At 36.0% G+C, this 56,581-nt stretch overlaps 2 protein-coding genes and 3 pseudogenes across 7 annotated transcripts; 4 read left to right on the forward strand and 1 right to left on the reverse strand.

Moving 5' to 3' along the window:
• Positions 1-4,278: 4,278 nt before the first annotated feature.
• Positions 4,279-7,079, reverse strand: LOC104611325 (L-type lectin-domain containing receptor kinase V.9 pseudogene; annotated as a pseudogene). 3 transcript variants are annotated; one of them, XR_016078939.1, is made up of 2 exons: positions 6,807-7,079; positions 4,279-6,719 (listed from the first exon to the last, which is right to left on the reverse strand). The product of XR_016078939.1 is annotated as an L-type lectin-domain containing receptor kinase V.9 pseudogene, transcript variant X2 (transcript). The 3 variants fall into 3 exon arrangements; XR_016078940.1 differs by having other exon boundaries at positions 4,279-6,394; positions 6,543-7,078; XR_016078938.1 differs by having other exon boundaries at positions 4,279-7,079.
• Positions 7,080-14,536: 7,457 nt separating this feature from the next.
• LOC148790185 (zinc finger BED domain-containing protein DAYSLEEPER-like) lies at positions 14,537-15,713 on the forward strand. The gene is made up of 4 exons (XM_088892223.1): positions 14,537-14,667; positions 14,797-15,089; positions 15,167-15,255; positions 15,696-15,713. Exons 1-4 carry the CDS (start codon positions 14,537-14,539, stop codon positions 15,711-15,713), a joined length of 531 nt encoding a protein of 176 aa, XP_088748349.1.
• Positions 15,714-20,991: 5,278 nt separating this feature from the next.
• Positions 20,992-22,815, forward strand: LOC104611367 (L-type lectin-domain containing receptor kinase V.9 pseudogene; annotated as a pseudogene).
• Positions 22,816-32,295: 9,480 nt separating this feature from the next.
• Positions 32,296-34,860, forward strand: LOC104591092 (L-type lectin-domain containing receptor kinase V.9 pseudogene; annotated as a pseudogene). Its single transcript, XR_016078346.1, has one exon. The product of XR_016078346.1 is annotated as an L-type lectin-domain containing receptor kinase V.9 pseudogene (transcript).
• Positions 34,861-39,833: 4,973 nt separating this feature from the next.
• Positions 39,834-51,893, forward strand: LOC104611368 (uncharacterized). 2 transcript variants are annotated; one of them, XM_088892153.1, is made up of 8 exons: positions 39,834-40,105; positions 40,196-40,480; positions 46,018-46,077; positions 46,193-46,402; positions 48,724-48,842; positions 48,963-49,060; positions 51,084-51,208; positions 51,292-51,893. In XM_088892153.1, the coding sequence occupies exons 1-8, from the start codon at positions 39,875-39,877 to the stop codon at positions 51,451-51,453; spliced, it is 1,290 nt and encodes a 429-aa protein (XP_088748279.1). In that variant the 5' UTR covers positions 39,834-39,874; the 3' UTR covers positions 51,454-51,893. The 2 variants fall into 2 exon arrangements, with proteins under 2 accessions (XP_088748279.1, XP_088748280.1); XM_088892154.1 differs by lacking the exon at positions 46,193-46,402.
• The last annotated feature ends 4,688 nt before the right edge of the window (positions 51,894-56,581 follow it).

Below are 56,581 nucleotides of genomic sequence, written 5' to 3' on the forward strand. Positions count from 1 at the left end.
TCGGTTCAAACAGTCAAATTGTTCGACCTGAGAACCGGACCCCTGACCGGTTCGATCTCCGGGTCAGTTTTAAAAACCTTGGTTAAGAGGGTGATGTGGTACTCTTATTTGACCCAAACATTTTTTGTCGAGAATAGATCTAGTAAAAATACAGGTGTGCAAACTGTATGGTACACTAGCGTGTCCACTTATAATTGGTCATGCAGCTAGATTTGCACACTTGTGTTGACGGCAGATTCGAAGCTGTTTTTGCCACTGAAGAAAATCCTGGACCCATATCTCTCTCAATGAAGGATCATTTTATAATAGGTTTTGCTTAGAGTGTTCCCTCAAAAATTAATTAATAAACTATTCTATATAAACAAGATATTAATCAAAATTTTCCATTAGGATTCAGGATCGATACATTTTGTTTTAATTAACCTTAAATAAATTAGTCCAAGCGTTTGTTTATCCAATTAAATAATTTGGAATAGTATGGATTTGTCTAATGCAGATTTCTGATTTACAATATAGGGCTATAAACATTCAAATGGATCGATACCGATACTTTATGCACCCACACCCGCCGGTGAATTAGCATCAATTCTGAGCTGGCACCTATCCCAACCATACATTGAACCTACAAATTCTGACACTAGGGGTATCGGTCATTCTCCCTAAATAATTTGGGTAAATTCAGATTGCCGCCTTAGAGGGTGGTGATACTCTTTCGAATTTTGTTTTTGCGAGAAAGACATCCCTGAACTTACGAATTAGAGTACTATGCCCCCCTTTTTCAAACTAATGGGGTTGATGGTGAAGATAAAATAATGACATAAAAATTGTGTAAATGGAGCACAATATCTCTTTTGAATTGGAAGCACAATAACCCAATTCAAAAGAGATGGTGTACTTTTACCTGTCCATTTTGGTCATTTTGATGGCTTTTTCTCTCTCGGTCCATTGAATTTTGAATGGATAATTTAGTAATATCATCTTTACTATCAAGATTGAGTTTTTAACTGTGAAAAGGAGATGAATCCTTAAAATAAGGAATGCTATATGCAGCCTAAATCTAAATGTCACCATCATGGTTTTCAAAACTGGATCGGACCAGAAAAACCTAGAACCGGTTAGGTAATTGGTTTCGGTTTTCCCCAAAATTGGATTTTCTTCAAAAACCATTGATTTTAATTAACAAACCACTGACCCGGGCAGTTAATCATTCAAACGGTTTTGACTGTTTTTTATTTTTTAATTTTTTTTTATTTTTTTGTCAAAACGGGCCGACTGTTTGACCTGATAACCAGGCCCCTAACTGAGTCGATCTCCGGATCGGTTTTAAAAACCATGATCACCACCCTTAAACTCAGTTTGGAAGGAGTACAAATATAAATATATAGAGTGCAAACCTTGTATTTTGTATTATTTTCTATCTATTTTCTCCAATACTATACTATTTATAATCTTTCCAAACTAAGCCTTAAGTAGAAGTGGCAGTCTATAATTTACCCAAATTTTCAACTTGTTTATGCTCGTTGAAGTTTCTTCTAACCTTGATAAATAAAAACCAGAAATTACTTTGATGCATTATAAAGTGTTTTACTAAAAGCATGTGGAAAAAAAAAGAAAAAGAAAAAGGATTTCTAATCAAGTAGGATACATAGAAGTTTCAGTGCTGCCTTCCTAATGAATTATTTGGTCATAACTCCATTAATTGAGATGGTCATTCATCAGCTTTGCAGGGAGTATAATTAATTTCTAAGTGAGCTGCTGCATTATTGGTTGCAAAGGCACAAAGTCGGTCATGTAAGGGCAATGCCTTACCTCCTGTTAATACTAAAACCAACTTATTGTTATATAATATATATATATATATATATATATATATATATACGTAAATTAATGGTGATATGACTTGATTTAATTTATCATTTCTTCTATTTTTTTTTCTTGAGGCAAATGATCCAATCTTTATATTTTGAACAAAGCCAAAGTAGGAGTCTTGTACAATAATGTGTTTACTCATGATTGATTATATAAATATTTTACACATGCTATATAACTATAGCTCAAATTATTAGTTGTATGTCAATCAAAAAAATTGACTTTTCTATGAAGTTTTCTGTGTTTGGTTTGAAGGAAAAAAGTACGGAAAGGTAGAGAAATTTATACAAAGTTTGTAAAGATTTTTTTACATTTCTCTTCCTTTTTCTACTTTTTTCTTCAAATCAAACATAGCCTTAATAGCTTCTCCTTCAACTCTCCTAAACAAGTCCAAAATCTAACGTATCTGTGGTTGTTGTTAGAGGTGGAGAACAATCTGAGCCCAAAACATTAGCTTTTGTACAGGGTAGGCCTGAATTTTTGGGCTTAAATCAGAAAACTCATTCCTGACCTAAACTTAGTTTGGGCTAGGGTTGAGAGTGGAGTCATCTAGCCGCAGAATGGGCAAGAGAATTGTCCAAGTTGATTCACCATCTATCTTTGTAGTGGTGATTTTTTAGCCCACAAATCCAATAGATTGCATGCATGTTCTACCATCCAATTGGCTAACTAATGAGGATTATCTAAGATGGACAGAGAATGAAAATCACCCAAGTCAATTTCGAAGACTTGAAGTTCTACTAGTTTGTTGTTTGATTTAATGGCTCACTCACGACTTGGTTTGGATATTTCTGCAGCTTACATACGAAAAGAAACAAAAAGAGAAACAGGAAAGGAGACAGACCACAACTATTAGAAAGTTCAGGTTCTCTTTTAAGCCATTTTAAATGTAGGGATGTCAATTCAATCCAATTCAGTACAATATAAGTCCATTATAAATGGATCAGGTCCAATCCAATCTAATAAATATTTTGGATTAAATTGATCAAATTCAATATGTCTTATCAGTCCATCCTATACATCCAAATTGATTTTAAACTAGATAGGGTCCAATCCAAAACCGGTCCATCAACACCCTTAATTAATTGAATGCTTGGCGATGGCGATGGTGTCTTCTTCGGTCACAATTTTAAGAGCACACCTACTGCGGCCGTGGTCTAATGATCTATGGACTTTCTCATCGACACAACATCCATGAAAAATAAAAAGTAGTTAATGTAATATTTTGAATTTATTTGCATTGTTGGTGTGTAAATATTTCATTTGGGGATCGCCATGGAGTGCAACAACCACCACCAATAAAAATAAAATAGTAGTTCAAATAAAAGTCTATAACCTTGAGATTGAGAAATTGAGAGTTAGGAGTCTAAATCTACTACCCAGCAGTAGACGCTACCTACACAGCTTCCAACATGATCCATGGTTGTACTTGTCTTCAATGACGATATACAATTACAAAACATGTTTGAGATGTGTGGCTGTAGATGATGTTGGAAGCAGTGTGGGTAACGTCTTGTGTATAACAAATCAACTTTCGGTAACTTGTAAGGGAAAGTGGGGAGTTGCATAATGGGAAATTTGATCTCATTGACCAACAATCCTGTGATCCCACATGGGTATCACTTTGGCACATCCACCATTCATTGGGAACATCTCCCGTGAATATTCACTAATAAGTACGGAAGATGTTCCCAATTCATGGTAGGATGTGCGTGTGAGGCGCCAGTGAAGCCCAAGATGTGAGGAGTAGATCCGGTCTCCGATCCAAACTCCTAAATAAATAGGAGGCTTGTAATGTAAGATTATTCTGTGGAAGTGTTCAGATTTCCTACTCATAATAATCATGTCCAAACCTACCAATAGGGTGATGGGATCTGCTCCTCACGAATGAGTACCTCACAGGTACATCACCGTGCATTGGAAACATCTTCCGTGAATAATAACTAATAAGTACGGAACCAATGCATGATAGAATGTGCTTGTGAGGAGCAGATCCGGTCTCACCAATGGGACACTATAGCCGTACATTGAAAACATCTTGTATTTGTATTTTGTCATTCATAAGGAAGTCTTGTCAATGTGAGTTGGGATCTTTTGCCAACAAAATACATTCCAACCCTATGTTCTCATGCATTTTCTGATTTTTCCATCCTAGGGGTTGTTTGACAATATGCAAGGTTTTGTTTCCCACGACAATAAAACCATTTTGCCAACATTAATGGTTTTAGTAAAAACATTCACCTCAAAATTCTAAATTCTACTGGCAAATTGGAACAATTCAAAATTTCAAATACCCCCACCTAAGATTTATTGGGGTGGACTGAACAATAAAAACCCCCATGCTTGTATTTTCTAAAACAAAAAACAATTGTCATGTCTAGTTGTCTACAAAAAGCCAAAATCAATATGTTTTTGACATGGCAATTGTTCTTTAGTTTTATAAACAAAATCATTCACATTGACTAATACCCCCTAATGAATGAATGACAGAAAAACTGATTTTCACATGTTGGGGAAAAAGTGGCATGGAAAGCTCTATTCCTCGAACAAAATGAGGAACAAGTTTGAGACAAATCCTCTACATTTTGGCTATCCAAGTTGGGTCTAGATCCCTCAAAATCTTCCCATTGATTAAGAGATTCCCATCAAATCTTGCAAGAGCAAATGAATCCACATCTGCTCTGCTGATTTTATTCTTTGTTAATTGTTGTAGAAATTCCCTCAGAACAAGTTCCAAGAAGTGTAATCACCATCTACCTTCCAAGTTCCAATCACTGTCTATACTACCATTCACACTTAATTACAATTCATCAATACTCTGAATTAACCACTCAATTCCACTAATCAGCCACACCCAAGTATCACTCAACGTCCATCAGCAATTAATTCCTCTGTCATTGTTAGAGAGGACACTGAATCTTTCTGGGACAAATAAGAGGCAGACAAAGAAACCTTCTCATGGCTACCTGCCATTTGCTGCTCTGCCATACCCAGAACATTGGCATTTAACTCCTCCACCAAGGAAGCGTCACCTTCCAAAAGTTGCACCACACACAGCATGCTCGGCCGAGCTCCGGCCACCGGGTGTGAGCAAAGCAGAGCCAGCTTCAACACCAACTCGGCTTCTTCCGCCACATAATCCATCCCTAGTTTAGGGTCCACAGTCTCCAGAAGGGCTCCTCTATCCCAACAATCCGCCACCCAGTCCACCAGGAGTACCTCCCCTGGCTCTGCCCCTGGCTCCACCGGTCTTCTGCCACAGACCACCTCGAGCAGAAACGTCCCAAATGCAAACAAGTCGGAGCTTGTGCTGGCTTTCCCAGTTCTAGCAAGCTCTGGTGCAATATAACCAGGAGTTCCCGCTAGGTAGGAAGTCTGAAGGGTAGCTCCATGGTCGTACCATTTGGCAAGGCCGAAGTCTCCCAATCTTCCGTTCATTTCACTGTCTAGTAAGACATTGCTCGCCTTAATATCTCTGTGAACCACCACCTGTACCCACTCATGGTGCAGATAAAACAGAGAAGAAGCTACATCCTTGATGATCTTAAACCTCTGTGCCCAGTCAAGTGTCAATTCGGGTTGATCGAAAAGGAACTTGTTGAGGCTGCCGTTGGGCATGAAATCGTAAACCAGTAGGAGCTCTCCCTTCCGCCTGCAATACCCAAGTAATCGAACTAAATTTGGGTGCCTCAGCCTGCCGATGGTGGCGATCTCTGCGACGAACTCTCTCAGTCCTTGTCTGGAATCGTGAGAAATTCTCTTCACTGCTACTGGGATCTTTGTTTTGGGTAACACCCCTCGATAGACCTGTCCGAAACCTCCTCTCCCTAGAAGCTCCCTGTCTTTGAATCCCTTGGTGGCAACAAACAGATCCCTGTATTTGAATCTGTGAGGTCCATACTGGATTTCCCAATCTTCTACTACTTCCCTGAACTGTATATTCCTTCGCAGAATCAAAACTATGGCCAAGATGATTGCTAACGCAAAGATAGTTGCAGCTACAGACAACAAAACCACAAGAGCCTCTGACGTCTGCCTTCTTTGATCTCTCTTTCCATGTCCATCTGTCCTGATCTTGGGAAGCTTTTTGATTTCAAAAGGTTGAACTTCCCCATTCATCTTAAAGCTCCAAGCTATTATGTCGTGAGTTGATTCGCTAGAGCCCGTTGATGATGAGAAACCCACATACATACTCTGCAAGATGAGATGAGAAAGATCTCGTGTCAAGGACAAGAGAGGGCGAAGAGGTTTTGGTGTGCGCAGTGGGGCTAATGTGACATTCAGTTGTTTTCTCAATCCGCTGTAATCCACCCATACTTGAATTGGGTCTCCTTTTGCGAGGTCTAGATTCCTGAACAGAGTGGATTTTCTGCCTGTGTAGTAACCTGCTGTAGTGGAACTGACAGATTTTAAGCCATTAATATCGATCCCAACGTGGTTGTCATCGATATCGCTGAACTCTTGGCTCTTCACAGTGTCCATTTCAATCGCAACAATATGATTGGAAGGATCTCCATCGCTGGACCTGTCGAATAACCCAAGATAATCACTGGGTAGGGCTCTAAAGAGATCCTTAGTGGGTGAGATGACGAAGGCAATCCCATGGCCCCTTGAGTTCTGATTCTGCGAGATTATTGCAAAGACAAAAGAAGTGGAGAAGGAGAGAACACTACCAGTTGAGCTGTTCTTGAATTGCAGAGGATGGGAGTAGAAGACATGACCAAACTGTTGCAGACGTCCATCTTCACCACCTGTAAGCTGGATAAGGCCATTGGGTCCGACCTTTGCTTCATCACCAAGCTCCATGGAACTTTTATTGTATCCATAGAAGATGAAATCATCAGGGACATCTGAAGATGCATGGCTCAGATGGAGGAGCAGAAAGAAAACCAGAATCAACTGTGACATGGCTAATTAAGCAAGCAACAGAGACGTACATAACCCTTTGATGATTTATTTGTCGCTCGTTTCTGGTTGAAGGATTGAAGATAGAGACAGAGACTGCCGATCAGGATAGGAGACGGGCCTGAGAGATAGCTAGAATACATACCAACCATGTTGAAATTGTTGTTCATGATCAACAGATGTCGGTGCTGTCCATGTTTCCATTTTTTTTTTCTGATCGGAAGTTTGCATTATTCCATCTCAATCCATAAAAAACTAAAACAGAACGTATGCTGGGCTCCCAGTGAAAAGCACTCACAGAAAACTGACAAAGTCACAAAGGAATCTTATTTGATAATAGATGTTTATCATTTCTCCAAGTAGCGTCATGGATTCGTCATCCTCCATGGATGGACAGTGCTGAGAGCTGGCCTCATTGAAGCAAAAAACCAAAAACCGTTTGATTGGAATTTCTACATGTGGGATCTCTATCATGGGTGTGCAAAAACCGTTCGAACGGGTGTTCGAACAGCCTTTACAGCCTTGCATTGAGAACATCTCGATATTTCTCATGGGAGATATTCCCAATGCAAGGCTATAATGGCTATTTGAACGGCCTTGCACTGACTGAATCCGTTTTCTCGATTGGGACAGCCTTCCACTGGCCATTACCTAACTTTCCAACAGCCCTTCCAAGCTCCAAACTTAAATTCCAATCATGTCAAGTGTCTCAAACTTGGTGATCACCCAACTCTCCAAACTTCACAAGGTCAACAGTGGATTGATCAAATGAGAGCAATAATAGTAAATAATTCATTGTGGCTTTGTGGGTATTCACTTGGAAAATCAGAAAATCTTGACACGGGTTCTTTGTATTAGTTTAAAAAAAAAAAAGATAAAAATTAAAGTAATAAAATCAACCTGCTCAAGAATCATGGAGGGGTTCTTTGTATTAGTTTAGAAGAAAAACAAATTAGAGAAATTGCAGTGGGTTTGTCTGACAGTGGGGAAAGGAGGAGGATGGATGGATTAGTGGCGTGGGCCTCCATGTAGGGAGCTTTTAAAAGCACTAGAAGTTTCCTAGTACTCTACTAGGAAATTATTGTAATTCTTGTTTTGACGTGTATTCACGCCTTTTGCTTCCAGATTCTAACCAGCTTTTATCCACTATCAATTTCTTATGAAAATCTTTTTCTAAAAAGCTTGAAAGAAAGCTTCCTTTTATGAAAAAAAAGGACATCTGTCTGTTTTACAAGTTTATCTAAAACCCACACTAGTAGTGGTTGGAATTTAAGTGACCACTTTTGATGATTTCATAAAATTTGATGTGTACTCGATGAAAATATTCTCTTTTGTTCAAACAATCAAACCCACACTGTTCAAAGTGGAAGACAATGTGCTGTTTTTTTGTTACTTTATCCTTCCTTTAATCTAGATTCTAGGGGTGAACATTACTCTTTTAAAACCAAATTATTGAATTGAAAATTTTGGTTTTGGTTTTTTAGGTTTGGTTTTTTTTTTTTAGTTTTTGAATAATTCAGTTTGGTTAGTTTGATTTTTAGGAATTTCAATTTTTGGTTTCAGTTTTTAGAGTTAGAAATTCGGTTAATCGAAAAAACCGAATTAATTGAAATTCATTATATAATATATAATATTCTATACATTTATATATTAATATATTATATAGTGTATTATAATGAAATTCAATTTCATAATATATATTATAGGTTATAATATATAATATTTTATATATTAATTAAATTCGGTTTTTAACCGAAATAACTAAAAACCAAAACCGAAAATTTTGACTTTCTTGTAATTTGGTTCGTTTTTATTTTTTATTTTGGTTTTTAAAAATTCAATTTATTCGGTTCAGTTAAGTTTTTAACCGAATAAACCGGATGCTCACTCCTACTTCAAGCAATCAGCTAAAGATGTCTCACCTTACACACCTGATCTGTTCCCACAAGCTTAGAGTTCGCATTAGGCATGTCAATGGAATATGCAGCCCCATTTGACATCAAATCCCATTACTCATCAAATATGAAATTGCATGTAGAGTGCAAAATCTTACACTTTCTATTATTTTGTATATATTTATATATTTATACTGTACAAATGCAAATATATACAATGTAAATACATACAAAATAATACAAAATATAAGGTTTTACACCTACATATTCGTATTTGCACTCCTTCCAAACTGAACCTAAAAAGCTAATGTGAAACGTGTACCATCTTCCTCCCATCTTAATTTTCTCTCGGGGAATCACATCATTTTACGTCCAACCAACAAAAACAAAATCAAATATATATCAAAAGAAAAAGCAAAGCAGAAATTACAATCAGCACATGCCACAGCCAGACAGTTACACTAGTGCAAATGAAATTTGAACAGCAAATTAACAAATCCAGACTTGGTTAGACCACAGTTTAGGCTACTCTTGTAAACCAGCAATCTCAAACCAATTACAAGATGGGCTATTGGTATGTGATTGGTAGCTTTTGATGATACCTATAATCGTAGTCATATATAGGAGAAATTCTATTCTAATATTAGGATAAATCATTGCTAAATTGAGTGGTATCATATATACATGATTCCAACTCAGTCTTCTATTTGTTGTAAGCTACTTCTTTTGTTCTTTCCTTGTGAATAGAGTTTTCCACGGTTCCACCTTCCCAATTATAAGGCAATAAAGAAACTTCTTTTCTTTATGCCCACTTTATTTTATTTATTTATTTATTTTACTTTTGGTGGATAGAAAAAAAAAAGTAGGGGTGCAATTTGAGTTAATTTGGCTTGAGAATTTGTCAAATTTTTAATGGGTTTAAATCCTAAATCTAAGTCTGATGTAGTTAAAATTCTGAGTTAAGCAGCCTGACTGCTTGCAACACATCTCCACAAGTCCTGTCATAGAAACATGGAACATAGTTAACACATCTCCACAAGTCCTGTCATAGAAACATGGAACATAGTAAAGATTCTGAGGATACAATTTGGCAAACAAATAATTCCTTTTTCAAGTGACCAGTTATCTAACCAGTTTGCCACTTGATTGCTTTCCCTGAATATGTGAATATACCTAATTGGTATCCTCTTGATCGGGATAAGTTGATACAATCTTTGAGTAATCCTTCCCGACCCACATATTGTTAGAAAAGCATATAAATCTTATGTACTAGGTACTGAATTTAATAATATTTTGAACTGTACGTGAAGTATAATTGATAATTTGTATCTTTTATATGTCTTAATCAAATAATTGGAATTTTTGTTATTTTTTTGTATATATAACAAGAAATAATAGAAAATTAGACATAGGTTCTAAACCCATCCTACCCCAAACCTTGAATGTGAGGAAGGGAGGGTTGGGGAGGGTTTTGCATTTTTCATGTTCGAATTCTCAAAATCCAAATGGGTTTTGGGGCAAGTATGAGTTGGGAGGTTTAAGATGGCAAGGAAGATCTAGAATTTTCAAAACCCTCCCAGAACTCGCCCCATTGCCATCCCTACATTTAGCAGCCTGATTTTTTTGCAATTCAAATTCATTAACATTGGTGCAAAAACATGAGAACATACAAATGATTTAAGTGCAAGTTTTGACTTATTTGTGGTTGAATTCTTACCTCATTTTGTTTGTAAAATGAATAAAATAAAACCTGAAACAATGTAAAACAAAAAGCAGAAGAAAGAATGGACCAGAATTTGCACTCTCATGCAATTGCATTAATGCAAATATGCAAATGAGCAAACAAGCTAGGCCTTACGATTGCCATCGTTTATGCTTCCTAATGTAGGGTGATTTGACCCAACCTAGTAATAGGGGGACACGTGGACATGATCTAACTAGACCTGTTCATGGGCCGGGCGGCCCGACCCGGCCCGGCCCCCGGACAGGCTTGAACAAGTATATGGGCCTACGGGCTTAACCTCGTGCCAAAAAGCCCGGCCCGCAATAAATTCGAGCCGGGCTCGGGATTTGTCAAAATAGCCCAGCCCGAGCCCGGCCCGGTCCGACCCATAGTTAAAACTTAAAACTAAGTAAAAACCCTATTCGAGACCTCTTTGCCTCTTCCCATTCTTTTTTCCAACCGAACCCTTCATCTCCAATCTCCACATCCAACACATCCGAACCCTTCATCCTCACACTCTCAGGCAGCCACAACCGGCGAGGCGGCGAACGTTCACCGGCGCAACAACTCCGGCGGCGGTGGTGAGCTCTCTCTCTCTCTTTCTTTCTTAGACACAAACTGATCAAGTGAACATTGTCAAAATCGCAGGTCAGGCTCACAGCTCATAGACCACAGTCACCGACTCACCGTGAACTCTCCGGCGAATACAATCACCGACGGCGGCGGTGAGTCCTCTTTACCATTTTATTAGTACCATATATTCTACAAATTCTGTTAGTAGTACCACAAACAATATTATCTTCCATTCCTCCTGCGTCCTCGCAAGTCTTGTTTCGAATTGCCCAATCCAGTATTATTGGAGTTTGGATGCCAACATTTTCGAGATATTTCATTTCGTTTCTCATGCTCCAAAGGCGTGAAACTTGTGAGGCCATCAAATCCTTGTCACACAGAAAGGCATACCCGCATCTACTGATATTCCATGTGTAGGAGAAGTAGTAAACGCTTCCTGTGTATATATGAAAATCAGTGATGCCCTTGGGTATAGTGGTCTGTTAGCATCCAAGGCCATCGTCGCATGATAACCCCGTCACTTTCGTATCGTTCAAGCAACCTGATCTGCAACCCACGTAGAATGCCTTGCCATTGTAGTCATACAAAGTTCCAGAGGTGTCGCAACCGACAGTCATGAATCCGTTTCTGGTGTCCGCTTCTGGAAGTTCCCAGTTAGGGCTATTCACTAGTATCACTACCAGGTCATTGCCCTCACCCACATAACATTCGGAAGCCGCCCACATGGTGGTCGCCACTTGCCCATGTAGAGATATGTTAAAAATTGGTGTATCATCGGAATCGGAGTACATCATCAGCTGGGGATCACCATTAGTGGTGTTGTAGAATAACTGAAAATCTTCATTCAGGAAACACTTGGGACTTAGTACCATATATTATGTTTAGACCTATTCATACTTCATACGCTTATCAGAAAACCGTATTGATTTTAAACACCACTGTATTGTTTAAAATCTGTTAGAGATAATATATTCTGTTATAATTGTTGGAGATTTATGTATTATAACTGTTGGAGATAATATATTCTGTTAGTACCAGTTACGAACATTGAGAAAATGCATCTTCTGTTTTTCCCTTATTTCTTTTTGGTTTTCCCGTTGAAACTACGTTAGAAATTCAGAATACTGATCGACTGTGAACAGCACCCGCCATCTATTCTCAAGTAGTTGTTGGTTGATTAGGAAATGATAATGGAGGTTCATGGCAGTATAGACATGCAATGAGAAACATTAAAATTATGACTAGAGATTTGAGAATTAACTATAGATGGGTACCAAGATCAGCCAATTGTGTGGCTGATTCTCCTGCAAGAAAAGGGGTGGGAAGGGAGCAAATGTATTGATAGTTTATTTCCCAAAAAGGCAGTGTATGGGTGGGTAGCAGGTATTGGCCCAATACGAGGGAAATGTTGGTTTTTCCTATTTGTACAGCATCTTTATCACAATACTAATAAAGTTTGATTGCCATTTTTCTTGAAAATTCTATAACCCATGGGACTTAAGCATCATACCTCAAGTGAAAAGTGATAGAAATAGAAGAAGAGGAAGAGTGAAAATCTGTTAGTCTTCACATGCACAAAGAAACAATAGTGATAGCCGAATGCTATCATCTTGCTTGAATGCTATTGTTTGTCTTGAAATAGAAATTTACTACGTAATGTTGGTCTTCTCTCCTTTAGAATTTATATAAACTTTGATTTATATTATTTTGTCTTGAATTCAGAATTTATATTATTTTTTAATGTAAATAAATTTTGATTTATTTGATTATTGAATTCAGAATTTATATTATTTTTTTAATGTAAATAAATTTTGATTTATATTGATTATTGAATTTAGAATTTATACTGAACTTATATTCTTTTTTAATGTAAATAAATTCTGATTTATATTGAGAATTCAGAATTTATATTCTTTTTTAATGTAAATAAATTCTGATTTATATTGATTATTGAATTCAGAATTTATACTGAATTTATATTCTTTTTTAATGTAAATAAATTCAAATTTATATTGATTATTGAATTCAGAATTTATATTGGATAATCTGCAATTGGTTTTTTTTTTGCAGATTCAGAAATTATAGTCTTTTTTAATGTAAACAAATTGTAGAAATTTCTTTTAGTTTTTTATTTAATATATGCTTGTCTTATTGATAAAATTAGAATTCATTATGCAGGTTATTTCATATTTAATAATTACTATCATGTCAATGGCAAGTGAAAATGCGGCTGCTGGAGTAGATATAGTTGATGATGACTATCAAGAATTTGACCAGACTTCCACTAAGAAAAGATTGACATCTAAGGTGTGGGAAGAAATGGAAAAGATAAATTCGGAGAAGGCACGATGTAAGCACTGCATGAAAATATTACAAGGTAAGTCAAGTAAGGGAACTACTCACTTGAAGCGTCATTTAGAGCGTTGCCCTAGACGTAGAATTCAGGATATTAGACAGTACAAAGTAACTACTCAAACAAACACTGATGGGAGTACTTCTTTGAAAAACTACAAGTTTGATCAACAAGAGTCTCGTAGGGCATTATCAATTTTTCTTGTATGTGGAAAACACCTTTTTACTACTGTTGAAGAACCTGATTTTAGATTCTTTATTCAATCTATAAATCCTGAATTCAAAAATGTGAGTAGGCATACTGCTAAAAGAGATATCATGTCTAGTTATGTGAAAGAGAGAGAGGGTGTGAAAAGTGATTTGTCTAATACACTTGGTCGGATTTGTTTAACTTTCGATAATTGGAGATCTGAGCACACTAATGATGAATTCATGTGTATAACTGCTCATTGGATTAACAACAATTGGAAGTTACGGAAAAGAATTATTCGCTTTAAAGCTTTGGCACCTCCTTTTTGATGGACTGTCTTTAGTAGATGAAGTGGCCATGTGCTTAAGCGAATGGAATATTGATCAAAAAATTTTTAGCATCACATTAGATAATGCTAGTTACAATGATGTGATGGCTAACTCTTTGAAATTGAGATCTTCAATACATAAATCTTTGGTGTGTGGTGGTGATTTTTTCAAAGTTCGTTGTTGTAGCCATATTTTGAATTTTATTGTGCAAGCTGGTTTGAATATTGTTGATGATGTTGTTTGTAAGATTCGGGATGGTGTGAAAAATATAAAGAAATCAGCTGCCCGGAAGCATAGATTTTATGAACTTGCTGAAAAAAGTTTTCACTTAAACACAACTAGAAGATTGAGGTTAGATATGTGTGTGAGATGGAATTCAACTTATTTGATGCTTGAACATGCCATTTATTATAAGCAAGTCTTACAGCATTGGGGGCAAAGGGATAATATTTTTAAAATGTTTATGCTTTCGGAAGAAGAATGGGGAAAAGTGGATAAGCTTCACAAGTTCTTAAAGGTTTTTTATGATGTTACTTGCATGTTTTCTGCCACTAAGTACTCTACTTCAAACATTTACTTCAAGGGAGTGTGGATGATTCATAGACATTTGATGTTAGTGAGTAAAGAACCTTAGAATTTTATGACTGACATGGTTAGAAAAATGAAGGAGAAATTTGATAAATATTGGGCTGAATATAGTATGATTTTGTCTTGTGCTGCTGTGTTGGATCCCCGTTGCAAGATTAGGTTAATGGAGTATTGTTTTGATAAACTTTATGGGGATGAAGCTGAGGAGCATGTTAATGCTATAACTAAAACTCTCAATGATTTGTTTAATGAATACAAAGAAAATTTTTCCTCCACCTCCTTTGTTGGATCTTCTATTCAATTTGACATGAGTGAGAGAAATGATGATGGTGATGGGTTTGAGGATTATGAGCAATTTTTGAATTCAAAAAGAAAGATTCAAAGTGAAAAAACTCAGTTAGACCTTTACTTGGAGGAACAAAACCTTGATATCAAAGCAGATGTTGATGTTTTGGAGTATTGGAATAAGAGTTCACTTAGGTATCCTGAATTGGCATCAATGGCTCGAGATATTTTGGCTATTCCTATTTCCACAGTTGCATCCAAATCTGCATTTAGCATTGGAAAGAAGATGATCAATCCTTGGAGAAGTTCACTTAAGTCCAAGACAATTCAAGCTTTGGTTTGTCTTGAAGATTGGCTTCGTGCACAAGGCCTTGTATTAGGTAATTTTTTTATTTATTGTTTATTAAAATATATGATTCATTTAATTTTTTCTAATAGATTTTCCAATTGTATGTAGGGGGATCAAGCTTGTTAGGGGCTTCTTCAGGATCAAGCTTGTTAGAAGAGGATGGAGAATCAAATAGTAATGATGATGATGATGAAAATGTTGAACTTGATGATATGTTTTAGGTATTATAATAACATATATTTCCATTACTTATTTGTCATTTGACATGATAACAAATTACATATGTGACATGAGTACTGAATTTATCTCTTATTTTCTTTTGTAGGATGGCTTGGAACTTGGAAGTTGGAATGTTCAATCTTGTTGGTGAATTCAAGAATGAATTGAGATGGCTAGAAGCCTAGAACATGTTCTATTTGATATGGTCATATGGGCAATGAAGTCTTTTATTTTATTTTTTAGAATGGCTTGGAACTTGAGAGTTGGAATATTCCATGTTGTTGGTGAATTCAAGAATGGATGGAAAACATGTTTTATGGATTTTATTTGTCTTATTCAGATTATTTTTTTATGACTTTGGAGGAACATGAACTTGAAGTTATATGAATTTAGTTTTAGTGTGTGATGCTATTTGTAGGAATATGAACCTATATGATTTGCTCTTAAGCCTCTTATGTGTTTTATTTCAGGTTTGCCTTGGTTGTATAGAAACAACCAAACAACAGGGAATATATTAAACAACCTTAAAAAAGGTTGTTGATTCACTTGATTGTAAGAAAAAAAAGAATGAAATTAAAATGGGTTCTGTGATTTCCATTTGAATAAATTTTTTGATTTAAGAATGTAAAATTGTGTTTATTTAAATAGGGGAAAAAACATCTGAATTAAAATAGATAATGTAGGGAAAAATTTTAATTTCTTTTATTAGGTCGGGCTTCGGGCTCGGGCTCGGGCTTCGGGCTTTTTATTAGGGCCGGGCTCGGGCCCAAGTTCTAGGCCTGTAGGTCGGGCCGGGCTCGGGCTTGGGCCAATTATTTTTTCGTTAATGAACACTAAAAGCCCGGCCCAAGCCCAGCCCGGCCCGGCCCATGAACAGATCTAGATCTAACTAGCAGGATGACAGCTCAGTCCGACGCACCAAGTCTGCAATGAATCGAGCTCGGATAACCAAACCACCTCGGGGCAAGCCCACCTCGGGACAAGTTCACCTCAGGGCACGATCGCATCAGGACCACCTCAGTCCCAAGGCACTTTGGCATTCATACCAGATCAGATCAAAAGGGCACTAGCTCGGGTAAAATTGATCGACCATTGCTTGGCAACCCCAAAGATCTCGCCACTAGATTCCACGCCTTACGGGATCACGCCTCATAACAGCTAGCATTATCTCTCCCGTTCGATTCAGGCGGAAGTGATGAATCTTATCAGCTGGAAGCATTATCCCCAATTAACGCGGAAACGGACCTCATCGTAACGAGGATCCCGAAACCACTCCGCGAAACCCACGAAGGCTTCACCCCCTGGGGGTGAAAGGTACGCGTAATCTCTGCTCTCTAGCTCTCTTGCATTCTAAGTTATCATCAGCTCGCAACCAAGTATTGACTTAAGCATCGGAGCGACCTCGTCGGGTAAGCAACCCCGGATTCTCTGATTCGCTTTTTGCATATCAACTAAGTCCATTGTCTACTGGAAGCCAGATCACCTTCAGCTGGAAGCAGCCGAATTGCGCTACATCACTTCCTTAGCAGCCCAAGCTTCAGAGCTATATTTATAGATATTGTCCCAAGTGGTTTTGCTATAGCTAGTAAGATTTTTCCAAATTTGATATCTCTTGTCAAAAACTCCTGTTGGCTGTTGCTCACCGACTATTGTGATGACTTGAAACATTAAAGCTAACTTAAATCTTAATTGTTCCTTATTGTTGGATGCTTTTCCATCTAACACTCACCCAGTTTTGCCCTTATAGTATTTCCATCGGGTAATGGTTTGCAATTTTGCATAGAATTTTCTCTACCATCATCCATTTACTTCAAAAGCACACATTAATTTGGAAAAAGTTGGTCGTCTTGACTGTCTCTCTGTTGCCGACTGGATCCTTTTACAGTTGTCGTGCTAATTCGCATCAGCCACGGTTGAAATTTTCCCTTCTGTATTTTTCTTTTTCTTTTCTTTTTTCTTTTGATCTCTTTTCCCCTTTATTTTTAAGTTATTTTCATTTTTTTTAGGGAAAAATCTCGATTAATACCCTGTACCTTGGATCTAATGTTATTTTGGTCTCCAAACTTTAAAATGTGATAATTTAGTACTCAAACTTTCAAAATGTGTCAATCTAGTATCTGCCATTAACCAACGTGTTAACCAGCCGTTAAGTGCCATTTGAAAAGATATAAATGCCCTTTGAGTGACATTTAATTTTCTTTATCAACCATCCACATGTTGATAAAAATGAATAGTCTCAAATCCTTGCCTCTTCTATTCAAGAAAGTTGAGGTTGTCTTAGTGGTCATTCTGGTGACCCTAATTTTCTTGGACAAAAGAGGCAAGAATTTGGGACTGTTCATTTTTATCAATGTTTGGATGGTTGATAAAGAGAATTAGATGACACTTAAAGGGCATTTGTGTCTTTTCAAATGGCCATTAATGGGTTGGTTAATGGTAGGTACTAGATTGGCATATTTTGAAAGTTCAGGTACTAAATTGTCATGTTTTAAAGTTCAGGGACCAGAGTGGCACTAGACCCAAAGTACAAGGCACTAATTTGGAATTTTTCCTTTTTATTTTAAAAGTTTAATAAACAGTTAAAAAGGATTTTATCTTTTATTTTATCAGTTAGACTAATGTTTGAAGTAGATTTTAAAAGTGCAAAGTACATGTAAATAATTTCCTCAAATCTCACGGTATATATAACATGGTTTTCAAAACTGAACCGGACCGAAAAACCTAGAAACTGGTCAAGTAATTGGTTTCATTTCACCCTAAAACTGTTTTTTGGCCAAAAACCGTTGATTTGGTCAGCGATCCACTGATTTGAGTGGTTAAACCATCAAACCGTCAACTCAGACAATGATTTTTGATCATTTTTTATTTTTTTAAATTAAAACAGGTCATTTGTTCGAACCAAAAAGTCGGACCGTTCAACCTGAGAACCAGTCCCATAACGATTCCCTATCTGGTCCGGTTTTAAAACCCTTATATACAAGTAATTATGATGATTCAAGAATGACTTACTACTGCTCACAGCTGAAGTGATCCCAAGGACAGACACAAGCATCCTTCGGGGCATAACCCTAACTAATAAGATGCAAGTGATCCCTTAGCTTCCTCATGCACAACCTTTTGCCATTAGGGCTAGTGTTGCACCTGCCCATGCGTTAATTCAATGTACAAACAAGGTAGACCAACAGGAAAAAGACACGTCTGTGGGGCCAAGTCTCTAGAGCTGTGTTTGGTTTGATAGAAGATAAGTGCCCATTTGGTAGGGCTAAAGCTGGGTTTCTGAGGTGGGCTTCACAAGAAAGAGACTGTAAGCTATGTTTGATAAAAATCCAGAGAGACTCTGGTTCATAGCAATATTTCAACCTCTTTGAATTATGAGGAGTGCTTCAAAGCTGCTGAATCAGCTTACCTGTATCTAGAGCTCAGCCCTCCCAAACGGACCTTAAAAGTGAAACAGAAAGTTAGGAGAAATTTCTTATAGGAGAGTTTACTTTCTCCACAAAAGGCAACATAGACATCAAATCCTTAGCTAAAAGTGTTTGATGATTATCGCATTCTATCAACCTATTTGCTTTAAGATTGGGCTTGATGTCAGGTGGGCTCCATTGGCAATACATGGGATGGGTTTGAGTGTTATTGGAGCTGAAAACAAAGAAATGCTCTAGTACACTGTAATTGCTTCTTATGATGAGAATATGAGATTCCTCCCTTTCACTTGGCAAATGGTTTCATTTGTTTAAAGTGATCTCTTCGCAACAAAACTCTGTTGAGATGACTTCCATGTCTACATTTATATTTTCAATCTATCATGGACCTAAGAATGGGCAGTTGGGCTTGGGCTTCGCTTAAGGCCTTGAGTGTCTCAAGCCTGGACCTAATCAAGATGTAGACGAACCTTGTAAAGCTTACAAAATGCTCCACGTAACCTTGTAAAACTTTTGAAAAGCCTTTTTCGATCTTTTACTTTTCTTTTTATTTGTTTCAAAGACAAAAGCCTTTTTGACTATTAAGGATATGTTTTGAAAATTTAACAGACAGTAGACTGTCAAGGGCACTTTTGATCATCAAAGGCAAAAGGCAAAAAGCCCAAAACGTTTTACTCATTGAGGGCAGTGGAACTACCCACAAAATATATTTAAGTAGTTTTATAAGCCATTCGCTTAAGGAAACCTCAGAGTATATTTAAATAAATTAGCCCTTATTTTAATGGTGAACAAAGACTAAGACTTTAGAAGATTAGAAAATTACAAGCTAGTTTGTTGAAACAATGATTATGGGATATGAAAAATGTTATTTTCACTTAGGTCTTGTTTGCATTTTGGTTAATTATTTCCCCGGGGAAATGCACTTACCCAAGTAATTGTTTCTTAGAAAACATTTATCGGGATAAGTGCATTTATCCATGTTCTTTTATTCCCCATGTAAATAAGGCAATGGCCATTTTATCCATAAAATTCCATTATTACAAGGGGTATTTATGTTCCTTTCAAGTATTGGCAACTTTCCCCCAATGTGGGAAAGTTATTTACCCACCTAGGAAATGGGTATCACTTGAGAAAATAAACTTTCCCAAATCCTCATATAAATCTGAAAAAAGAACATGAGATTTTTGGTCAATGGGAATCAAAATCCCATTGACCAACTTTCCCCCTCTCAAAATCCAGAAAAAGAATGCCCCCTTGAAAATTTTGAAATTTCTTTCCAACACATAGTTATTTAGACCTTTAACACACAATATAATTTTATCAACATGATTAGTAGTAGTATATGGCCTAAATGTAAATCACCAAATCAATTTATAGATGAGTTTTTTTGGTAAAAATTGAGAGGAGCTACACAAAACGGAGGGGCATTCACTAATATTGGCTGCATATATTAAACCTAGATTTCAATCATTCACATTAAAGTTTGCTTGTTTTTCATATATCATATCTTTTCCATATCATAGTCGAACCCTTTGTTCTATCTATGGACATGTTTTGAAGTTGTTTATACTTGAGCATTTAACTAGATAGTGCTAGCTCTGGGAAATGGATTCCATGTATTGCCCTAGTAGATTGGACCATATAACCTACTAGTTCTGCACCAACAACTAAGTACTCATTGATTTTAGAATTTATTTTTTTATTAGCCACCACAAAATTTCCTCATTTTACAACTTATCATGGCCTGAACTTATGGTTTCAGAGATAAAATCCCACAAAAATCCAACAAAACAATTCCAGAAAATCAGGAATTTGCGTTTTGCTTGAAATCCCATGTTGTTTATGCAAATCCCTAATTAAAAAAAGGTAAGTGGGAGATAAATTGAAACCGTAAAGCATATATAGTGATGATATGATACACTATAGTCACCTGAGATTGGACGAATGCATGAGAGAGAAATCGCAGGTGAGGGCTTCAAGAACTGCTACCCCGACCAAGTTGAGTGCCTGCCGCTAAGGTTGGAGAGAGTCCAATGAATCCCAACTCTCAATTACACGTTTAGGTTTTCTTCTGTCATTATTTTTTATTTTTAATTATTTTGACAAAAATAATAAAATAATCAATAATTCCTGTCTAACAAGCAAAAAAAACATTTGGATGAAACCTACTACATCCGGACCCATGCGTGCGTGGGTTGTAGCGGAGACTTTGAATCAAACCTCCCACTAGATTCAATGAAGAATTATAAACAAATGAGCAAAGCCCTTAAATGTGATCCATCGATGCCTACATATGAATTTTCATCTTAATTTTATGTACTCAGCCATGTCTTGCCTGCTTAATCTTGTGCTGTTTGTTCTGCTATTCCACCTGAAGCACGCATCTTCTCAAGGTGAACATGACTTCACCTTTTATGCTAACAATTATACTTATTCCTTGGAGCTTGTTGAGCCAAACAACTCTTCCAAGCAAGTGTATGGTTTGGTGGAGCTAAAAGGTAACGCAACAGTCGGAGACACTGGTTTTGTCAAACTCACGAACAAGGATGGACCCTTCTATCAGAAAGGTCACCTCTTCTACTCTCTCCCCCTGCAATTCAAGAACTCCTCCATTAATGGTAGCGTTTTCTCCTTCTCTACTTCTTTTGTTGTTGCATTCACTAAGAGCTCACAAGCAACTGGCGAAGGAATGGCTTTTGTCATCTCACCTTCAAAAGAGCTTCCTGGAGCCATGCCCAGCCAATTTCTGGGTTTGTTCGATATCACCACCAACATGGACCCAATCAGTCATATTGTTGCCGTCGAGCTGGACACGATCCAGACCCCAGAATTCAGTGATATCGACAACAACCATGTTGGAATCGACTTTAATGGCTTAATCTCCAACGTATCTTTTACAGCAGGATATTATTCTGACGATAATGGAGGTGGGTTTACGAAATTATTGTTCCTGAGCGGAGATCCACTGCAGTTATGGGTAGAATATGACGGTGCCAAAACGCAACTTAATGTTACAATTGCTCCTGCCGTGGCGACCATGACCAAACCCAAACTTCCTCTCATGTCTTTGAAACAAGACCTTTCAGAGTTTCTCTTGGAGGAGATGTACGTGGGTTCTCTGTATCTTTCGGGGCTATTCGATCAGATCATAACGTATTGGCTTGGAGCTTTAAGATGAACGGAGAGGCTGAATCGCTTGATCTGTCACGGCTGCCTAAACTAAGTAACCCAGGAAAGAAGATACCGATTTTGCCAATTTCGTTGCCCTTTGCTGGAGTTGTTTGTGGATTAGTGCTCTCTCAGCTAATCGTTGTGATTGTGAGAAAGATAAAGTACAAGGAAGTGCTCGAAGATTGGGAGGTTCAGTATGGACCTCATAGGTTCTCTTACAGGAAATTCTCTCTCGCCACCAATGGTTTCAAAGACAAAGAGCTTCTGGGAAGAGGCGGTTTTGGTCGGGTCTATAAAGAGGTACTTCCCAAATCAAAGATTCAAGTTGCAGTGAAGAGAATTTCTCATGATTCAACCCAAGGAATGAGAGAATTCATCGCCGAGATCGCGACCATCGGCAGGCTCCGCCACCCCAACTTGGTGCGACTACTGGGCTACTGTCGGCGAAAAGGAGAGCTCCTCTTGGTTTATGATTTCATGTCAAACAGCAGCCTCAACAAGTTCATTTTCGATCAACCCAAGTTGACACTTAATTGGTCACAGAGATTTAAGGTCATCTAGGATGTGACTTCTGCACTCCTTTACCTGCACGAACAGTGGGTGCAGGTGATCATCCACAGAGATATTAAGGCTGTGGCGGAAGCCAGGCCGACCATGTCTGATGTGGCGTTATATTTGGAAGGTGAAGTTCCCCTGCCGGAGGATTTCAGTACAAACTCTATAGCAGAAGAAAGGGCTGAGTTGGTTGGTCCATGGCTGGAAAAGGATTCAATCGCTTCGATAACAATCACAGAGGACTTCACGTCTAGTGGCCGTTGACCTCTGAGTTGATGTTTTGTTCCTGTTTTGTTCTTGTACTCTCTCTTTTTTTTTTCCATAAGTTCATAGTTTCATGTAATTTAGGTTGTGTTCACTTGCGGGGTAAAAATTAATGCAAAATTATGGTAGTACAAATTATTTGGGTGCAAATTTGATTTATTTTTGTTTCAAGTTTTATCTTATTTTGTTTGATTGAAGTATATAAATGAAGTAAAAGAAGACTTAAAGCATAATAAAATAAAGGGAAATTAAATTTAGGGATTGTCTCAAGTCAGTCTCCTAATTTCCAAACGGCTGACTTGAGACAACCCCTAAAGTTCAGGGGATCAGGAATTTTCCCTATGGCTCAGCTTGGAAGGAATACAAATACAAATATGTAAAGTGCAAAATCTTAAATTTTGTATGCATTTGTAGTTTACATATTTGTATTTGAACTCTTTACAAACTAAGCCTAAAGTAAAATCCAAAACAAAATTAAACTAGAATTTGCATTCTTGGAGGCCAAGTCGGGCTAGGGTTTGGAGGCCCATGGGCTGACATAGCATGGCACGACAAACTAGGCTATACTAGAACAGCCTGTGGCCTGCCCAACACATCCCACTTATATGGCACGGTATGAAGTCAGTCCACTACATTCTATGCCGGCTTGCTTCAAATATAGTCGTTGGGGGATCCTTAATGGATTTTTCTTTTTTTTTTTGGAGTTCAAATACTAGAACAGCCTTATAGCTGCTGAGGGGAAAAAATAACAATAATGACAATAATGCCCCTCAACAACTATATAACAACTAGTTAGGAACCTTTTGGTAAAGTAATAATTAATTTTAAAAGACTAAAATACCCCTTCTAACAACTATAAAATGATTAGAATTGTCAAATTATTGTTTAAAATTAGAATTGTCGTTATTATTTAAGCTAGACAAATCGTCCTAAGCAATAATTATTTGAGTTTAACTATGATACTCGAAAAGCTTGTAACCAATCAATTAGTATCATAGTATCATAAATGTGGTTAGCGATGTTCAAATTCAATTATCAAACCCAACCAAACCAAATTAACTAAAATCAATACATATATTTATATTTTAATTATAAAAATTAATATTAATATTGACATTAATATATATTAACATTACTAGTTATATTAATAATAATAATATATAATATATATTTTAATTATAAATGTTAATATATTTTACAATAACTATTAATATAAATATAAAATATATTTATATTTTAACTAACCAATTTAAAACCGAACCGATTTGAATTTAGTTTGGTTCGGTTTATGAAAATGGCCTAACCAAAATATCAATTTTGTCTATTGCCAAACCGAATCGACCAAATGAACACCCCTAAAAGTGGTAACCAATGAAGTGGTTATTTATCAAATTTGGAGTGGATTTGTCAAAGCCCTTCTGGTCCCATAATAATTCAGTTGGTTTTGGATCTGTTCTCACAGACTCTAGTTAAGTTTCATTTAAAAGGCTATGTTATGTTTTATATTTTGCATATAAAGTAGATATTTGCCTTGGGTTTCATGTATGTTATAAAAGTTTAAATCCAACTATATGTCTTATATATTGCTATTATTTATATTCATACATATAACACATGCTCTTACACCAATGGAAGATCAGGGAAAAATAAAAGGTTAAGGAGAAGTTTCTATTAAAATTTGTGAAATTCTTTAAGAATTTCCCTAAATTATCCGTTCTCTTTTAATTTTTCAGTTAAGTCAAACATAGCCTTAGCTTTGAGAAAATGAATATCCACCCACACATTGTTTTACTTTGGCTGATGTGACAATCACTGTTTTTAAAATCGGATCAGACCAGACGGTTGGACCGGAAAAATTAAAAATTGGTCACTTAATCGGTTCTATTTTTCTCCAAAACCACTTTTTCCCTCAAAATCGTTGATTTTGGTCAACAAACCGCTTAATCGGCCGATTAACTGTCTGAACGGTTTTGACCATTTTCTATTTTTTTTTATTTTTTTGTCAGAATGAACCAATCATTCGAACCGATAATCGGATCTCTGAACAATTGGGTCACCGGTTCGTTTTTAAAAACCATGGGTGACAATTTTAACAAACAAGGAAAAATACATTGGTATTGAAGAACATCACACCTATTAATATGCTTTAATTTCATCAGCTGTTAAGCAGTTTCAGCCTTGGATTATTAGAGAGCGGAATTTAAGCATAATTCACTTTTTCGGGGCCTTGAGGCGTAGATGAAGTGACATCAAGATGGGGCCAAAAGGCCATGATCTACGGCAGCCCGAGGTTAAAATCATGTCGCATCAAAAGATGTGACTCTAACCTTGTCCCTTCGCTTGGGAGCCGTCGGAGAAGTTTCCACCACACAATAAAGCATCTTTTTCATGTATTTAACATACATACATGGAGATGTTCCTAATGTGCGGCTGTGGTGTAACGTGATCTAAGTTCCGCTTTGGATCTGCTACAAACAAGATATATAAAATGAATTACATAATCCAATCACTGAATACATACTGAACAAGTTACATATATCACCCGTTATACACGCCTCTTTTGTAAATTTGTAATAGATCTAGAATCCTTGACCCTCCATCTACTCACAAGTCACAAATTGGGGTCTCGGGCGGGCTGGGCCAAGTATATGGTCAATTCAGGCCTAATCAGTCCCGAGACTGGACTGAATTTGTAGTTTGTAATTTGATGCAATTGGGTTGGATTCGTGTCTAAGCTGGGTTGGGGCTGATTAATGAATTCATTCTAAAATTATAAAATTATATATGTTTGTATGTATTTATATAAAAATGTGCAAGTATATATATACAAACACATATTTATATATGTATATGAAAATGTATAGTTAGGTCGGGCTCAAGTTGGAATAAGGTCAGGTCAAGCTTGAGCCACCTAGGGCCAGGCCCGATTCTAGCCTCATGAGGGCAAAAAATCTAAGCCCAACTCATGTAAAATTTTCAGTCTGAGTTGGTCGAAGTTCAAATTGAGCCTGTTCAAGTTGCACCCCTACTCATAAAGGAGGAACGGATCATAAAGCCCACATGAGCTGAAAATTTCCTTATAATTGTATTTATGCCATTTTGTTACTCAACGTTGCAACTTGCACAGATGCATCCTCTTATGACTAGGTTTTGTATTAGGGATGACCACGAGTTAAGTTAATCATGAGCTGTTCAAGCTCGGCTCGGTCTAACCCGAGGTTCGAGTCGAATTCGAGCCTGTATAGGCTTGTTTGCTAATCGAGCCAATCTCGAGCCTAATAAAATTCAGCTCGTGAAGCTTGCAAGCTTAATATGTACACATGTACATAGGGTGTCACCTTGGCTGTTGAGAGAGATCTCAGCTTGGCACCTTGGCGTCTAAGAGAGACCTCTACTTGGCACATTGGCAGCTGAGGGAGGCCTTGACTCAGCACCTCAGTAGCTGAAGGAGACCTGCAACTAGAGGCAGCCGAGATCAAGCCAAAGTAAACTCGAATTTCCAAGCTTTTGATTCGAGCTCAAGTCTCTAGCTCAAATCATACTCAAACTTGAGCCTAATAATTCATTAGCAAGCTGAGTTCGAATAATCAAATATTCTTATTGGCTAAACTCGAACCCACCCCTATTTTGTATAAACTTGTTCTGGTCCCTTCTTTCCACCAAAGGCCTTTCTGGGAGGATTGATCAAGCTGAAGGTTCAAAGGTTCAGCTAAGCTAGTTATTAAGCTGCTTTGAAGCAATCCAAGTAAATTATTCGATGAAGTTAGAGCAGACATCCCTTCAGCTAGTTTGTTCTGATCTTTTTTACCGAACATATACTCAATGTGGAGCCCACCTCATAAAAAAGTCAGAAGCCCGACTGTGCTTCAACCCTTCCAAATGGGCACCGAATTTTTTGAAAAAACTAGTTGAAAAACAGAGAACCATACAAATGGCTGAAGATTATTATAGTTGGATTGGGTTCTCCGGATTTTCCACCAAACATCGCTAGCCGATAGACTTTCTAGATGTGGGCTCTACCTTGCTGTCGCTGTCTCAAAAGTTTGACGCCATCAATGAATAAAAAACATGTTTGAGATGTGCATCCATACATCTGTTGGAACCCTATTGGGAGCAGATCCGGACTCATACAGCTAGAATGATTATTATATAGTTCGTTACATGAAGCATTCATAATTCATTTCCGTTATCAATAATTTTCAGTTTTCACCTGAAAAGTTCACGCATACCGGAGATGTTTTGGACCTGCCGGCCATGGTCGGATTGCCGTGTCAAAAGCGTGTATCCCATTCACATGCATTTCATATTAGATAGTGATGGAAGAGGAAGAGGAAGAGGAAGAAGAAGAGGAAGAGGTCAATCCTATCAATTAATATGGTTTCTACTTCCTGGGACCATTGTTGGTGGACAATCCCAAGACCTCTCAATAGTTAATAGTCAATACAATGCAAACACGTCAACATGTGCAATAAATTTAAGGGAAAAGTTTGGGCAGGTTCAATACAGATTTCTGAATTCCACTGTAGATTTATAAACATTCAAAATATTAAAAATCCTCGCTCTATACATTAATGTCTGTTGGTGAATTGGCATCAATTCCGAACTGGTATCTACTTCAACTGTACTTTGGGACTAAAAATTCTGACCCTGAAAATTAAAAAGCATTATATCAATTGATGTTTTATTTTCAAGCACTGACATATGTTAGCATTTACATGTAATACCTTGCAAAATCGTTAAATACTTGTACAATTGAAACAGTGATAAGTAGAGAAATGAATCAAAGTTTACGCAAGGAGGGAATAATGAATTATGAATAAAATTGAAAAAGTAATAAAAGTTTTTGAGGGTGGACCCAACTCTAAATTTCTCTAAAACAAAAAGAAAAGTTAATTCAGACAAAGAAGTTTCAGGCTTTCAGCGCCCCAAATTGCAAGGAACGTTGGAGACTTAACACCACAACAAAGACCTAAACACAAATTATTTTGACAGTGAACAAATACAGGAAAGCAATTAGACTTGTACAAGTTGAATAGTATGGGATATGAAAAATTATTTTCACTTAAAATTTTGTAATTTCGTTGCAACTCATAGTAAAGGCCTCATTTTATTTTTTATTTACTCTTCAATTTCTTGGTAAAAGATTGAAAGAGGAGAATCGGATCAAATGGTTTCGTTGAGTTTGGATCTGCTCCTCATACAACGCTCCTTTACAACATGCTGGAATGTGCTTGTGAAGTCGGTGTGAGGTAAGCTCTATGAGGAACAAATCTTAATTGATTTTGTCTCTCACAAGACGCTGATGTGGCATAAAAGACTAGAAAACCAAGGTTTTAAAAATCAGATTATACATGTAACCGTTTTGGCCACTAGTTCCTGGGCCAAATGGTCCGATTGTCCAATTTGAATGAACGGTCCATTATAATTTTAAAAAAATAATTAAAATAAAAAATGATCAAAAACCATTGTTCGGATTGATGGTTCAATCACCCAAGTCAGAAGATCGCTAACCAAATCAACAGTTTTTTAAGTGAAATGGAACCGATTATCTAATCGATTCACGGGTCAACCGGTCCAGTTTTCAAAACCATGCGAAAAACTGAAAGAGTGATACACCATAAAAGACAAACATGGAAGCAGGTGGGTTAATGTGTCATGGGCAAAAATCTCCCAAACAACCTACGCTGTTTTTTTTTTTTTAAATAGCCAAGCTTTTTCAATTTTTAGAACTATCAATGAGGATCTCTCTGCATGACACTTTGGTTCGCTAAGTGATGCCATCCAACACACCAATAAGATAGTATGATACCGAAAAAAAAATTAAGTCTATAATTATGGTTAAAAGTATCTATACACTCAATTTTGAGTATTGAATGTTAAATTTCGAGTATTTAACATTTTGGTGGATTTAAAAGCAGACACATGTTGTTTACTCAAAATAAAAATGTCTAACACATGTATATATTATAAAGGCAAGGTGCCAACCAGTTGGTTAATAAGGTCTTCTGCTAGTGGTAGCGGAGACTTGAGATCAAATCCCGCCTGCATCTGGGTTGGGGGATTATGGGTTTGGGGGTTGGCCTATTTCCCGTTGTGTAGTCCCTTAGAGCAAAAAAATAGTTCTATATTGAAGAAATTAACTCTCATTCTTAGAGGTGATTGGATCAAATTCAAATCACCTCTACACACACACACACATATATATATATAGATAGATATTATGATTTTTCCTTTTAATAATTTATTAATTTTTTCAAAAATTAAATTGGATCAGGTGAGATTTGAATATCAGACATCCTTAACAGATTCGGATTCAAATAGATGTTTGTAGGATCTAACCAGATCTACGATTTGTATTATTCGATTGGATTCAGATTACCCCGATTAAAATCTGATCTGATCCATTTGCATCCTTACTCATTCTATCTCATTGAAGCCTATATTTAAGGTATCTTTGTCTCTTAACTTTAAATTCCACTAATTAAATCCATGAACAATGATTTTTAAAGTATAAAAACCAATATTTTTAATATTGACATGAAAACAAAATCAAACCGACTTTTTTAGGTGGTGGGGGTGCAATTCAACCTTTTGGGTCAAACAAGTCAACCTATGCTGCAACAATTAAATACTAAAATTTTAAAATAAATAAAGATACAAAAGTAAAGAAAATTTTGTAAACATCTCTAATATTGTATATCCATCATATTAAACAAAAATAATAATGATAAATAAAAAATATTTTTATTAATGATAGGAATGAAATACTAAATTCAAAAATGAAGCCATTCAGGTCAAATGGGTCCACCTATGATGTTTTAGTTAATAACAAAATTTTTAAAAAATAGAAAACATACAAAGAATATTAAAAATGCAAAAAAAAAATAGAAAAAACTTTGGCACATCTCAATATTATATATAGTAATCATATTAAACGAAAATAAGTGCGATAAACAAGAATTGTTTTTATTAATGATAAAATGTAATATAAAATTTAAAACTGATCTAAAAGTTACAATCATTTTCCTTTCTAGGTGGTAGGTCAACAGTCCAACCTTTTGGACCAAATAAGTCAACCTATGATGTCAAAATTAAATAATAAATATTTAAAAACATAGAAACATAAAAATACAAAAAAAAATCCATAAATTTTGTACAAAATTTTGAGCACATCTCTAATATTATATGTTCATCATATTAAGCTAGCAAAATTAAGTGTGAAAAATAAGATATGTTTTTACTAATAATGAAAATAGAATACAAAAAAAAATTGGTTGGAAAATATTAGCTAATAAACCATTGTTCCAAAAAAATTGATTGGAACCGCTTTTCCTTATCAATCAAACAAGTCAACTTGTGATTTCACAAATTAAATAGTAAAAAAATATAGAAAATAGTTTAAAATTTATAAAAAAAATTGAGCATGTCTTTAATAGTGTATATGCATCATCATATTAAATAAAAATATGTGTAGAAAATAAGAATTATTGTTATTAATGATGATAATGGCTAAAATAAAAAAAAAATAATGTTTTTATCCATGACCCACTCAATAGGTCAATAGGTTAGTGGTTCAACCAGTAAGGTTACCTAGATTTTTTTTCTTTTTTTTTTCCTTTTCTTATTTTTTTTCTTTTTTTTTTTTGCAACAAAGCGATTTGAGTTTGAACATACTCAGATATTTGTTTGGGTGACAAAATATCTATCTACTATCCAATTCAACTACAAGTCTAAGGATTTGGAGATGGGCCTTTAAGTTGAATACAATAAATTAATCTACCATTACACCATGCTTCAATTACTTAGCTTTATTACTTGGGTTTGGTTAAGTATCATCATTTAAAATTGCTATATGCAAAGCTTGTAGACATTTACTAATCATATGATACACATCAAACGTTGTAATGTTTTAAATCAAGGATTTGTGTGAAGTAACATGTCATGCAAAGAGAGACAGACTGACGACCCATGCCAGATTTTCTTCCACATCCTTTTCCTTCAGTGAAGTTCCCTCAGGTTATTTGTTCAGACCACCGTCGAAATAGATAATTATCTTTCATCATTTTTTATTCAATATGAATTAAATAATTTTCGTTCTTCATCAAGACAAAACCCAGGTTAGGCCTTATCAAGGTTTAAAACGTCAATGTCGATGGAAATGTCGCTTACCGAAATATAGGATATATGTCGGAAATGTCGAGAGGAAATATTGTAAAAATTAGAGACATTGTAGAAATATTATGAAATTTATGGAAATATGCAATGATATTTTGTAAAATGATAAAAGAAGCATTAATACATATTTCTAGACTATTATCTTATTCTCAACCATTATATAAAGCCAAGAAAATAAGATCAATAACAAATTAGTAAATAACGATTTAATGATTTATTATGCATTTTGATGTTTTTACAAGTTATCTGATATTTTCTTTTTGTATTTTTAATTCTGATTTATTATAAATTCTAATATATTTATTTCACACTAGTAAATAGAAATACACTTATTCTGATTTTTTAAATATTAAAGTTATAATACATTATGTTTTATTATAAATTTAATAAACCGATTCTCCTTTTTGTAGTATTAAGATTATGATAAATTCTGATTTCTTATAAAACTTAATTAATTTATTATGATTATTAATACTAAATTTATAATAAATTATGATTTAGTATAAAATTTAATAAATTTATTCTGATTTTTTATATTAAATTTAGAATATGATTTATTATAAAATTTAACAAACATTTTCTGATTTTAATAAATACTTTAAAAATACTAACTAGTTAGTATTTTATTACTTGAAAATTATTTTATTTGAAATATTAAACAGAAATTATTAATGGAATAATTTATATTAATATACTGTATTATATTAATATAATATACTAATATATTATAATATTAATGTGCATTAGTCGACATCCTATCGGCATAATAGGAAAACCTGTCTTTTTTTTGTTATTTGGACCGATTTGATTGATATTTCCGAAATATAGGAAATATCAACTAAAATAATGTAATTTTTATATTATCATCTATTTTCATGTCCGTGAGCCTCAACATCGACATATGTCGGAGGACATTAGCGAAATGTCGCGACATTTGAAACTATTCCTTATAACCTTTTCTTTTTCTTTAAAATTTTAGAATGTATCATTTACCAAAAAATAATTTAGAATTAATATATGTAACATATATAAGTGCTTGGCCTGGCCAACTGTAAAAAAGAAAATTAATTCATTAACATTTAAAAAATAAAGATGTATAGAACATGATCAAAACGGTAGCCACAAAATCAAATTTCTTCTCAACCACGATTATTTACAAAGCCTACGTTAAATCATCAACCAAGTTATTCATCTATTTTCCAGAAAGAAAAAAAAAAGAAAAAAAGTTATTCGATTATTTATTATTTCAATTTTCAACTTCTTGGTTGCTTCCAAATTCCAAAAAGACATTTTGGTCTTGGTCCGAACTCGGAAGAGTTTTTAATTAATAAATTTGGTCCACAGAAAGAAAGAAATTAGCTAATAATCGCGTCAAATGTTGGCCCACGTTTGACGAAGAATTAGAAATAAGCCCCTTAAATGTGATCGATGGATATGGTTTTTTATCTTTATGCAGACAGGAGGCAGTGAGCTATGTCTTGCCCGCTTAATCTTCTGCTGTTTTTTCTCTTATTCCACCTGAAGCACGCATCTTCTCAAGCTCAGGATGGTTTCGTCTTTTATGGGTTCGACAACAGATCCTTGGAGCTGAATGGTAACGCAACAGTCGGAGACACTGGTTTTGTCAAACTCACAAACAAGGATGGACCCTTCTATCAGAAAGGTCACCTCTTCTACTCTCTCCCCCTGCAATTCAAGAACTCCTCCCTTAATGGTAGCGTTTTCTCCTTCTCTACTTCTTTTGTTGTTGCATTCACTAAGAGCTCACAAGCAACTGGCGACGGAATGGCTTTTGTCATCTCACCTTCAAAAGAGCTTCATGCAGCCATGCCCAGCCAATTTCTGGGTTTGTTCAATATCACCACCAACATGGACCCAATCAGTCATATTGTTGCCATCGAGCTGGACACGATCCAGACCCCAGAATTCAGTGATATCGACAACAACCATGTTGGAATCGACTTTAATGGCTTAATCTCCAACGTATCTTTTACAGCAGGATATTATTCTGACGATAATGGAGGTGGGTTTACGAAATTATTGTTCCTGAGCGGAGATCCACTGCAGTTATGGGTAGAATATGACGGTGCCGAAACGCAACTTAATGTTACAATTGCTCCTGCCGTGGCGACCATGACCAAACCCAATCGTCCACTCTTGTCTTTGAAACAAGATCTTTCAGAGTTCCTCCTGGACAGGATGTACGTGGGGTTCTCTGCATCTTTCGGGGCTGTTCGATCAGATCATGACGTATTGGCTTGGAGCTTTAAGATGAACGGACAGGCTGAATCGCTCGATCTGTCACGACTGCCAAAGCTCCCAAGTGGCCCAGGGAAGAAGCTACCAATTTTGCCGATTTCGTTGCCCTTTGTTGGTGTTATTTGTGGGTTAGTGCTCGCCTGGCTAATCATTCTGTTTGTGAGGAAGATAAAGTACAAGGAAGTGCTCGAAGATTGGGAGCTTCAGTATGGACCTCACAGGTTCTCTTACAGGAATCTCTTTCTTTCCACCAATGGTTTCAAAGACAACGAACTTCTGGGGAGAGGAGGTTTCGGTCGGGTCTATAAAGGGGTGCTGCCCAAATCAAAGATTCAAGTTGCAGTGAAGAGAATTTCTCATGATTCAACCCAAGGAATGAGAGAATTCATCGCTGAGATCGCAACCATCGGCAGGCTCCGCCACCCAAACTTGGTCCGACTACTGGGCTACTGCCGGCGTAAAGGTGAGCTCCTCTTGGTTTATGATTTCATGTCCAACGGCAGTCTCAACAAGTTCATTTTCGACCGACCCAAGTTGGCGCTTAATTGGGCACAGAGGTTCAAGATCATCAAGGACGTGGCTTCTGCTCTCCTTTATCTGCACGAACAGTGGGTGCAGGTGGTCATCCACAGAGATATTAAGGCCAGCAATGTGTTATTAGACAGTGAAATGAACGGAAAGCTAGGAGATTTTGGCCTGGCCAAGCTCAGCGAGCAAGGAGCCGATCCACAAACTTCCTATCTAGCCGGCACTCCCGGCTATATTGCACCGGAGCTGGCCAGAACCGGCAAATCTAGCACGAGCACCGACCTGTTTGCATTTGGCACATTTCTGCTCGAGGTTGCCTGCGGCAGAAGACCGGTGGAGATGGAGGAAGTTCCGAAGAAGATATTCCTGGTGGACTGGGTGACGGACTGTTGGGGGAGGGGAAACATTCTGGAGACAGTGGATCCGAAACTAGGGAAGGAATTTGTGGCGGAGGAAGCGGAGTTGGTGCTGAAGCTTGGATTGCTTTGCTCACATCCTGCGGCCGAAGCCAGGCCGACCATGTCTTCTGTAGTCATGTATTTGGAAGGTGAAGCTTCCTTGCCGAAGGAATTCAGTGCAGAGGGGATAGCGCAGGAGAATAAAGTACGAATCAGAGCAAGGTCTGAGTTGTTCGGTTCTTGGCTGCAAAAGGATTCAACCCCATCGTTAACAATCACAGAGAAGTTCACATCCAGCGGCCGTTGACCTCTGCACATTCATGGACATTGAACAGAGGGCTTAATTACTGTAATTAATTAACGTAGTTTAAGAGGAGAAATTTAAGCCTTAATTGATACAGTTTTATCAAACATGTAATGATGGGTCTTGATCAGATTGGTGGGGCCCAGAGAGTTATGGATATTTTGTCCCCAGGCCCAATAAGCTTAGTGGGTTAGACACTGGCGTGTTGAAAAGCTTCCCATCGATTGGGCCACCTTATTGGTTTCAAGGATTGATTCTTATCCACAACATTTTTCATGAGCCTATTGCACCCTTGTGAAGCTAGTCTGTTATCTGGGTCAAGGTATAGCTTTTGAGTCTGGATATGCTCCTCACCAGCCACATCCCACTTTGTATTAGAAACATCTTTCATGAAAAATAACAAACAAAAAGTGGAGATATTCCCTATGTGTGGCTGGAATATGTTGTAAAGTCATTGAGAAGAGCGCTTTGTGAGAAATAGATCTTGATTCATAGCCTTTTGGGTCCTGTGGTCGGTAGATTGCTTTTTCTCTTTTTTTTTTTTTTATCTTGATGTACACATTATACAAGAATCTGAGCCTGAGGTGGGGACAAAGCAGCCCAGCAGATATATCATGTAAAACTTGCACGAGTTTTATTGCACACCTTTTATTTTGGAGGAACGGTGAATGGCCATCAAAACTATTGAGTCATCATTGTCTGGTTATCTAGTTAAGAAAGTATTGATAGAGTTTGGATTTAGTCCTCACAGCCCTTGCAGCTGTTCATTAGGAATATCTTTGTATAAGTATGGAGATGTTCCAATACATGGCTGACGAGGCTGTGAGGGGGGTGGGGTGGGTTCGACTTTGATGATAATCAATCATGTGGTATTTATTGAATTGGTAATACATGTCTTGTTTGCTACATTGACCATGCATATCATATCTTTTCTGTATCACAAATTTTTCCGTTCACCTTATGATTAGGTTTTGTCCCATGCAAAACGTTTTGCAGATAAACAACAATAATGCAATTAAACAATCCTCTAAGGCTCAGTTTGGAAGGAGTACAAATAAAAAAATATGTAAAGTGCAAAACTATATATTTGCACCGTACATATTTGTGTTTGTATTTGTACTCCCTTCCAAACTGGGCCTAAACAGAAATCTGGTAAGTGGTAACCGACTCCATATAGTTGGGATACACATGGAGCTCTGTTGAATAGGATTTAAAACAAAATATCAAGAAAAAAACAGATGAAGGAGACTATAAGAGTTTGCCCGAGAAAGGAGTATTTGGAGGTAGAATTTCAGATTTCAAAGTAATGGTGAATCAATAACCGAGAAATTGAAACTGACAGGACTAACTCCCAATTTTCCTTGTACAGGAAACAAAACATGGATTTCTTTCTCTTATGATGATAAAACTCGTGTCTCATTCCATTAATTAATGAGATATATACTCCAATTTTTAGCTACTCGTTATGATTGTGACGATTTGTTGATTAATTTAGAGATAAATTTCTGTCTTTACTGGAAAACCTTATTCTTATTTAAATAATGATGTCTGCCAAAGTAGGAATTTATGTTTAATTAAACGTTTGTTTCTACCCAGTGATCTATGTGGAAAAGAAATTAGTGGTGATTAACAACTGATGTTAATGCTTCTTAGACTTATGTGCCTAAATGAAAGACCACCGGTTATTAATCAAATTAAGGGTTTACAGTCAATTGGATTGGTTTTTCCACAACCCAATCTACAAGGGATCTCCTCTTGTAATGGGATGTCATGAGTTCATCATTTGTTGACAATGTCAAATTCTAATAAATTGACTTGAGATTGAGGGCCTGTTTGGAACGGCTGAGCTAAAGATTTGCCTACACTGGTTCAGATACTTTTAAGCACTCTGGACTAGTTAGTTATTCAAGGAGGTTGAAGCAGATAGCCCTTCAAATGACTTGACTGGCAGCTAATTTGGACTCTCCCAATTTTTCACCAAACATGGCTTATAGGCTGGGTTAGGGTTAAAAAATAAAGTCAGGTCAGATTAATTAGTTTAGGGTTGATGCGTTGAGAGACTTGACGCAACTTGAACCCAATGAATACATTTATACTCATAAACGTATGTGCCATGTATGAGTTTTGCATAATCATTCTTTTGATCAAGAAATGATTAGTTGAATGTAATAGTTGTTCAACAAGCTATGGAACCAATGATAATGCTCGATGTCTGTAATAAAATACATGGGACCATATATTTTATCATTGCCTGTGTAGCTTTATCATTGGTTCCACAACCCACTGAACAGTCATCATGTTCAGATAATTAGAAGAGACCCAATCAGCCCCTCCCGATGATGAGATCATCATTCCTAGTATTATCATCAGAACATGTTCCCAATACATGGCAGGGATGTGCTGTGGGATGTTGTGGGGGGTTGATTTGAACTCTAATTAGAATTCCTTTTGATCAAGTTTTTTAAGTCCAACCAAATGGAGTAATTTCATCCATTTCCTGAAGATAACATGTCATCCAACACTTGACTTCGATTCCAATATAAATTTTCAAGTTGCAAAAAATACAACATTAATAGAGAATCAAATGTTTCAATCTCTTTTGTAAGAGAGCTCAAAAGTAAAGAGTTTGTATTTCATTTATTTTAAATATATAAAAAATCAATTTATATGAATTTATCTTCACATTTTCCTGTGTGAATTTATGCACAAAACTTGTATATACAGCCACGTCCCTTTCCATGTTATGCTAGCCTGTAATGTCACTATCTTTTACTTAACCTATGAGTTGTGATTAGACCTGTTCATGGGATGTTGGGCCAGGCTTTTCTCTGTATCAATAGAACACATTCAGACCCAAGCCCAAGCTTGGCCCAACCATTGGGCCTAATCTTAAACTCAAACTAGGCCCTCATAAAAATCCCAAAGCCCATCCAGAAAATTGAAAAAAAAAATCTTTTTTATTCAACAGAAAACTGATTTATTTATATTAAAAGACTTCAAAACCAAAAGATAATGAAAGACATCACCACCACTTGAAAAAAGAGAAGAGGAACGAAGAAAAGAACATAATATATATTTTTATTATATAAAATATATTTCTTGTTATATAATATATTATCAAGTAGGCTCGGGCTCTTAAGCCCATGGGCCTAAATTCATGTCCAAGCCCGACTTAGAACAGACTGAGTCGGGCTGGCCTGTCAGACTACCCAGCCCATGAATAGGTCTAATTGTGATCATGGTTGAACCACATAATAGTATAATTAGTCCCCAATTGACCTTAAAACCAATTAACCAAATAATTCCTTTCCATTTTCTGTCCTTCCTGATTTGGGATGTCCAATGATAATAATCTCCCATGGTGGTCCTCTTTAGAATCTCCTAAAATAAAAAATAAGCGACATCCTTTTTTTTTTTATAAAATGTTTTTCAAGGCAAAAGTTCATTCATATGCTCAGAATATTTTTCTCTACGGACAACATTGTCCAGAAAAGAATACAAACCAAGTTTGGGTCCTAGATATGGACAAATCAAATTTTGCAATGACATGTGCAGCTTCATTAGCAATTCCTAATAACATATTTGATGATAATCTACGAATCTCTTTCTATATAGACTTGAGGACCAATCTATAGCCAAATGGAGTCTTTCCAATATTTTTAACACCTTTACCTAGGAATCCAACCGAGCCGATCTGAACCAAACTTTGGCTTGACTAAAATCCTATAAGGTTCGAATGCAAGTTTAAAATCGATTCAAATTATATTTTCTAGTTCAAATTCAAGTTTGAATAAAAAATTCAAAAATGAATATATTTATTTTTTATAGATATATATGATATATTTTTATACCATATAGTATATTCTTATATTATATAGAATATAATAATATTATTATATTTTATAATATAATATATATACATATGTATGTATGTGCGTACATATGTATGTATTTATATATGTGTTAATTAAACCAAACTCATAAAGCCTTCAAACCAAACTTTTTATTTGTCAAGTTCAAATTTAAATAACTAATCAAGCTTATCCTCAGGTTTGAATTCAAATTAAACCTAATTAAACTTGAACCCAAACTATTCTATTAAAACTTGATTCGATTGCTAAGGCTACCTTTACCTCCTCAATTGAGCATTTTATAATCTTTCTTGGCTCATTGTCCATAGTAGAAAACATGACAATGATCTTTGATTATAATCCCAATACCTTTTAGCAATGTCATTTAATGCCCCATCAATGTTAATTTTGTGGGCCACAAGTGTTTTATAATCCCAATACCTCTAGTGTTTCTACCCAAAAAAAAAGGTGGGCTAGCCCACAAGTGAAGTTGCAGAACCATATTACTCTGGTCTTGAGAAATTAAAAGATGTTGAATTGTTTCCATTACATCCCCACACAATTGCCACATAAACATATGACATATGAACTGTTGGAGGTAAATTTTTAAAATGTCAAAAATTTTTTGGAAAAGTACGGATACATCCGATGCAGAATTCTAAATTCCAGCCCCTCTACTACTGGCCCTCTCCCCCTATAAATTACATTTTGTTCATGAATACGACATCAATTCATGGTCAGGATGCATTCCTTCTGTACTATGGAGCTATAAAATTCTGATCTGGGCTGATTGGTCATTCTCCAAGGAACTGTACCAAAAGCAATACAGTATTGTGATTTTGGCTTAAGCCAAATCTTTGATTTTTCACTTTTATAGTGAAAGGTTAATTAAATAAATCGATTGAAAACTATAGGAGTGTTCTATAAACATAAAGGTAAATCTTAGTGAAACATTATAAAGGTTGTTTTAGTAAATGACGCAAAAAAAATATCAAGAGCAAACATGAAATATCTCCAAGGTAGTGGTGGCCAAATTCCAAAAACTTCCCTGTAAGGTGAAAATCCCTGCATTTTATAACTAAAATGAAAATAAAATTTCAGCCATTGATCTTATAAATGTGGTATCCAAAACAAAAGAGTGGCCCACCACAAGCCACAACATCAGATGGCGCATGAACTCCAAAGTCTAAACTGCTAAGAGCAGTAACGATACTCTGCACCCATGATCTTACCCATCCAAAAAGCACATCCTTCTTCAGAAAGGAATATTCTATCCGCTCGATTACTAAAACATGTCCCACCTGAGGGGTTAACTTTGGCTGTTGGGGCCCGACAGCATAGACTGTTGAGACAGTTTCTGGGCTGAGTACGTTCTAGGCAATTTACAAATTTACGCATAAAAGTACGGAGATGTTCCCGATCGATGGCTGTAAAAGCCTTGCACTGATTGAAGCCGAGTAACGTTGTATTTCCAAAAATTCTCTAAACAGGATAAGCTGTTGGCCCCCGACAGCTAAAGTTTTTCCGTGAAATCAAGTCCCTAATTAACACTTAATTTTGCCACGTGGAGAAACATCTGATGGACAGATAGTTGATCTAGTACAGTCTCCACCCAAGATTTCTTGGTTGGATTTTTTATTTTTCAATTCAGTGTCATCCGGAATGCAGCGATGAGTTCGATCACGCCATGGCCTGCGACACCCTCCTCCCTCTTCACTTTCTCTTCTTCTTCTACTTCCTCCTCCTCTTCTTCTTCTCCCTCCAAATTCTCCAAATGCCAATTCTATCCTTCCTCATCTTCTCTTCACCTCGTCTGCCGATGCCAGAACGTCTCCAACGACCTCCAATTCGTCCTCCATGATGCCCTCGACGCTTCTGGGGTCGACACCACCCATGCCAGAGTGAGACTTCTTCTCATCCTCCTGTGTTTCTTTCTGTTTTCTGGTTTTGTTCAGTGAATTCGGTTGAACGGCGATGGCTGTGCTGTGCAGGCAGCGAGAGATGGTTTCTGCACTCAAATTCGCCGGTTGTCGAGCATAGAGAGGGAGACGAGTATCTGTATTAATAGAGGGGTTGATCTGGCGAAAACTGCTCTTCACATTGCGGCAGAAGATGATTGGCTTATCTCTCACTCTTCGGTGCCTCTCCCAATTGATTCGTTTATTCAGAGACTGGATGACCTTTCCATGGATTACTGTTCGCATAACAGTTCGCTTTTCAAATTGTCGCCGGAGGCTTTCCTGGGCAGTCTGGAGAAGTACTTGTACGGTCACAAGGTATGTGGTTGTCTTGGTTTTTACAGTGTTTGAACTAGGCTGCTGGTAGATTTGTCTTAAGACACATTAAGAGTGTTCTGTTTTGTGTAACATCATGAGATTGGTTCATAATTAGCTTTATGACTACAATAGAACTTGCCTATACAAAATAAGATAGTAGGGTTAAGAGTTTGGTGATGAGGACCATGGATGTTCATTGATGAAAGAGAGGTTAAGTGTTCTGTTTTGTATAACATCATGACATTGATTCATAATTCGCTTTATGACTACAATAGAACTTGTCCATATAAAATCAGATAGCAGGGTTAAGAGTTTGATAATGAGAACCATGAGTGTTCATTGATGAGAGAGAGAGGGTTAAGAGTTCTGTTTTGTATAACATCATAACATTGATTCGTCATTCGCTTTATGACTACAATAGAACTTGTTGGAATCGTTCCATGGACTACAATAGAACATGTTTATATAAAATCAGATGGCGGGGTTATGTGTTTGATGACGAGGACCATTAATGTCCATTGATGCGTGTGTGAAAGAGAGTGTTTGAGAGTGAGAGACTATTTGTAGTCATAATTCGCTTTATGACTACAATAGAACTTGTCCATATAAAATCAGATAGCAGGGTTAAGAGTTTGATAATGAGAACCATGAGTGTTCATTGATGAGAGAGAGAGGGTTAAGAGTTCTGTTTTGTATAACATCATAACATTGATTCGTCATTCGCTTTATGACTATAATAGAACTTGTTGGAATCGTTCCATGGACTACAATAGAACATGTTTATAAAATCAGATGGCGGGGTTATGTGTTTGATGACGAGGACCATTAATGTTCATTGATGCGTGTGTGAAAGAGAGTGTTTGAGAGTGAGAGACTATTTGTAGTCATAATTCGCTTTATGACTACAATAGAACTTGTCCATATAAAATCAGATAGCAGGGTTAAGAGTTTGATAATGAGAACCATGAGTGTTCATTGATGAGAGAGAGAGGGTTAAGAGTTCTGTTTTGTATAACATCATAACATTGATTCGTTATTTGCTTTATGACTACAATAGAACTTGTTGGAATCGTTCCATGGACTACAATAGAACATGTTTATATAAAATCAGATGGCGGGGTTATGTGTTTGATGACGAGGACCATTAATGTTCATTGATGCGTGTGTGAAAGAGAGTGTTTGAGAGTGAGAGACTATTTGCAAATTTAATTATGTTACGATTGATCTGATTAATTAACATGGTCTCTTGGGGTCATTGCACATGTATGTAGAGTGTGAATTGTATGACTACCAAGTTGGGAATTGAGTAAAGCAGAATTTTGATGGCAGTGGTGGTGTCAACAGATGGTGTTCTGGGTCTGGGATCAATTTGCACAGTAGCACTCGACAATATAATTAGTCTGAACTTGTAATTTGGTGGTAGGTGGGCTGAAACGACGATACAAGAAGATGGATACAAGTATTATTAGGATTAAGAAAATCATTAAATCTTTGTTAAATTTTTGACAAAAAAAAAGAAAGAAAATATATCCAACACTAGTTTTCTTTTTCTTTGTGTAGAGAAGAGGATGGGAGAGAGGTCAGGACCATATCATAATATGGCCCCTACCTTTGAGCATCCCCTTTTGCAAGTAAATCCACTATGTCATTCACTGATCTTGCCAACTGAGAGAACGAAATGTTTATGCTAGATTTAGGGGTTCGAGTCAGGTACTTGATTTGAAGAATTTACATCACGTCAGGCCCAGGTATTCACTGGGGCCTCTTCAAGTTTTAAGAAATGCTCAACCTAAGAACACCCAAGTTGCACTCCTAGTTAGCTGTGGACTCTTTAGGTTTTTCAAATAGTGGGAGGAAGATTTTATATGAACCTCTTTGTTTAGGATGCCCAATTGATAAATATTGCTACCATCTTCTTCATTGATAACAAAAGGAAGAGCATCCCTAAATGACATCATGATATCTAGATGATCAAGGAAAGCTTAAGAACTCACCTTCAGAATTTAGCTTATGCCTGGTTTGTTTGCAGTACAATTTTATTTATACTGGTGCAAAAGCATGGGAGTGCAAATTCTGATTTGTTTTTGATTCAGCTGTTGCTTTATTTTGTCATTTTGCATTGAAGATTAAGTAAAATTAAACCTGAAGCATAGCAAAGTAAAACCTAAAGCAAATGTAAACCAGAATTTACATTCGTCTCATTTGCACTCTCATGCATTTGTACCAGTGAAAATGAAATTGCACTACAAACAAATGGAGCCTTATGTGTATTTTCAAATTTCAATGACAGGACAAAGTATTTACATTGTCAATACAATAGGGACAGGATGCAGTGACAAAGGTGAATCTGTAACAATATGCCACATACACAAGATTATAAGTAATATTCCTTTTAATAGCTTGGAGATAGACACCAGATGATCCACACCCCAATGTTATTAGAGACAACAAAATTGGCAATCAGCAAGATTCCTCAGTCCTCCAAAGACCCTGTATGGACAAGATCAGCATTGGGTAATGGCCTTTACTAGATCAAGAATATCTAGTGTAATAACAGAATAAATCATGGAAACATGAAAATAGTAGTGCCAAATTATGTAATTCCTCATTGCTTCCCTTTCATTAAATATTATGCTTTTGTTGAAGTGACTTGAGTTGTCTTTGTGAACAATGAAGACTAGTGCCTTAACCATTTCTTTGATCCTCTTTGCATTGCAATGCATAACTCTTATTTTTCTAATTGTTTGCACATAGGCAAAAAACTTGTTGGTTATAAAGTTGAAATGGACTTTGTTTGAGAATCCAAACTTAAACAGTTCAGAGTTTAGTTCCTTTTCTGATATTGTAAATCTTTTTGTAAATGCTAATGGGATAGTGGTTTAGTTTTTGTATGACTCTCCCTGTTACAGCCTCTAGTTGTACATGGTTTTTCTTTAATGAAATTCATACTTTACCTCTTCTCAAAAAGAAGGACTATTTTCTACATCCATTCCTTGGGTAAAGGAAGAATATCAAGCAATTCTTCAAATTCTTTCATATGGAAGGATCACCAAAAAAAGAGTCACATTTTTTAGTAAAAGACGCTGTTCCAAGAGTGGTAGGAAAGGAGGGTAACTTTTGGGTTCTTCCCTGTCAGAAAGATATGATGCTACCATTTGAAAGGAAATGATGCTACAAAATGATAGATTCATTTAATTTATCTAAAAGGGAAGAGTCACCATTACTTACAACTAAAACTGGAGAATGTTCAATTGATGCACATCAAGCAATTATATGAGCTTAATTCTTGAAGTTACATAGGCAAATTCTATTTTCTACATATCCTAGAAAAAGTGGCATAATTTCTTAACTGAAGTGCAAATTGAAGGACATTTAACTGATGCCTATAAGCCATATCGATATGTTTAATAGAAAACCAAACTGATTTGTTGTATCTTCCTGATTTACACTTAAAGGTTTTCTTCATAATATAATTATTATCCTGTGGAGTTGAACATGTTACTAGGAAACCTACTTTTTACACTTCTGATCATTTATGATTTTTTGCTTTATTTTTATATTGTTTTTGGTTATCATAGATTCTCTCTCTTATTTGTTGAAATGTTTCAAAATTGACAAGGTTCAAACTTGAAACAATTCTGACCTTAGTTTATCTTTTAAAACTGCTATTAACTTATTCATAAAAAAAAAAAACTGCTATTAACTTGATCACAAAATATTGTTAATCTAAGTCTTCAGTCAACCAATAAAAGGAAGTTATTTCTATTGTTTTTAGTTATATTTTCAAGTGAGTTATGTAGTTTACACTTGTTGGTGTAAAAATTTTAATAAATTCTCATGCAACATAATTCACTCAATCAAGTGATTGAGTTTTTATTATTTTGGGTAAGGCCCATTCAGGGAATCATACGGATTGTTCCCCTTAATTACATCTCCACAAGAAAGTAGAGAACACCTTTTGACTGACTTGGAGAAGTGAACACATAGAACAATAGGGTACTTAAAAATAACTTTTCATTTGCTTTTCTTTTACATACGGATTGTTCCCCTTAATTACATCTCCACAAGAAAGTAGAGAACACCTTTTGACTGACTTGGAGAAATGAACACATAGAACAAAAGAAAAGAACAATAGGGTACTTAAAAATAACTTTTCATTTGCTTTTCTTTTACATCAAGTGTACAAGAATGAGAAGAAAGAAAAAGAAAATACAATTGAGAAACTATACAGCAATACATTTCTCTTTTCTTTTTAATACAAAGAAAGTTTCCTTCTCACTCCTTTCTTCACAATAAGCTGTAGTCAATCAGATGAAATTCTGATTGTAGACAGCCTTAATCCTTGGAATTTTGCATACAAAAAGGGAACCATAGTCAATCAAACTGAATATTTGATTGTAGACAATTTTCATCCCTCTGCTCTTCATTTTCATTTGAAGGGAACCATAATCAGCCTTCAAGAATTAGACTGTAGATGGTTTAATCCCTAACTTTGTCTTGAAAGAGGGACCATAATCAACCAAGTAGAGGCACCTAGTTGTAGATGGTTTATTCCCCTCTATTTCCTTTCTCAAAAGTAAAAACAAAAGAGAGAGAAAGAAGGATACGTAGCAGAAGACATAAATAGGAAGTATTCACAGAGAGGACTTTCCTTTTTTTCTACCTGTATTAGTGAGACTTTTCCTTCCTTGCCTTCCCTTGAGCACTTCTCTTTTCTTCTCTCCTTATCTTTGCTTTTCTTGAGAATCTCTTGTGAAAATTTTCTCCGAAGAGTCTCTCCGTGTCTCTTTCTAGCTTCCCCTTAAGGAGCTTAAATAGGGAGTGGGATAGTTATGTAACTACCTCCTCCTCTTAGGTGAAGGACACTTGCTCCTCCCACTTAAAGAGAGGGAACTCCCATATGGGATACTTTTTTATAGTTTTAATGATTTGACTAGCAGACTAGCCAACCCACTTATTTGAGTTCTAATTTATTTAAATATTATTTGGATTAAAAAAAATGCCTTCAACAACACCTTAATTTGTTTGCAATTGATTACATTAACATTCTGATAAATGATGAGATCAATTTTTTGTGTTGCTTATTTGGAAGATTTGATATATTTGATTATTTAATAAAAGAAAACTCGGTTGAAAATTTGGGTCAGCTGTTTTAGAGAAATGTAGTGTGCATGATTGGAAATTTAATCTATAGAATATAACCATTTTAGTCTGGAAACTGTATCCTTAATATAGTGCATAGGACTTCTCATAATTATCATGTCCATATGTTCTTTGTGAGTTATGTTTTTGATCCACTTGTTAATAAGAAGTTACTTTCCATTTTTATCTTTCATAGCCTTCTCTCTTTACAGATTCATATATCTAAAGCTAAGATCATTTAACCTTCCTTTCCAAACATGTTCCCTATGTGGTTTCTGATATCATGCAAAGGAGAAAAATTGTCTTTAATGGAATACCTCTATATATTTTAAAGCTGACTTGTTGTTGTGTGTTTGAATGGGTTGCTTTACTTATTTTAATATGATTCTTTTCAGGGTTTCCGAAGAACCACTGCCAGGAATCAGTCAGAGCCACGGGCTTTATATCTTCATTCAGTAACCCTCCATCAACTCTACTTGTTCTTCATTCATGCCTTCTATTGCAGAAAATCATAATAATTTGTGATGTCTCTTCACTAATTGGATGATTGGATCTTAATGTTTTGAGCAGGTTTTGACTCACCGTTCAGGTTCAGCAGTTATGCTTTCACTTATATATTCGGAAATGTTAAAAATGCTACGTATGTGGGGCCTTTTGGATTTTGATGTAGAGATTTACTTCCCTCATGATCTTGAGAGTCTGCCTAGAGGGTACTGTAAACAAAGAAGCAAGGTGTCTGATGAACCTCATATAATGACATCGCAGTCCCTTCTGGTGGAGGTAAGACATCAGTCTATGGATTGTTTTATTAAGCAACCTATGTGTTGATCCTGCTAGGGTCCATTACTTGGTGTGATGGCTATCAAGCATGAAAACACAGGTTCAAGTCTGAGAGCAGCAACTTTGTGTGAAAAATGCCAAAAGCTAGGACTGTATCCAGTCCACCCCTCCCAAGACCCTAGATGGCTGGATTCAGAATTATGCATGTTATGCATGGTTGTCAAGGCACCAAGGTGAAGCTGGGAGGCAGCACCTAGGTGATGGGTTTTTCTTTTAAATATAAAACATAAATCCTTGGGTAGTTCCCCAGGTCCCCAGGTTTCATAGAAACCAGCAGTTATCTTTTATTAATAATTACCAAGAATCCTCATCAAATAAGTATTAACCTCATATCAAAACAAAGAAAATCAACTTCTACACGAGAAGAAAAGGAAGAAAGAAAAGAAAGCGCAGAAAATATTGGGGGTTGAGCCTTGTTTTTGTCCAATGGAGAAAACTAGAAGAGTCTTAGAAAAAGGAAATGAGGTGGAAGAAGATGATGGCATACCTTAGTTGCTATCGTCTTTTTATTGGATAAAATCTTCTTGTTCTTCCTTAGTTATCAGTTCAGGTTTACTAACATCTGTGTTGATTGAACCCAAATACATAAGAAAGCAGGAAAAAAGGAATTGAATATAAGAATTACGAAAACATTATAAACCCACAAAGCGAATAATTTAACGGGGTAATGTTTGTTGTAATATTATAGTTATCATATAAATATAAAAATATTATATGGTGCCTTGTAAAAAAATACCAAGTGCTTGGCCAAGGTGACCCTCTATGAGCACCTAGGTGTCACCTTGACAACTATGATGTTATGATTCAAGGTTTTAGTTATATAGTGTGCTATATGTTTGGAAAGATTCATGCACGTATGTCAGCTTGCATATGCTGGTTTTGGTTTTGTTTTAGCAAACCCAGAGTAGAACAACCTGATTACTGTGATTAAGGTATGATGACAGCTGATACCGTATTGATTAACATCAACTAGATGCACTGCAGTAGTTTTCAATTGATGTTAATTGAATTTATATACAGAACAGCCATCTATTTGATGGAAAGAATATTCAGCCATGAATACCCTCTCCCTTATAGTCTAGGCTTTAGTATTCCATCAACCATTCCATAAAATGAAGAGGAGAGAAAGGGAAAACCTACCCCTCATCTGCTATAGGATTCTACTTGAAGCAACAAAGGGGAAACTCTTGAGGTTTTTCTTAATTTGTATCTTTTACTATAATCTCTAAAGGTGATCTGGGACTGGTTCAGGATTTTTTTTTCCCAACAATCAGCTTATGGTGCTCTGTTTTGTCAAACCTAGAGAAATTTAATAGGCGTTATTGTAAGATGTAAGGGCCATTATTTGGTGCAATGGTAAATCTCATCACAGAGTTCACTAATTTTTAGAGAACTTTACCCCTCTGAAGAATATACAAACTTTGCTTCTAAAAGAAAGCAAGAGTTTTTCTGTTATTGATCAAAAAAAAAACAAAAAACAAAAGAAAGCAAGAGTTTTTACTAATGGGCAATGAAAGAGAACTTTTGAAAATGAGTTAACAAACATACTGCTTAAATCTATTTGTGTTTTCATGATTATCCAGAGTTCTGTTTTAACTGTTTCCTTTTATCCATTAAAATTGGAGCTTCAGGAAGTTTTTAAAGTGGTTTCAATTGCATAAACTAATCCTGCAATTTCTTTTAGTTTCTCTTCCAAAATGGAACTATTAGTAAGGTGTAGGTAGTTGTATCTGCTTTCCAGTTAAGCTAGTGGGACTGTGAATGCAAAAAATGTGACGTGAGAGTGAAGTTTACAGGTGAACATTACATTATTGGTTTGTAAATTCACCCATTTTGATCACTGAACTTGGAGTTCCATATTTATATTATTCAAGTCGTGAATGAACAAAGTATGTTTACAGAATTATTAATTTCAGGTCTGTTTACAGAATTATCAACAGTGCCTTTTTTGTAGTCAGTAATACTTGCAGGTCACAGCGTCCAATGTTTTATTAATGTACTTTTTAATGAGCAATAATATAGTGATAGGGCTGTTCAAACTCCATTTGAAAGAGGTGATAGGTTTTGCTGCATCCTTATATTTTAAAAGGAAAAATAAATAAATAACATGGTGGGAATTGTGAAATTAGGTAGTTGAGTCCCCTATAGTTTGGTATAGACGGTCTGCTCTCCCATGGTTTTCTTTTTCTTTTACGGTATTATCTTTGTTCAAAATCATGCTTGATTTATCTTGTGTACCTGATGTCATGGTGCTCATGCAGATCTTGAGGAACCTTAAAGAAGCTTTCTGGCCCTTCCAATATGATCATTCTAGAAGCCTATTCTTAAGGGCAGCTCATGCTGCTAACTGCATTGGTGGACCAAACACTGTGAAAGAAAGGTCATTGCCACCTCTAATTTACAATTTTTATATGTACTCGTCTTTGCAAGGGCGTTTAAATTTGCATGGCACCTTTTTCTGTACTCGTAAATTTTCTCTTTTGTCTATTTATACTGGCAGTGGCTTTGACCTTGCATCTGCTAAGGCTGCTCAACATAGACTGGAGCGTGGGGTTTGGACTAGCGTACGCTATGGTGATATGCGACGAGCACTGTCTGGTAATGGAAGGTCTTGGATCAGTTGATAGGAAGAAATCTAAAACTTCTAAGTTGCTCATGTTTATTCTGGCTGATTGATATTCAACTATGCTAATTTTGAGAATTTTATTCCTTCTAAATTTCTTCCTGGAGCCTTTGTTGTAGTAGGTGTCTTCTACTTTAGGCATCATCAAGATCAGCATACATATATCCACATCTACAAATATGCAGATCCAGGGAGACAAGCAGTCAGGCAATTCTAATATTGCATTAATATATGTACATCCTCTGCTCATGGTTATTCTGGTCAATTAAAGGGCATTACCCGATGTTGGTCCCAGCTATCTGGGGTCTTGGGAGGGGTAAACTGGATATGGTCCTAACCCATGCTCTCATGCTTGCCAGCCCGAGATTTAACCATTACATGAAGTAATGGCCCCAGTTATTCTGCCCAGCAGCCAGCTGACATACCATTATTCTAGTTTTGATACCATCCAGATATCTTGTGTTTTAGGTATCATCAACAGCAATGTTCATATAACCACATCCATAGATCTGCAGATCCAGGGATACAGACACCCAGACATTCATTTATGTATTTTCATGGAAAAATACATTTTTTTTATGAATCATGGAAAAATACTTATTACATAAAACAGTGTTTCTTTTTGTGTATATGGCCTGCATAACTTAATTTTCACTTGTATGGTGATGCCTATTTTGCATATATTTTCGTTTGCTTGGAACAATCCTCTTTAATGCAACATATGTACTGAGCAACTATATTACATTAGAAAAAGCAGTTGCTTTAGCCAATTGACTGGTATAATTTGATCTCTGATACTAAACATAATAAATAATGTATGATTATTTAAATACTCTGTACATGAACTAAATTTGTCTCTCATTAAATTAAAATCTCTTCTGGTGTCTTGGTTTGCCGTTTTTCTTCCTACTTGAACACATGAAGATATTCTAAGCAATTTAGGATGTGAGAAGAACATGGGAGTGTGATGCATTCAAGGGATAAAGTTCAAGAAATTGGAAATAGAAAGAAATATAATTAACATTTTAACAATTATAGTTTCAAATAGGTGTTATGTGTCTAGGAGATAGAAAATTAAAAGTTGCTATTAGAAAACAGAGGTGATGGGTTGGTTAAAGTGTTCAGGTTATAGGAACTAGGATTTAAGTTGAGGGAATTTCTAGAGGACCCGTTTTACAGCCCCAATTATGCTCCATATGGAAAATTTCTAGTCCTTAAATTTCTATAAACAAATTGACTAGAAAAACCATTCCTATCAACCAAGCAAGCAAGATATATTTTAAGAAAAAGGGAATGTGCCTAAGATGCAGTACCTCTTGTTGAATCTAGGATCATAGCCCTAAAATCTCTGAAACAAGGCTTTAATGGTGTTAGACCAGCATGATATGTGGTGAACACCACTCATTGGAGGTGCTCATGAAAGAACCTATCATGGACTTGAGATTGAACTTGAACCAATACGAAAAGGAATAATTTATCAACTCTTTCAAACAACACTCTAATTTGAAAATTAAGAAATAACTTCTCATAAAGCAACCAAAAGTTATCTAATAGGAAAAAGAAATAATAAGGATACAAATTAAGACTACAAGTTTTCAGATTGTTGACCAAGATGAACTAATTGTTTCATACTGGGCCAAGGGAAGATCAACAAGGAAAAGACCAATAACTGTGTGGATGGAATGGGAGGATTATATTCTTCATTTAGGAATTTATCTAGAAAGGGGGGAACAAATTATCATTTCATTATAAATAAATAAAATTAAGTAGCAAAAGATCCACATGCGTGTTTTTTTCATGTGTATTTAGCTTTCTATTGATTTTCTGCATGCTACAGTAGTTTCTCTAGCTCCAACCCCCATTAATTGGGCATTAATGTTGTACTACTAATAAAATATCTAGCATTGTCTCAAAATTTGTTCATTATTTTAGCATACCAAGGGATCTCTAATCCAATGATTCGGTAACATTCTCATTTAAGATATTCTTGTTTACCAGCCTGTGAACGTCTAATCCTACTGGAATATGATCCTGATGAATTAAGGGATTACAGCATTCTTCTTTATCACTGTGGGTTTTATGAAGAATCTCTGCAGTATCTTAAATTCTACAAGTCCTCGAGGGTAAAAGTTTCTATTACCTGATTTGAATTATTGAAAAGCAGACAAACTTCTAATATCTAAAGGAATCCTTTGTACTGTTGCAGAGTTCTTCCTTCAATAAGACATCTTCCAGTAAATCCAGTGACCTGGAAGAAAATGCAGTTGAAAAACTGATGGTTCGTCTCAACCTCATTTCCACGGAGGAAGGCTGGACCAGACCCTCGTATGTTAGAAATTTCTTGAGTAACAACTCTGAGCCATGGTAGTATCTGCTAGGGAATCAAACTTCTAATAGATTCTAAAGTGGAAGCTCTCAATGCATCTGATCCGGTCCATCATCCGTGGGGATGAAACTGGATTATGAAATCCAGAGTCAAAAGAGTAAATACTGCATTAGCTTTTTGTACATTCTCCTATGAGAGTAGGTGATGGTCCCAGTATAACTACGTATAGTGAAATGCAATATGTTGTATATGTAATTGTAAATGGCTGTGTATATACATATTCCTGCACTGTAAGCCTGGCGATTTGCTGGGAGTTGGGATGATTTATTAGTCTGTATTCTTGCTGTTGAAGAATCAGGACAGAAGATGCAGAAACTTGTATATTCTCTTAAGCCTTATCCCAACTATATGGGGTTGGCAACATGAATCTTGTTTTGCCATTCCATTATCAAATTATGAGTTGCTTAAGTGATTAATTACTACAACCCATGTCCTTTTTGGTGTGCCCCTAGTCCTTCTAGCCCCTCCAATTCTTAACAAATTGCTTATTTTTATCGGTGCTATAGATAGGTCTTCTATGCGTGAAACTGAACCATCTTCCTTTACTTTTTATTGATTTATCACCTATTGGAGCTATTCCTAGGTTCCTTTGAGTCATTCCTAATTATATCCTTTTTTTATTTTCTCATAACTTGATCTGCATTTCTGTTGCACTTTTTTTTATAACATTTCTTGACTGTCTAATGCTCCTGCTCCATATAGCATTATTGGCATACGATTTTATACAACTTTTTTTACTATTATCAGAATGATATAGCACTGCAGATTTTTTTTTTAGATTTTAATTGAAGAGCACTAGGTCATGATTTAATAAGGCTAGTCACAAGAGTGAAAAACAAACTAGTGCAATGTAGCGTGTGGGTGTTCATTGATTGCCATTAAGTTGTCTCTTCATTGACATTAGTTGGGTCGGTATCCAGGTACTCAAGTAGTTGAGTTATAAAACATTTGTTTTCCTTCCACATGGGCTACTTTTATCTTCTATAGTCAATTCAATTGTTAAAAAAGGTATTGGCACCTTGACCTATAGATGGTGACATATTTAATACTAGGGTAAGACTTAAACCTCCCCTGAGGTTCCTTCTAAATACTAAAACCTTCCCTCATTTTATTTTATGGACTTAAACCTCCCATGGCAAAATGACACACCGTTACATTTCACAGAATCAATAAAAAGACTCCTTTGCCCTTAAACATTCTTTAAATTTTCAAAACATGTAAAAGGCCGATTCAAAAATGTTCATACAATGTAACTAATAAAAATAATGTTGTCTCGATCACCATTCACCATTGGTCTGTGCTCAAACCCTTTCTTGTAGATCTTGAATATTGAATCCTGACATTAGCAAAAGGGAGAAGCCAAGGGAGACATGGTTTAGGCCTTTTCTAAACAAGGTGAAACATATATAGTGTGAAAGTTCATTCTGAGCTTATGGGGAGACAGTGAGACTCGGTTTCTAATTAATGAGGACCGTTTGAGCATTCGGTGCTTGATCCACTGATGAGTTCCTCTTGTTTTCAATTTTCTGTTTGTAGTTGTTGAATGCAATGATGTAGAGGAAGGAGCCTGCAGGGTTCTATTTCCTGAGGACTATATCGATTTAACTTTGTAAAGGCAACAACGTATTGAGAAAAATAAGAGCAGGAAGATGAATCAAAATAGAGCCTTCCTTTTGACTGAGAGAAATATGAAAGAGTTAACAAAAACTACAATCTGAGACTAAACCCAAGAATTTTTACTACGAGGATTCCATTGTACAAACTACAAAGCCATCCGATTTACAGCTTTCAGTTTCACTGGGCTAGGTTACGAATCTCAGACTTCCAAGCATGATTCAATGTCCAAAAGCCCATATCTATTCATTCTACAAAGTAAGGGTATAATCCTCAAAAAATGGCAGTATTTCTTGTCAATGAATGCTACTCAACGCATACTGAACTCTGAACCTTCAGATTCGACAATTTGTTGTTGATGAGGTCTGCTATTCGCAGTTGTGGCCGAACATCAATTTGATGAGGGAAGAAAGAGGGGTTAGTAGAAAAAATTATGAAGAGGAGAGAAAAGGGACCAACCGAATCATTTGGGAATTTTGACCTAGGGTATAATTGGGTTTTCGAAATAATGCCAGACCTCACATGATGCCACATGTAAACGATTCATAACAGATGGTTAAAAGAGGGTAATATTTGTCTAATGATATCATATCATCAATAGGGGAGGTTTAAGTCCTTTTTGAAAAAAGAGGGGAGGTTTTAGTATTTATAGGAAACTTCAGGGGAGGTTTAATTCTTTTTACCCTCAATTCAAGCTGATTCAGTTGGACTTTATCTGTGGATATAATTCTGCAAGCCTGAAGCTGGCCCAAATCTTAGTTGGGCTCTTGGGCCTGGTTTCAGTAGTTTACAAGCAAGCCCAAGATGGACAATTTAAATGTATAAGTAAAAGTCAGTCCAGAGAATTGCAAAATGCCTCCCAGATAACCCAGCTCTATGTCAACCAATACTTTTGTAGATCAAATTAGTTGCAGATTGAAGCTCTATTAAAGCTCTTCCAGATGGTGTAAAGCCCAACTGTAAGGCTTGTTTTTAGAGGAATAGAATAGACAGAAATGTTTTGCAGCAGCAGATGTATTTTGATCAATTTTGCCAAAAACGGATTCCCTTCAAATGAGAAATCTCATCTTCCAAACTACTTTTCTCCACAATTTGTACCTCGGCATTACTTACACACGAATGTTCTAACCCAAGATGACCATCTAACTTCAGAGGTGAATCAAGTGGAAACCAACTACAAACCCAGCAATTTGGATCTCATATACCAAGCTAAATTGAGCATTTGCATCTCTACATTTTCGGTGGTACTTATTGGAGAGCAAATTTTGTGCTTTCATGATTTACCTCTCCCTATAGCCTATAGTGAGGTAGTTGAAGCATTGATAAGTCAGTCATGAATGATCTTCAATGCTTCAAACACAATATGACAAGGGTGTGTTTGTTGACAGCTGTAAGTGTCTAAACTGAATTGCTAATTACTTTTGTCATTTTGGGGGTGTTTGCCAAAGTACATGATTTCTATCTTTCAAAACAAAAGCAACTCCAATGTAATTGCTGTTACAGAGTATCGGCTGATACAGGCCATACTGTTGGCCCATCTGACTCCTAAATTTAAGCCATTTTTCTCTCATGAATTTCTGTCTCCCTCCTTAAATTCTCTCTATTCAAATTCAAATTCCTCTCTCACATTAATCACATCATTAACTTTAAAGGCTGCACACGGTATCCAATCATTAACGTTCGAATTCAATCAAGGGTGACCTGAATTGATCAATTTATAATTGGATCAGATATGGATCCATCTCTATCTGGCCTGATGCAATCCAATTCGATTCAATTTATATTTTTATTTATATATATCCTCATGCATACATGAATTTATATTGTATCTGTTAGTAATGGTGGTCTAAATTTTGTGTTTTTACTAAATTGTCTTAAATTCAAGTAGGAAAAATCTATGATACGGAAAAGATGCGGTATGGGAGGAGTTTTGACCAATCAAAACCCACCCATGAATTTTGATAAATAACACCCGATTAACTATCATGTTTATAATTCTAGTTAATTGGTCAGAAGTTGTTCAGATATCATATCTTTTTCACATCATAGTCAAACCCTATTTTGATCATTTTTAATTTAATTCATTTATAATATTCAATAATCCAAATTCAATTCCAATCCAATATAAATCTGATGGAGATGATCCAATTTGAGTTTCAAAATAAATAAATCAAATTTGGATTTACCTAAATTCAATCAACTTGCAGCCGTACATTAGCTCCTGTATTTGAGCCATCATCCTCTCTCATTAACTTTGATTAATACCATAAGTTTTATGTAAACTGCAACCAATAAGATTTGAACCCGCACCAAGCTCACCATTAATACGCCATGCTTCACCTAGTTGTTAAAACTTAATCCTTAGTCTTTTTCTCTTCTTAAATTAAAGCATGTCTATCATTTTTTTTAAATAGTTAATTATTACAATATTTATGAATGTCAGGAATTATATGGGTTTCCCAAGAATTAAGGTAGAGACATATTTTTATCTCTTCTATCATTTTTCAATTTTTTCCCAGCGTATTTTGGTAGTTCACAACACTTTACATAAACTATCAAAGTATCTTATGTGATTTTCAACATTTGCTAAGAAGACTCAAATTATGTATGTCTATCTTAATTCTTTCATTATATCTATGCATATCTAAAATGTATCTTAATGTATCACTTAAGTATATGTTTGGCATCGACCTACATATACAACACCGTTTTATGTGTGGGTTGGAAGTACCGTTTTCTGATAAAAGTGTCTTTTTTTGTTTGGAAATGTTGTTGCTAGATAAGACATTTCCTAGGGCAACAACAACACCTTCTGTTTGGCACCACTGCTCCGTATCTGTTTCTAAGATTGGTACCCATTATAGGAAGTCCACATCATGTCCTCGTTGGCAGCAACAAGCTCCAAATTGAGAAAATGCCGAATTCGGTATTTTTTCAGACCACGCCTTCTCAATTTCCAAAATGTGGTTTGGAGCACCGTTTTTTATAAAAAACAGTTCCAAATATATTACTGTTTTCTGAAATACCAATTTTTTCAACGTAACACTAATGTGTCACCATTTTCTAGAGCAATGGCACCAGTTCCAAACAAAATCTAAAATTACGTTTCCAATACTTTTTGTGTTTGGCCATATCAAGAAAAACAATGCATATTGAGAAACAACTCCTTTTATTAAATTAAGTAGGTTGTGTGCTCCTTCATGGCTGAATAGATTGTTAGGTTAGTTACTAAATTCAGTGCAGTCAAACATAGAGCAGATTGGATGGTTCGAGTGCCACAATTGGAACTCATGTCTGCCAGCCAAAACAGTTCTTAGAAATGTGAACTTAATGATACCTACCCAATTTACGTGTCAATATGTGTTATACCCTCTATCATTTATTGCTTCAAGATTATTTTAATATGAAATGATTTTAAAAATAATCTAAAACTATTTTTATTTGAACAAGTTCAATGGTTGAACAAATAGTTGAACTGTTCAACCGATGACCAAGT

Source organism: Nelumbo nucifera, chromosome 7, assembly GCF_055504915.1.
Source record: "Nelumbo nucifera cultivar China Antique chromosome 7, China Antique-T2T, whole genome shotgun sequence".
In the NCBI taxonomy this organism is placed as follows: domain Eukaryota; kingdom Viridiplantae; phylum Streptophyta; class Magnoliopsida; order Proteales; family Nelumbonaceae; genus Nelumbo; species Nelumbo nucifera.

What these genes read in the sequence shown, in the direction of transcription:
- LOC104611368 (XM_088892153.1), top strand. Translation starts at nt 39,875, where the DNA reads ATGAGTTCGATCACGCCATGGCCTGCGACACCCTCCTCCCTCTTCACT. An exon ending in AGTACTTGTACGGTCACAAG is followed by an intron (nt 40,481 to 46,017) that starts GTATGTGGTTGT and finishes GATTCTTTTCAG; the next exon opens with GGTTTCCGAAGAACCACTGC. An exon ending in TATGCGACGAGCACTGTCTG is followed by an intron (nt 49,061 to 51,083) that starts GTAATGGAAGGT and finishes CTTGTTTACCAG; the next exon opens with CCTGTGAACGTCTAATCCTA.
- LOC148790185 (XM_088892223.1), top strand. Translation starts at nt 14,537, where the DNA reads ATGATTTTGTCTTGTGCTGCTGTGTTGGATCCCCGTTGCAAGATTAGG. An exon ending in ACTAAAACTCTCAATGATTT is followed by an intron (nt 14,668 to 14,796) that starts GTTTAATGAATA and finishes GAATTCAAAAAG; the next exon opens with AAAGATTCAAAGTGAAAAAA. An exon ending in TGCACAAGGCCTTGTATTAG is followed by an intron (nt 15,090 to 15,166) that starts GTAATTTTTTTA and finishes AATTGTATGTAG; the next exon opens with GGGGATCAAGCTTGTTAGGG.